General features: G+C 38.7%; 7 protein-coding genes across 10 annotated transcripts in view; 3 read left to right on the plus strand and 4 right to left on the minus strand.

Moving 5' to 3' along the window:
- The window catches only part of LOC103974229 (MDIS1-interacting receptor like kinase 2-like), a 1901-nt gene extending 477 nt beyond the window's left edge, over nucleotides 1-1424 (plus strand). The window contains exons 1-2 of the mRNA XM_009388999.3: nucleotides 1-921; nucleotides 1063-1424. The exon at nucleotides 1-921 is cut by the window's left edge and continues 477 nt beyond it. Of these exons, the coding sequence (XP_009387274.3) occupies nucleotides 1-921; nucleotides 1063-1424 (1283 nt within the window). The remainder of the gene's footprint in view (nucleotides 922-1062) is intronic.
- Nucleotides 1425-1968: 544 nt separating this feature from the next.
- Nucleotides 1969-5724, plus strand: LOC135673677 (probable leucine-rich repeat receptor-like protein kinase At1g35710). Its single transcript, XM_065182823.1, has 2 exons — nucleotides 1969-5111; nucleotides 5226-5724. The coding sequence occupies exons 1-2, from the start codon at nucleotides 2120-2122 to the stop codon at nucleotides 5510-5512; spliced, it is 3279 nt and encodes a 1092-aa protein (XP_065038895.1). The 5' UTR covers nucleotides 1969-2119; the 3' UTR covers nucleotides 5513-5724.
- A 3106-nt stretch (nucleotides 5725-8830) lies between these two features.
- LOC135673678 (histone-lysine N-methyltransferase family member SUVH2-like) lies at nucleotides 8831-12562 on the plus strand. Its single transcript, XM_065182825.1, has 2 exons — nucleotides 8831-10967; nucleotides 12213-12562. Exon 1 carries the CDS (start codon nucleotides 8971-8973, stop codon nucleotides 10870-10872), a length of 1902 nt encoding a protein of 633 aa, XP_065038897.1. The 5' UTR covers nucleotides 8831-8970; the 3' UTR covers nucleotides 10873-10967; nucleotides 12213-12562.
- A 1582-nt stretch (nucleotides 12563-14144) lies between these two features.
- LOC135673679 (uncharacterized) lies at nucleotides 14145-18690 on the minus strand. 3 transcript variants are annotated; one of them, XM_065182827.1, is made up of 3 exons: nucleotides 16448-18690; nucleotides 14780-14868; nucleotides 14531-14670 (listed from the first exon to the last, which is right to left on the minus strand). In XM_065182827.1, exons 1-2 carry the CDS (start codon nucleotides 18065-18067, stop codon nucleotides 14815-14817), a joined length of 1674 nt encoding a protein of 557 aa, XP_065038899.1. In that variant the 5' UTR covers nucleotides 18068-18690; the 3' UTR covers nucleotides 14531-14670; nucleotides 14780-14814. The 3 variants fall into 3 exon arrangements, with proteins under 3 accessions (XP_065038898.1, XP_065038899.1, XP_065038900.1); XM_065182826.1 differs by lacking the exon at nucleotides 14780-14868 and having other exon boundaries at nucleotides 14145-14670; nucleotides 16448-18666; XM_065182828.1 differs by lacking the exons at nucleotides 14531-14670; nucleotides 14780-14868 and adding an exon at nucleotides 14880-16238.
- A 3656-nt stretch (nucleotides 18691-22346) lies between these two features.
- LOC135674970 (zeatin O-xylosyltransferase-like) lies at nucleotides 22347-24125 on the minus strand. The gene has a single exon (XM_065185234.1). The coding sequence runs from the start codon at nucleotides 23950-23952 to the stop codon at nucleotides 22525-22527; it is 1428 nt and encodes a 475-aa protein (XP_065041306.1). The 5' UTR covers nucleotides 23953-24125; the 3' UTR covers nucleotides 22347-22524.
- A 4832-nt stretch (nucleotides 24126-28957) lies between these two features.
- On the minus strand, nucleotides 28958-41774 carry LOC135673680 (pyrophosphate-energized membrane proton pump 3). The gene is made up of 15 exons (XM_065182829.1): nucleotides 41634-41774; nucleotides 40817-41112; nucleotides 40115-40318; nucleotides 37485-37636; nucleotides 37236-37383; nucleotides 37024-37156; nucleotides 34662-34834; nucleotides 32429-32549; nucleotides 31678-31865; nucleotides 31077-31514; nucleotides 30702-30866; nucleotides 30450-30605; nucleotides 30255-30366; nucleotides 29910-30129; nucleotides 28958-29307 (listed from the first exon to the last, which is right to left on the minus strand). The coding sequence occupies exons 2-15, from the start codon at nucleotides 40907-40909 to the stop codon at nucleotides 29208-29210; spliced, it is 2403 nt and encodes an 800-aa protein (XP_065038901.1). The 5' UTR covers nucleotides 40910-41112; nucleotides 41634-41774; the 3' UTR covers nucleotides 28958-29207.
- Nucleotides 41775-43816: 2042 nt separating this feature from the next.
- LOC103984834 (sterol 3-beta-glucosyltransferase UGT80A2) lies at nucleotides 43817-58783 on the minus strand. Of its 2 annotated transcripts, none has more exons than XM_065182830.1 (14): nucleotides 58529-58783; nucleotides 56608-56789; nucleotides 53768-54010; nucleotides 52812-52923; nucleotides 52556-52726; nucleotides 50677-50740; nucleotides 50437-50494; nucleotides 49777-49954; nucleotides 48784-48914; nucleotides 46412-46514; nucleotides 46247-46323; nucleotides 44822-44869; nucleotides 44560-44709; nucleotides 43817-44234 (listed from the first exon to the last, which is right to left on the minus strand). In XM_065182830.1, exons 1-14 carry the CDS (start codon nucleotides 58590-58592, stop codon nucleotides 44055-44057), a joined length of 1761 nt encoding a protein of 586 aa, XP_065038902.1. In that variant the 5' UTR covers nucleotides 58593-58783; the 3' UTR covers nucleotides 43817-44054. The 2 variants fall into 2 exon arrangements, with proteins under 2 accessions (XP_065038902.1, XP_065038903.1); XM_065182831.1 differs by lacking the exon at nucleotides 58529-58783 and adding an exon at nucleotides 55447-55644 and having other exon boundaries at nucleotides 56608-56747.
- Nucleotides 58784-59875: the final 1092 nt, after the last annotated feature.

The following is a 59875-nucleotide window of genomic DNA, read 5'->3' on the forward strand; positions in this document are numbered from 1 at the left end:
ATCTTCCATCTTCGCTAACGTATATGACGAGCTTGTCTACCGTAGATGTATCCTACAATGAACTGGACGGCCCTGTTCCTGATAGCCCAGCTTTCCGAAGAGCCCCGGCAGAGTGGTTTGCCCATAACAATGATCTGTGTGGAGTTGTTCGAGGATTGCCTCCATGTGTTTCACTCGGTACTCCAACAACAGACGACCGAAGCAAGCGTCACAAAAATGTTATAGTAGCCATCATTGCTTCTGTGGTCTTCTTCCTTCTCTTGTTTATATTCATTGGAGCATTCCGCAAGAGAGAAAAAGATACAGTACCTGTTGATAATAATCACATCAAAGAAGGTGCATTCTGTATATTGAATTTTGTTGGAAGAGACGTATACAAGGACATCATCGAAGCCACCGAAGATTTCGATGCCAAGTACTGTATCGGAAGCGGTGCATACGGCAGTGTCTACATAGCAGAGTTAGCAAGTGGGGAACTGCTCTCGGTGAAGAAGATTCACCTACCAGACACTGAAGGTACATGCGACGAGCAACCCTTTCAAACTGAGATACAAACTCTTACTCAAATTCGACATCGCAATATCGTCAAGCTTTACGGGTTCTGCTCCTCTCCCCGACGCAAATATCTGGTGTACGAGTACATGGAGAGAGGAAGTCTGGGATCTGTCCTCCGAAGCGAGACTGCAGCTGAATTGGACTGGGTGAAGAGGTTGAGCATCGTGAAGGATGTTGCTCGTGCTCTGTTCTACATGCATCATGACTGCACACCGCCTATCGTTCATCGAGATATTACCAGCAACAACATCCTACTTGATTCAGAATTCAAGGCTTGTGTTTCCGACTTTGGAATTGCTCGACTACTGAAGCCAGATTCATCAAATTGGACCATGCTTGCAGGCACACGGGGTTACTTAGCACCAGGTAAGTCTCTCTGTCTCTCTCTCTCAGATCTCGGAGTTTGTGCAAATTAAGAATACCTGCAATTGAGAACATCTTCAAATTATATCTTGGAGGAGATCTCTATGGATTGGCGGTTTGATCATTGGCTCTTGCTGTCTGCAGAGCTTGCATATACAATGAGAGTGACCACCCAATGCGACGTGTACAGTTTCGGAGTGGTGACGCTGGAGTTACTGATGGGAGAGTATGGAGAAGTGCTCATTTTCATTCTGTTGTCTTCACCGATCGACGATAGCTTTGTGAAAGATGTATTAGACCGACGTCTACCCGTTCCGGAGGGTCAAGTTGCGGATGAAGTAGTTGCAGTTTTGAGCTTGGCTCTTCGTAGCGTGGACAACCACCCTGAATCACGCCCGACAATGAAACAGGTCTCCGAGAAGTTATGCGTGGTCAGAACACCCCCACCAAGCCTCCGATCTATTGATGCATTGAAGTTTTCTGACTTGATGAGCGTGGAGATATGATCTATATGCACTCCTCTGTGCCCCGATGCATTGAAGTTTTCCGTGTGGTTTTCTTTATTAGTGGTTTCATTCTGCAGCGTGTTTAATAAAAGCATCGGTTGGCAATCGATCTATTTTCTAAGATTATATTCGACTTGGTTGGTAATCTTTGCCTTGTTATGTAAATCTTGGACGCTTGAAAAGTTTGAATTTCTTGTACTATATGTTTCTTGAGAATTTGTGAAGGCAATTAAATGAAGGCTGAGGGATGATTGGTTTCTGATATGTGCCTGCCCACCATGACAGAGGGCCGACCGATGAGTAGGAATTCATTCGCAGATTTGTATGTGTTGTGTGCTTTAGTGATTTCGTTGCGTAATCAATAGCTCATGCATCCATTAAACACTATCAAATGAAATCTCCTACACCATTTCCACGAATCAGAGCACTGAGCTTCCTATTCTCACGGCTTAGCATATGGGATTGCTATGCTGCTTAGAGTAATATTTAAAGCAATAGGAAGGAAGAATAGCGTTCGTATGATGCAATGCAATTGAATGCGATGGTTGTCTGATTCAGTGGCTCGAGACTCCGCTGCTGTTGGAAACTACCAACTCCCCGTTTACCACAAATATAAACTGATCATCTCGTCAGAGAGAAAAGGATAAGTGAAAAGAATATGCATTATTAATTCGTTTCATCGTTCGACATTAGAGATGAAGAGGAGCGTGACAGAGTTAGCGTCTCGAGCAATGGAATCTTTCTTCACCCAGAAATCTCTCCCCGGCCTTCTTCTTCTCTTGATTGTCTTCTCAGTTTATCCGAAGCCGGCATCGACTTCGCTTGCATCGCAAGGTCGAGTGCTCCTCCAATGGAAAGCCAGCCTCCGAAGCCAACAATCACTCCGATCTTGGAACCTCAGCACCAGCCCATGCAGCTGGAGTGGCATAACCTGCAGCCTCCGGCGTCACAGGGAGATCACCGAAGTGAACCTGCCGAGCATGGGTTTGGATGGGCCACTCCACACTCTCAACTTCTCCGGCTTGCCATCACTGACCGGCGTCAATCTCACGTTCAACAGGCTCAGCGGGCAGATCCCTCCCACCATCGCCACTCTCTCTCAGCTCATCTCTTTTGATGTCCAAGGAAACGACATCACGGGGACGATCCCAGCCAGGATCAGTTCTCTCACAAAGCTGAGATCCTTAAATCTCAGTGGAAATAAGATTAGTGGCTCCATCCCTCTTTCGTTAGGCAACATGACAAGCCTCGTCTTCCTCATCCTGTCTGGAAATGGCTTCTCAGGAAGCATTCCTGAAGAAATAGGGGATCTCCAGAATCTCCAAGAGTTGGATCTCTCGGCCAACTTTCTCACGGGATCTATTCCTCAAAGCCTGGGAAATTTGACTCAACTCTCCTTGTTGGATCTCTCTCTGAATCATTTATATGGATCCGCTCCTCCAACGCTGGCAAATCTCCAAAACCTTCTTGTCTTGAGCATCTCCAATAATACTCTCACGGCTTCAATTCCTGCCAGTTTGGGTAACTTGACTAGGCTTATCAAGTTGAATCTTTGGGGTAATCACCTCTCTGGGTCCATTCCTCATGAAGTAGGGAATCTTGTCCAGATGACAAATCTAGTACTTGCTCATAATAGTTTACTGGGTTCCATCCCCCTCTCCCTAAGAAATCTTTCGAAGCTTAGCACACTTTATCTCTTCAACAATCACATCTCTGGCACGATTCCTGCTGAATTAGGCAATCTTGTCGAGCTGAGAGACATAGATCTATCACATAATCTATTGACTGGTTTCATCCCTTCCACCCTGGGAAATCTAGCTAGACTAAGGAACCTGATCCTGTCTTATAATGAACTCTCCGGTCCCATCCCTTCTACTTTAGCTAACATGACCTCTCTGATACTATTAGACCTCAGCAATAACCAAATCTCCGGCTGCATCCCACCATCTTTTGCAAATCGAAGTCTAGAAGAACTATCAGTGATCAATAATAGTCTCTCCGGATCGGTCCCAAACCTTACGAGCTTGGTTTCTCTGAAACTAGCATACAATGACCTCTCTGGGCATCTGCCACCAGATGTATGCAGAGGAGGAAAGCTTCAGCATTTCACCGCAGCCTATAACAAGTTCCACGGGCCGATACCAGAGAGTTTGAGAAACTGTTCAAGCCTAGTGCGTGTTCGATTGGACAGGAACAACCTCACCGGAGACCTCTTCGATCACTTTGGAGTCTATCCTAATATGAGATATATTGACTTGAGCTACAACAGGTTATCTGGAATGCTTTCACCGGAATGGGGAAGTTGTTCAAACTTGACGAGCTTAAGAATATCCAACAACAGATTAAATGGAACAATTCCTTCTGAGATTGGGCAATCAACTCGGCTGGGAGCGCTGGACCTTTCTTCAAACCATTTAGTTGGCGAGCTTCCCAAGAACTTATGCAACTTGATCTCTCTTATAGAGCTGAACATAAGCAGCAACCAGCTATCAGGAGAGCTTCCATCGGAAATCGGAAAACTACTCAAGCTGAAGAGACTGGATATTTCAGGCAACAACTTCAGTGGGGTGATTCCGGAAGAAATAGGCGGATGCAAACTGCTAATATCAGTAGATATGAGCAACAATAGCTTGAGCGGAAGCATTCCTTACGAATTCGGTCAGCTGGTAGACCTTCAGGAACTGCTAGATCTGAGTCAAAACTCCTTTGGTGGCCATATTCCATCTCAATTAGGCCAGCTGACACTGCTGCAGATCCTCAACCTTTCCCACAATAATTTGGCAGGCCGTATCCCACCTTCTTTAATCAACATGGCAAGCTTGTCAGCCTTGGACGTATCTCACAATGAACTTGAAGGTCCTATCCCCGATGGCCAACTTTTCCGAAGGGCTCCAATGGAGTGGTTCACTGGAAACAGGGGCTTGTGCGATGTCGTTGCTGGTCGGCCTTCATGCAGTTCGTCCCCAGCTAGAGAGGCTCCCAACGTGATTCTTTTGTCCGGTATGGCTGTCCTCGGAGCCTTACTTCTCTTCTTCCTCTTTGTTGGATTCGCAGCACGGCTGATGAAAAGAAGGAAGCAAATAGCAAATGCTACAAGTCAAACGGGTGGAAGTGCGTTCTCCATATGGAATTTTGATGGGGGAGATGCGTACGACGAGATCATAAAGGCAACCGAAAACTTCGATGATAAGTACTGCATTGGCAAGGGAGGATGTGGGAGTGTTTACAGAGCTACACTGTCAACCGGAGAAGTAGTAGCAGTGAAGAAACTACAGCAGCCAGATACCGAAATATCATGGCAGCATTTCCAGAACGAAGTACAAGCGCTGACTCAAGTCCGGCATCGAAATATCGTGAAGCTCTTCGGCTTCTGCTCCACTCCTCGGCACAAATTTCTTGTGTGCGAATACATGGGCAGAGGAAACTTGGCAGATATACTACAGGAAGATGCAACTGAGTTAGATTGGGTCAAGAGGGTCAGTATCATCAAGCATGTGGCGTGTGCTCTGTCTTATTTGCACCATGCTCTTGTTCCTCCCATCGTGCACCGAGACTTAACAAGCAACAACATCCTTCTCGATTCAGACTTCAAGGCTTGCCTATCGGACTTTGGAATAGCCAGAACCCTGAACCCTGCGGCTTCAAATTGGAGCACGCTTGCAGGTACACGAGGATACATGGCACCAGGTAATTCGCCATCGGGTACTTCTCGGCAGCATCACCATTTTATCCATGTTGATGGTAGAATTTGCAGGCATGATATATAGTATGATGACATATTTCCATTTCTTCTCCTCGTAGAACTTGCTTATTCGACGAGGGTGAACGAGAAATGCGATGTATATAGCTTTGGAGTCGTCACGCTTGAGGTGCTATTGGGGAGACATCCGAGCGATCTCATCTCTAGCTGTCATGATGAAGGTAGCGTGATGAGAGAGATGCTCGACCCTCGTCTTCCACTTCCTCCGGCTGAAGTTTCAGGCGCAGTCTCTACGGTGGTCAAGATTTCACTCCGGTGCTTGCATAGCAATCCGGTGTGTCGTCCAACGATGCAGCACGTATCCAATGAGTTGTGTGCCATCAAATAATTGGCTGCGAATGTTTGTCCATAGCTAATATAGCAACGTGTATATACAACCGCAAAGATCTGGAAGCAGAGCAATTCAATGCTCTGCTCATCTATCACAACGTTGGATTCACCAAACACCTTGTAATGCTCTGCTCTTCTTGTCATGTCGTATCTTCATTTTTTTCAGACAATAATAGCATAGCATTATCTGCAAAATAACTATATGAATCGATAATCGATGTAATAAGCAATAAATCACTGTCTTCTACATCAATCGGTCATATCAATTTTCTAATTGATCTACTATTTTCTTGAGCATGTTCAGATACTCTATCAATTTTTCGTCATTCTTCATCCTCGTATATCTTTCATTTCAAATATGGTTTATTAAATAAATTTTAGCTAAATAAGGTGTTTTTTAGCTTATGTCTAATACTTGGAACGGTGACATCATTAATAATATTATCAACGAATGAAAAGATAAATAAGACATTTATAGAAAGACAAATAGTCAAGATCTCTTTTTGTTCACATAACATGTTTAAATTATGCATAAGACAAAACCTAGTTGTATAGATCACACTACCACAAAAGGACTATATCACTACATATAGAATATATGCACAAGAAGGTGTTTGATGATGTTATCCAACAACATTCAATAGATCAATAATTCCATACTCTGATCAGAGAGGTAGTTGATGTCGACTCATTCATCTCTTTTGGAAGAAGAAATTGTTGAAGCCTGCCGAGGAGAGATGACGGAACGATGGTGATCGAGACCTAATTAATTAATGTATGTGTATACTAATGAGCTGTAAACGATGCTAATATAGTGGGGTACTCTTAAAAGGAGAGATTTTTTTTTATAGTGGGGTCTTCTTCTTACATTGTGAATTCCTCGATCTCTGTGTTACATGTCGAATAATCCTCTCTCTATATATCCTTTTTTTAAGTAGATCTTTTGATATGTTAATTTGGGAATTAGGTTTAACTTCAAAATCGAATTAGATCACTTCAAAATTGAAATTATTTTATTAGGAGAAGAGAAATATATTTAAGATATTAGAAGACAATATGAGAAGAAAATAGGAAAATCAAATGAAATTTTTAAAAATAAAATATTATCCGGAAAATCCAAAAAAACATTTCAGAGAGACTTTCTTGTGAGACTACTCGAATCACGAGAAAGGGTACACAGATGTAAAGAGATAGTATGGACCCACCGCTACAATTTAAAAACAAGGATGTTCATTAAGAATAAAAGGAAACGACAGAGTCATGTGATGTTTAAAGTCTCAAAAGTACCGAATGATATAAAAATAGCGCAAAGATCCATGCCATAAGTTATTTCTTGACAAAATTAATTTAATTTATTTTATCCACTTACAGTAGCCATTCATATTACTTTCACCCATATCTATCCACTTATTTTTGGACCAACTAAATATATTTGGATAATTTTTATTAAAAAAATCTTGAGAAAATTTTAATTAAAGTTTTTTTTTTAATCCCATAATTTTTTTCTCTAAAAATGATATTACCCTTAAGCCTGAACCTAGTTTTTGTTTCTTCTTTTTCTTTCTTTTATCGTCATTATCATTGTCATCTATACTAAAATCAATAATAAGAATGACACTTTCCACCCCACCCACACATTCTCCATCTACTCATCATCCTTGTTTTACTATCTCCATTGTCACCTAGTGAAGGAGGCTACATGTGAGACCAAGAGTATATAGTCCCCGTACCTCTCTGTTTGTTGTCGCCATTATTGATCTTGGCAAAGAGGATTACAAGCGAGGATAACAACAATAGAAAAAAAAAATAATGCTCTACGAAAATTAAAAAAAAAAGTTAATCAAGAATTTATCAAAATAAAGAGTTTTTTTTTCAAAATCATCGAATATATTTTATCACTTATAATACCAAAATAAATTCTAATTTTAATTTGTTGTAGGAAATGATAGATGTCATATAGAATTTGTATATGATATTTTGTGCATAGTTATATATATATATATATATATATATAATAATAATAATAATAATAATAATAATAATAATATTTAAAAGGATGGTGGGTTTTAGTTGTCATGTTGTGAACTAAAGGGTGGTATACCTACAAGTTGACTTTTGGTATCAACAGTGATATGAAAGCATTCTTTTGGGTCATATCATAAAAAGACTTTAAACCTTTAATAGTTACGAAACGTCACATCAGATGAGAGAGTTATTGGGAGGAAATTATTTTTTTGACACAAAGAATTCACATTACTTTGAATTGATGAATAAATAAATAAATTTGATTAGCAACTCAAGGAAAAAAAAAAGGTTTCTTTGGTCAAACTTATAATAAAAAAGTGAAAAAAATAAATATTATGAAAAAAAGGTTGTGAAATATACCACTCAACAATGATGATAACGATAATTATAATAATGACAAGAATCTTATGAAAGGTAACATAAATAAAGGTAGAAGATTTAATTATTGATGTGGTAGCCTACACTTTTCAACCGAAAGACTTCTCCAATAAATAAAATCCTTTTGACTAACAAAAAGAAACTCCTTTTTTCTTTGTCTTTGATTCAGAATAAAAACAGATCTCATAAATATTGTGACCAAAAAGAACGTTTGTATGGTATATAATTAAAAATTATATGAAACTATATAAATGTGACCTCTTGGTATTATTGATTATTTTTTTCTCTTTCTCCGGTTATATTCATCAATATATTGAGTTAAAATGCAAGCTCAATTTGCATCGAATCTCGTGCACTTACTCGTTCAATGCTAGTTTAGATTTGCAACTTGCACGAATCACGAGGCCACGCGCAGCCACTGATTGTGATCGATTCCGTGGGCTTCTCGGCTCGTGTTAGCCTTCTCCGCGCTCCCCATGCCTCGAATCACCAACCAGATCGAATCACCCCAGCCATTCCTACCTCGCTCAGTTGGTGCACGAATCGGTTCAGGCATTGACCCCACCAACCAACGAGCACAATCTCGGTTGGGGAGCCCATGGAAGTTAAGCCAATGGAAAATGACTACTACGGTTTTTTGTTGGACCTAGGGAGGGGCATCTCGCTCTCCACCCACAGGATCCGGTTCTCGACCAGGATACGCCGACTCGCGGTGCTTCAGCGAACCCGATGATCTCCTAGCGTGAGTATGCCACGTGGTTCGCGAGAGATCGGTTGATCCTGGACGCACATTGTTCGGCCACTCGGACAGCGACACGTTCAGAAATATGCTGTTCCCTGCGTAGTACCGGACACATGTTTGAACCTCGCACGGTTGCCGTCCCACACTCGTCGGAGGACATCGAAGAGACGCAAAATTACAAAGAAAGCGTCCTTCGCCATTTGTCCTCCGCCAGCGTTTCCTTTCGATTTTGCCCCTCTTCTGTTTCTTCGCTCTCGCTCTCCGCCTCTCCCGCTCTCTTTCTTTGTTCTTGAGGTCGCTGCATTCTTGCGATGACTCCCTCGTCGCGGCCTCCCGCCCCCTTCCCGGACCTCAACCTCATCCCCTTCCCCAAGCTCGAGCCCAAACCCGAGCCGCCAGACCACCACCAGACCCACCTCGGCTCGGCCGGCCCACTCGACCCCCTCCTCCCCCCTCCCAGTCCCGACCCTGGCCCCCATCCCACCGCCGTCGACGTCGAGAGCGCCGCCCTCTTCGCCGAGTACCTCCGCCTCGCCCGCCTCTTCTCCGCCGCATCCGCCGACCACCAACACCTCTTCCTCGTCCCAGAGCCGGCGCCCGCCGCCAGCTCCTCCGCCATCGTCGCCCGCAAGAAGCGCAAGCCCCGGTCAGCCGAGATGGTCCGCGCCTCCGTTTACGACGAGCTCCACGTCCGCGACGACGTCCGCCGGGCCCGCATCACGTTCAACTCGCTCCGCTCCCTCCTCCTCCAGGACGAGAAAAAAGGCGACGCCTTCGAGGCGATCTGGGGCAAGAGGTCCCGCGCCGACCTTAAGGCGGCCACCGTCATGGGCGACCGCGACCTCTGGCTCCACCGCGACAGGAGGATCATCGGCGCGATTCCCGGGATCAACGTCGGTGATGTCTTCTTCTTCCGCATGGAGCTCTGCGTTCTTGGCTTGCACGGCCAGAGCCAGGCTGGCATCGACTACGTCCCGGCTAGCCGGAGTGCTACAGGCGAGCCGATCGCCACCAGCATTATTGTATCCGGTGGCTACGAGGATGACGAGGATAGTGGGCTTGTGCTTGTCTACACTGGCCATGGTGGCCGCGGATCCAACATGCTCAAACATTGCACTGATCAGAAACTGGAAGGGGGAAATCTTGCGATGGAACGGAGCATGAATTATGGAATTGAAATTCGAGTCATTCGAGGGCTGAAGTCCAATCGTAGCCCCATCGGGAAGATTTATGTCTATGACGGCCTTTACAAGATCGTCAATTGCTGGATGGATGTAGGCAAATCAGGGTTCGGCATATATAAGTACAAGCTTTTGAGAATTGAAGGGCAGGATGAGATGGGCAGTGGGATCCTCAAGCTTGCTGAGGAATTGAAGGTGAATCCATTGAGTGCAAGGCCAGCCGGTTACTTGAGCCTCGATATCTCGATGGGAAAGGAAAATTTTTCAGTTTCCATGTTTAATGACATCGACGATGATCGGGAACCACTGCTTTTTGAGTATCTCGCCTGTCCAATTTTCCCCGTTGAAGCATTCCAAGGGAAGGCAAATGCTGATGCAGGAAACGGATGTGAATGCATCTCGAATTGCTCAGCTGACTGCTACTGTGCCAAGAAAAATGGTGGTGAATTTGCATATGATGAAAATGGGATTCTGTTGAGGGGAAAGCCATTGATTTATGAGTGTGGCCCCTTGTGCCGGTGCCCGCCAAGTTGTCCCAATCGGGTGAGCCAGAAAGGGGTGAAGCATCAGTTGGAGGTGTTCAGGTCAAAAGAGACGGGGTGGGGAGTGAGATCACTGGATTTGATTCTGGCTGGGACATTTATTTGTGAGTTTAGCGGCATCGTGCTAACTCAGCAGCAAACCGAATTTTTTTCTGCAAATGGCCACTGTTTAGTGCATCCTAGCCAGTTTCCAGAAAGATGGAAGGAGTGGGGTGATGTTTCTGATATCTTACCAGATTACGTGTCACCAAACTTTCCATCCTTGCCCGGCCTGAACTTCTCCTTAGATGTTTCAACATCAAGGAATGTAGCTTGTTATCTGAGCCATAGTTGTTGCCCAAATGTGTTTGTGCAGTTTGTACTATTTGATCACAATAATGTCTCCTATCCTCATGTTATGATCTTTGCGATGGAGAACATACCTCCATTAAGGGAACTGAGTATTGATTATGGGATTGGAGATGAATCTGTGGGGAAACTAACAATGTAGCCATTTATTGTCATGAAGGTGATCAAGTTTGAAGTTGCAATGCTTCCTTTGAGAGCATGCCACCAATTGCCTCAAAAGTAACCGGCTGCTTACTGGTAAATTTTCTCAATAATGTATAGCATATTGGAACTTCTTTTTCTCTGTTCTTTCACTACCCTAGGGTAATTGCTTCATTGCTTAGCAAGTTGATGAATTATTTTTCAAGTTTTACGATATGCACAAAAAATTTTACCTATCATGTTCTTCATGTGTATGCATAATTTAACTCTGTTATAGAAAATTTCAATGGCCTACATTATGTGCTATGCTAGAAAAAATTCTTTTGTCATGATACAATGATTCCATGCTTTCTTAATCTATGTTTCACGTTATTGATGTTTGTTTCTAGCAGATCAAGAGGTAGAGTTTAGGACCCACAAGAGGGAGTTCTCATACTCTATATCTTAGAGTGCTCGTTTGCATTGTGCATTTCTTGAAGTCTTTGGCATATCTGACCCTGCAGTAGTTTTATGATTTTATATAGTGAATGTATTTAAAGCTGAAGTTCAATTTGATATGATTACTATTTACTGCTAATCATCTACCGAACCATTCAAATTATCTCAAGCATGATGGTGTCCAGTTGCCATGCTCGTATCAAACACACAGAGTTGAAGATGGAAAACTTAGCAAGACCTTGATAGTGTTCATTCCAAGTACTGTCATATATATGAACAAGGAAATGCAGATCTGTCCAGAGAGATACACAAAGAACAATGTTGACTTTTTTTCTCTCTCATATTAATATGTTTGCCTATACTTTCTGCAAGAATATAATCTATGAATTCTTTAAGGCAATGGATGTCGTTATAGTTTGTTTGAAATATATATTAAAAGTTCTGTGTCACCAGATGAGCATTCAATTACTTTTCTGCAGATACTCTAGTAAAATCTATACCGGTGTAGAAAGCATTCATCATGTCTATGATTGCAAAGATGGCATACTGAAGCATGATTAATTATTAGTTCCAGCTAATCATCATATCTCATTGTTCATTGTAGTCACCAACTAGTGCACATACAAATTGATACTTGGTTTATGAGATGGAATACCTTTTTGATTTGATCATTCAAGATATTAGCATTTGCAATTGAAGTGTAATATTTGTTAGATAACATCACACGCTCATTCGGTCCTCAATGGAATGATTTCACACTCATTCCATCGAACATGGACATCACATTAATTATTTAGAAATCTCTCATGTTTAGCTTTGAAATCATTAGTTGCTGAATGTTTTCAAGTTTATGGTTATCTTTGTGTATCTCTCCTGGTAAAATGTCTGATCTGATGCTTGCAGGAGAAGAAAATACCACTATGCATAAATTATTGTGGTGACAAAATGTCCCTGAAGGATCTGTTCTCCTGAAGGAACAGGTGATGATGTTTTTATCCTTTCCACTCTGGTCTTCTTCAATAACTGCTTTGACAGCAGCAGAAATCTGCAAGCATTTTTGTAAAGCATGAGAAGATGCACATGCATAATGCAGCAAGAAGATCAAGTTTTGGATGTATCTGTGGAAACTGGAAGACTGTAGCATTTAAACCTTATAGTACTTAGCATTAGATGTTCTTTTGGGGAACATCGTGTACATGTATGTGTAGCACAATTATACTGAGTGGTAGAAAGTGCAGCATGCTCATGTTCAATTGTTCTACTTGTGCACTTGGAAAAAGCTTCCGACAGCCCAAGCGAGGCAGAATCACCAGCAGTGTTTATATTCTGTGCTGGAGCAAATTAAAGGCGCAAGTCTAGAATTTTGAAGGCTGCGGATATGTTGCAGCCGAGACACTTAAGGCTGCGGATATGTTGGCATCCAGTGGAACTATTTGGGACAGCTTATCTATGTTTCCTGTGCATAACAATATTTCATAATATTGGCACCAATCGAAAGAGCTATATGTCCGTGTCAACTGACATGTAACGCCACAACATCCGGTGTGGCCAACTCCCAAAGTATGTCTGGAGATCATATTATGTCAGTGTTGGGATTGGTAGATTAAATTAGTTTTGCAAGGTGATAGGGAATATAAAACCGATTAATCATTATTCATCACATCAACATCATATAGGGTTAATATCCTTCTGCTCACATAGATAGAAGTCTAAAAAGTAACTTGGGTTAGTTATCTGAGTTACCTCTTCTATAAAATATTTGTAGGAATACTTTTGTCCGAGTCAATTACGAATTGTCTCTTTTATTAGTGGAGTATTCTTGAAAGTCTAAGGGGTAATGATTTCTTTATAGAATATTCGTAAAAATATTCTCGAAAGTCTATAAGATAACTTGGGACAAGTTTCTCCCGTTGAATATTCGTAGGAATATTTTTTGAAGTCTAGAGATAGCTCGGGTCGAATAGAAATTATCTTTCGTACATAATATTCGTAGGAATATTTTTGGAAGTCTAGGGGTAGCTCGGGTCGAATAATTTCTTATGAACTGCCTTCCTCATAAAATCTTTATGGGATATTCTTTCTCTTTATGGGATATTCTTTCTCCTCAAGATCAGTATAAAAACATAACTTTAACTCTAGATCGAGAGACCTCTATACTAACTGAAGTGACGAAAGAACCTACACGAAAAAGTACCCTCGACCTTGTCTTTGTGCATGTAACAAGTCTAGAGAGATCGTACTCTATTTCGGAGTTAGGTCATCAACGTCAAAGATCTTGATTACTAATAACAAGATTTGGAAACCCAATTTTAGCAAACACTTAATCACCACTTATCACAATAAGCAAAGGACGCTAATCTTTTTGTTTTTTTTAATGAAATGTATTTTTATTACATTAAATAGCATACATAACCTATCACATATACAATAATATATTTAATAATAAATTGAATTTAATACACAACAATGAACTAACCTATCTATCACTTCTGCAGTAATCAGGATTCAGAAAACCTTATCCAGGAAGGAGAAAAGTGAAGGCTAAACATGTTTATAGTTCAACTATTTCGTCTAATATTGAGGTTGTTTACATGTACCACATGCACATAGACAATCACGTACGAAGCATACACTTCAATCTTACACATGTAAACACGCTCGGCAAGTTAATTGTGGCAAAATTGGAACAAGCATCAAGTAAATCCTGATAATTCATCGACGCAAAATGGCCGGTTAACATGGAGGACATTGTTGTCAAAGAGAGCAAAGTACCACATGAAATGAAAACCTTTCGATTTCAAGATACAACAAACGGAGCGGATATAAAAGAAATAATGAAATCAAGCATGTCAATTGGTTAGAAGCAGCAAGTAAAAATGTATTGACATTCAGCCTAAGAAAGAATATGCCAACAGATTTTAACAAATCGAACTGGCCACTGCCACCAAAGACTTCCAATATCGACTTTATAACAACTTTGAGCATCATGGAGTCTTCTGTCAACTCTCAAATTTCATCCAGATAGTGTTCACTGATTCTGACCCTTTCCCTTCTTGGACTTACTCCTCTTCTCCTGCATCTTCTTCCTTTTCGCTTCGGGAGTAGTCCAACTATAGTCAGGTGGAATCACAAACGGGTCTTGTATGTCCTCCACACGGCTACTTGGTCCTGATGTGATCGAGTAATTTTGACGATATGGTGCCTTTATCCATTGAATCCAGGAGCTTGATGATGTCTGTGTTTGGGGACTATTGTTCCCAGGGCTAGTGGGAGGTGTTGAGAACTCTTCCAATGGCTGTAATTCTTCGAACTTGGTAAAAGTAACCAGGACGCGGATAGTAGGAACAACTGGAATTGCAACCTGAAAGAATTTATTGATTGCCTTAAATGATGCACAAGAGAATCATATAACCAAACATGTAACAAAATGCTACGAAGAAAACAGAACTTCTTAAGGAGAAGTTGCTTGCCATTGCTACCATAACTGTTGCTGAATGGGTAAGTTTCAAACTACAGATAGGCAACTGACAGGAATTAAAATTAAGTTTGTCTTCTTTCTCTGCACAGCAATCAAAGAAGTCTCATCACATTCTCCTGAATCATTCTTTACAAAAGTTACACAAGCAATTACTTGCCAAAAATTTACTTTAACATCCCAAAAATTCTGACCTGTCAGCAATAGGTTTCATTAATTATTTAGTTATTTGTAATAAGATAGTGAAAAGCATAAAAGCATATGAAACTCGAGAAATCCTGAGACAAACTCACAACGATATCAATCTGCAAATATAGTTTGGGCATATAGTATGGTTGCAAAATAACATTCTAGTATCCGATCACTTAAATTGTTTTCTCCATTGTGACAAATAATGATGCATCACAAGATGCCAGGTTTATTGAGTGATGTGCAAGTTTCTATAAATGTAAAAGTTCCAAAGCGAGCTTGTCTATAGCTGCTACACTCCTAGAGTTGAAAAACTGATGAATATGAAGAATCCACAAAAGGAAATGATATTTGGATGTTGTCCTTAACTATGACTTGGGATGATTAGAGGCGCATCATATACTACATACCAGGTAACATATTACATCGGAAATAAGTCCTGGAATAAACATCCAATTCCACCTCAATATTCAGAAAAAGATGTACTCGCATAAAATGTGAACAAGAACCAAATTCTTTTTAGAGGAACTAAAAGAACCTCCAACTTTAGCATGTACAAAGGACTCTCCTATAGGAAAAGCTTTTCCCCTCACAACTTCCGGCGGACTGGATCAGCCCAAAAATAACAAATGAAAACTACAACAATTAAGCAAAGAATTGGTCGAAATATATTGATCAGGATACTTAATGTAATCTACACTAAGAAGGTATGCTTTATCTCTTTCAACTCCAATAATAGGATACAGCAACCACAGTAGCAATACCACTAGAAACCTAGAACCTCAAGTTACAGCTAGATAGATCCTCATGCAACACTTGGAGCTAATGTGAGACACATCCAAGATCAAGCAGTGTTTATTAAGTCCTTGCTCCTGTGTCTCTTCAAGTCTCCATTGCTTTTCCTCTTTCCTTTTTGGCACCTACAATTTGTGAACACTCGACTTTCTCTACTGGTGATATATTAGGACACTGACGTCCTAGGCAATTTGAGTCACTATTCCAAGCATGTGCTGGATATATATTAAAGTTGCAGATGGACATAGTAGACCAAGCATGTCTAAGTTGGTATGTTAGTTAATGGCTTTAGAACAAAATTTACTACGATTAGAAACAAAGGAATAAGCAGGGTTGTTTACAGAACTGATGTGACAGCATGGCAGATTATATCTTAGAAACACCATTACTGAAGATAGACTGATACTCCCGCATAAAGTAATTTACAGTAAACCAGTGATGGAGTGGAAATCTAGCTCATGTGAATGAATCTGCACATAGCAAGTAACATAGATCAAAAGAGACCCATTTATAAGGGTAACATTGAAGACACAAATGTAAACAGTGATTAAACAGATATGCAACAATTGCAAATAAATCATTGCAATGCTCAAGTAACATGAGCATGTGAAGCCTGTAAACATAACAATGTGAGAAGAAATTGTAAAGTTTCCATAACTAACTAGTCTATGTTCCATACCTTTACTGGAAATGCTCCAGGAGGGAGCTTTGTCATAAGAAGATCCCTCAGACGACGAATTGCCTTGACCTTGTTCGCTAGAATATCAAGCAGCGGCAATAGCTCTTCCGTCCGAAGTGGAAAATCAGGAGAGAGCCACAGAACAGGCCTTAAACCTTTTCTATATTCACTCTCTTTGCTGTTCTCTTTTCGTCTGTATCCATTTTCGGAGGTTGTTGCAGGTCTTTTGGAATCCCTATCTCTTCCCCTCCTATGATCTTCCATCCTGTTCACAACCTCTACCGAATGCCTTCCAGGCATACTCTGGTTCTGAGATGGAGAATCGCCCAGGAGATCACTCACCTTCTCCTCTGCACACAGTGAACTCCTTGGAGGCATAACCCTCTTCTGCCCATTATAATTGGCTCTCTTTCCCCAATTACCAAACCAACTTTTCCTATCTTGTCTACTCTCACCATTACTGCTACTACTAGCATCCTCAATCGGTATGTCCCTGGGCTCATAGCAACTATGCCGGCGAGCAACATGGACATCGGATTGGACTTGGTCGATCACCTCAGGGGATTCCATTTTGAGTGCTTTCTCCAATTGCTTCCGCTCCTCCTCCGTCAAGATGTCTTCGAACTCTTCGCTCTCAGTCTCGTTGTTGTTGCAGGCCGAGAATAACTCCTCATCGGTCATCGCTCCCGGCACTCGCCTGGACTTGACGCTCACCACCACGTTATGCATATCGTAAACCTTTGCTTTCCACGGCCCGACCATTTCCGACCTCTCCTGTCTCCTCCACGTCAACTGCGGAAGTAGCACGGCTTGCGTGACGTCTATCCCCGGCCGGAAGATGTTCGTCTGGGACATCGCCTTGACTTCTTGGTGGACCTCCGCCTCGGTGGCCGGCGTGCCCGCTCCGTCCAAAGCGTTCATCACCTCCTTGTCCTTGTGAGAGATCATGCACAGGGATCCGGGCGGCACCTTCCCGTCCTCCGATCCGTCCCCGAGGAAGAGGATGCTCTGGTCGGAGCGCTGAATCCGGAAGCCGTCGAATCCGGCCAGCGTCATGTCGGCCCGCAGGTTCGACCCCCGCTTCCAGATCTTGTAAGTGTCGGAGGGGGCGATTCTGGAGATGAAGGGGATCACGGAGCTCTCGAAGTGGAAGGTGATCTCCATGTAGAAGTCCCGCATCCGGCGCATGGTGGCGACCACTCGCGGCAGCCGGCGGCACCACTTGGCCCAGGCGAGGGGCTGGTAGTGGCGGACGATGATCTTGGCTAGGTTCTCCTCGCCGGCGCAGATGGCCTCCTGGAGCGCACTCCAGCCCTGCTCGTTCTGGAGGCTCCAGTCGGCGCCCGCGGCCATGAGCATCTCGACGGCGGCGGCGTCGCCGAGGCGGACGGCGAGGTGGAGCGGGGTCTCTCGGTTGGGGACGTCGCGGCGGTCGATGACGCCGGAGATGGCGTCGGCCTTCTCCTCCTCCGCGACGGACGCCGCCTCCGTGCGGATGGCCGATGGGTCAACGAGGCGGGGCAGCGCCGCGAGCACGCGCTTGAGGCCGGCGTAGTCGCGGGCGAGCACGGCCCTGTGGGCCGGGCTGTGCGCGTACTTCATCAGATCCGTCGCGGCCATTCTTCCTCTCTCTCTCTCTCTCTCTTCTCGTTCTTCTTCTTTGCTCAAATTATTCAGCTTTCAAGAAAGCAGAAGCATCAAGACTGAGAGGAATTGACAGCAAACAAAACGTCTAATATCTCATTCTTCTTTTGTTCAGCTCAAATTTGGAAACTGCAACAACAGCAGATGGAACAACGAGGAGGTCCGATCTGAAGAAAACAGAGCAATCCAAGTGCATGTTGTTGGGCTTTACTACAAGAAGATATTATGTAATTTGTGTGTGCATTTATACCTGTGAACGAAAGAGATAAAGAAAGAGAATGAGAGAGAGAGAGGGGTATAGAACGCGGAATCAAAGGAAGGGATGGCGGAAGGAAGAGCACAGACGCAATCCAAAGGAAATATGAAAAGAGAAGAAAAGAGAACAAGAAAGAGAAGGGAAAGCTCAGGAGACTCTCTCCTCCTTTCCTTTTATCTATTCGCCTCCGCAGCAAGTGACGAAACACAAGTAGTTATGGATACAAAGAGTCCTCCACTCTGAGAGAGAAAAGAAATGCATACCGAGAGATAGAGAGAGTAGCCTTATATATAGTATTTTTCTTTCCTTTTTCTTGGTGAGGTAGGGACGTCGGAGAGAGGGAGGGACGGAGGGAAGAGCAATTATTTTTTGCTATTTTTGGCGGTGGAGGAGGGACCCACGAGGGGTAATAGGACGCGTCGGTGAGATTTGGGCCGGGAGTGACCCGACCGTTTCATGAATCAGGGGAAGCTTTTGGAGCGAGAGAGGCGTCGATTGGAGGGTAGGGATGTGTTCATGATTGGCTTACTGCTGTTCCTGACGTCGATCTTTGGACTTGATAACGACGACGTGGCTAATTATTTGGTCTTCCCACTGAAATTAGGAGCCCCCTTGGTTACCTAATCCACCACAACATCATACAACATTATATGCTTCAAGAATCTACGTGGACACAGCTAGTAATTGTGGTAATTGATGATTTTTGCGAGGTGGTTGGCACATCCTCCATTATGTTGATTGATCTTGCGAAATAATAAATGAAGTCATTAGGACTGGTTGCAGCTCATAATTGACAGGATCACATGAGCAGCACGAGCTATAAGTTCGTTGTGTTCCTGCAACAGAAGCACTCAATTTGTTAATCAATGACCATGTGATGGGCCAACCAAAGAAGAAACATGGGGGATTCGTGGGGCTAATAATTCCAACTATAGTAGAGTCTACTCCTTTTACTAAAGATTAGCCCCCTATTATGTTCACTTACCAACACATTCAAACACGATGCATCGCCTTCTATTTTTTCCAATTTAAAGCTAAGAAGAACAGTAACTCCAAGAATCGAGAATTTTCCATGGGTAACCTGTTCGTATAACTTATCCACCGCTCGTTCTATAAAAACATATGGAAGATATTAATGTTGGGTAAGGATGTTTGGTGAAAAGTTCATGATCTCTTTTGTTGATAGAAAAGAACACGTTAGAACATGGAGTAGCCAAGGGACCACTAGCCATATGCACAGACCTAGGTTGGGGACCCCCCATCGATCATATGGTTGGAGGATTGCTCAAGTGTAGGTAGGATCTTTTTGTCCTCACACGGGAGGGGGGAGGTGGATGCCCACCCTGAGAAGAAAGGGATGATAAAAGTTGTCACTGTTCTTGGGAATGGTGGTGAGAGAGGACAGAGGACGGGGGTTGGATTGCTGATTAGTCCACCCTCATTTTGGGGAGTCAAAGATGCCTCTGTTCCTCCCCCATGTTTGAATGCTCCGTATGTGCAACAATGTCCGTAATCTAAGAGTTCCGACTCGTATAGTATATTCAAGAGTAGGTATTGAGGCATGAAGTGCCAAATTGTGGTTCGTCCACAGATTCAAAATAATGCAGTGTCTCTTACTAGGATAGCTGGCTCTCTGGGACCGTGCTTGTCACATTGGGTTTAATGATTAGCATCTCATTCACTATAGATGAGCTACCCTTGTGTATACTTGGTGAGTGTTGGCGTACCTCCATCTCCAAGCGGTTGAAGTATCCCTGGCCACACGAGACGCATTTCCTTTGCCCTTCCTGCTTGTGGTATAAGAAGACGACCATATCTGGGAATGAATGTTAAAAGACTCTCAAAATGGTTACATGGTTGAATAACTGAGCAACAAAGGACAGCCATCAATTCTCCTGTAAGTAGAAGACAAAGTAAATTGCAATATCCAAGCTAGATAAACCAGAAAATTAATTACTGTAACCAATAAATAATCTAAGGAAACTCAAAAGAAAAAAACCTCCTCAATATTTTTTTTGGTCTTTGGCACAAGATTGTGAACGAACACATTGGAAGTTCCTTATATTTGTCAAATATGGCAACATCATGTGCAGGAAAGAACAACAGCAAATGTAGGAGCTTACTATGGCTGCTGTAGTTCAAGATATAAAAATGATAAGGGAAAAAATCTAAGGATATTGAATTTATCATCACCCAAACTGAGATAATCTACAACATGTCCTAACGATGTTTTTGATGTACAGGAATCGTGCGTGTTATTATCCCCTGGTTCATGATAGGTATTAAGGTGCCATGAAAAGAAGGATTAGCTGGTTAGTAGTCCTCAGGCAATATATATGTCTACTTTATCTATTAGAAATCACATGTTCGGGGCATGAAACAATATGATGATGCATCTAGTTTTCTCTTCAAAAAAACCTTTCTAATGAAGACAGACAACATCACACAAATCTGTCCAGAAAACATCTCACTAGAACATTAACATTTCCTCGACTTTCTTGATCCCTAGTATTTGTATCAAATTATACAGCAGCATCATGAGGAATGAGTCCTGATAACTGGTAAAACGTAAACAAAATAAGCAAAAGCTAAAGCCACATGAATTATGGACACTAATCATGTAATAAGGTAGCGAAAGGTTTGCATGTCTACAACAAAGTGCAAATCCATTATGAGATTTTCATTGCATAGAACCATGGATCCATCTAGTACAGTAATGTTTATAACTTCATACTACCGGTGGCACTTTAAAGGCCCACCAGCCGAAGAAGCTGCAACAATGTAAACACCAGACACCCATGTCGTTGTTAATATCATAATCCTTAATCTGACCACAGCGATTAAGAAAAGGCAATCAGTTTATAATTGCATTCATCCTTCTCCAAATTGAACTCTAACTTCAGATGTTTGATATAGATATAGTTGGCCCATTTAATCTGGAAACTCTAAAATCACAAAAGAAATGAGTGTTTTGCAACCATCAGAAAACCTATTTGTTGGTGAGGCCTCCATAAATGATTCTGCATATTGATTTATGATGAAAGAAATGTACATATTAAACTTTCGGAAAAGTTCCAATGAAACATCATCTATAACAAATCAACAAAATTTGAAAGGAAATGCCTTTGAACAATAAAAGCAGATTCCCATTTAGAGATTTAGGACTCTTGCCGAACCCTGATCAGTTAAAACCCCAGATAATTTAGGCGGCCAACAAGAATCTCAGATTCTGCATCTGAAAACTAAATCGAGCACATCAATGGTGGAAGTCTGTCAAGTTGGGACATCACGACGCTATTACCAGATCATACAGAACAATAAGAAATCTAATTTGACATCAGAAACTCGCATCTATGCAGATTATGTTGCAGAATTCAAGAGGTGGGGAGCAAGGCAAAGAGGGGCAAACGCTCTGAGAGAACTGGGAAAGGAGAGCGCGCGTCGTCGCCCTTTACTTGCCGTCTTTCGCAAGAATCCTTCGACGTGGTCGTCGTCTCGCCTCTCGCCGCCTCCTCAACAAAGTTTCTAATCTTTCCCGCCCACAAATCTACTCTCTAAACTGCGCGGCGATTTCATCGGTTAGGTCGAGTCCGAGTTGGGTTGCGTAGCCCAACCCTCATCCAATGTAAGTGGGTTGAGACCAAAATCCAAAATAGAGAATGCTACAAGTGATTCTTCTTCTTATGATTGATTTATATCATAGAAAATGGAGGTAAATGTTTTGCAGCACCGGCACACACGCCAGACCATCACGTGTGGGACTCTTAAATACGTGTCTCTTCGATCGAAACAATGACTCCACCAATTCCATCAGTTTACGAACGTGCCATTTCTGTAGTCGTGTCAATGTTGGCCACTGACAGAAATAACACGTGCCACATCCACAATAGAAGAATTTTTGGGACCGAGATGGACAGGTATCTCCCACTCAATTATGACTGTCTCATGGCAACAGAACGAACACGTATCTCACACAATCCACTTTCACAAAAAAATAAATGAGACTCACCATTCAATATCCATAAAGAATATGTCATGCGAAATAATACAGCGTAAATTGACATGGAAAAGATATGTTTAATATATAAATGAATTCATGAGGAGCATTCCATATTAGACTTGTTCGATGCCGCCACTATGCTCCAATAAATTACTTAGTTGACATCATCACTATCTGTCATCTTATGATATGAGCGACGAAGGCATCCAGATCGGTTTTGGAGCTTCCACCTTCCTCCATGGCTCGCCTTACTTCACCTCCCAACTCTCTCGCCCTCCGTCTCACCTCCTCCCCTTCCTTGCTAGCCATCAGCCGCTCGATCACGTCACTTATGGTCGCCGAAGGCACCAGCTCCGCCCTCTTGTCCCAGTCGAGCACGTGGAACCCCACACGGAGGACGTCCATCACCAGCACTGCGTTCCGGGGTTGGTCCGAATGCATCGGCCACGCCACGATCGGCACCCCCGCGCTGAAGCTCTCCATGCACGAGTTCCAACCGCAGTGGCTCATAAATCCGCCGGTCGACGGGTGCGCCAGGATCTCCGGCTGCGGCGCCCAGCCCCGCACCACCTTCCCCCTTCTCTCCACCCTTGTGTAGTAATCCAATGGCAGCTTCTCCTTTTCAACGGCGTCACCACCAGTCTCGGCATAGATGTCGGCCCTGTCGGCGTCCCTTAACACCCAAAGAAACCGCTGACCGCTAGCCTCGAGCCCCGCTGCGAGCTCAGCCACCTGCTCGTCGGAGAAGGTTGATGTGGTGCCAAAGGACACGTAAATGACGGAGGACGGCGGCTGCTGATCCAACCACTCGATGGACGGGTGCCTAGCGCCATTGCCGCTTGCTTGGTTGAAGGTGATCGGATTCAGTGGTCCGATGGCGAAGGTTTTCTTGTCCTGCCACTCCGGCTCTCGAGCCACCAGATCGATGAACATGCCTTCGATCGCGCGGCAACTGTTGATGAGGCGCCCGGAGTCGGCTACCGTCGTTTGCTGCTGGCTGAGGACGAAATCGCAGAACTGTTGCGATATGCAGTCCTCGTTGGATACATGAGGAAGCTCCAAAATCTCTACGGCAGGCTCGCGTGGTTTGCCGCGTAACTCCCAGCGGAAAAAGAAGCCAGCGATGGCTGATACGGTGTGGAAGCAGAAAGCTTCCACATTGGGAAGGGAGGCAGCTGCACCGGCCGCAAAGGTCATCGAAGAGTCGTGGATGAGGACGACGCGGCGAGAGCGGGAAGCGAGGGAGCGTACGAGGTCGGCGAGTGGGGAGAGGAGGTGGCGGGCGGCGTCGAAGGCGGGCTGGAGGTGGCCGGGGAACTTGATGGCCGCGTCCGGTTCGGGAGCAGGGGATGAATAGTCTGGTAATGGGAAATCGTGGAAATGGATGGGGCGGCAGGCGGTACCGCCGTTGTGGAGGCGTGACGCGCGGTCTAGCACCTGGCGGTTGTGGGTGGCGGAGCCGACGTAGTGGATGGGGAGACCGCGGGCGGAGATGAGACTGGAGAGGTGGAGGAACTGGTTGAGGTGACCTTGGGCAGGGAGTGGCACCATCACCACGGCCACGTCTATTGTAATCGGTTCAGCTTTTGCTTTGCTTTGAGCCATGGCGTCGAGAAGGAGGCTTGTACGTTGGAAGCAATGGGAAATATCTCGCACGTCGCAGTGGTTGGCGCCTCTCTCTCTCTCTCTCTCTCTCTCTCTCTGTTTCTCCTTGTGTTGATGAGCATGTGTCTATATATATCTATAAGAGAAGAGAAAAGCTGGTTAGATTGGATCGAGGAGCTTATGATCTTTGGTTACCCAAAACTTTACATGATACAAAGAATGTTGCACCACCAGTATGTGGCAGGCGTCCTGATGAGGGTCACGTAAGCTTATCAAATAATTAATAGTTATAGATCATGTTCTTGTGAGTGCTGCATTTAATTTAAACATAATATTTAATCATTTATGCATTTTGCGTTCCTCTAGACTGACTAGATTGGCTCCCACGTTAATACGTAGTTGGCAGGATTGACTTTATACTTGTCTTGTTTTGCTATGACATCATGCTAAATTATTCTTTTTATTGTAAGATCGTGTGATAATTTTTTTGTTTCAATAGGATTATGTGTTCGAAGAAGATAAGGATGAAATTCTAATAAGACACCTTGATGCCGTCGAGCATGACACGGAAATTTCCGACGCATACTTGGATTTTGCGGATGAACTCGCACGAACAGAGAGGGCGATGGGACTGCTTTTGTGTGGCACGGCGTGGTTGCATGCAGAACCAGTCGGACCTGACAACCTCCACGTTGCGTGTCGGCTGTCTTCTGCCAAAGCGCCAACCCATGGACAGAAATTGGGAGGGCCCACTCTTGCCGAAGGGCCCCGCACAATTACACACTGATACGGATATGGCAGACAGAGAGAGAGGTGTGGCACGTGATAGTAACATGCAAATCGAACGAGTCGTGCTTGACACCCGACTCGATTGATGTTGTCCTGACGTCAGAGTCGATGCCCATTATTACGCCTCAATCTGTCAACCTGCTCGTGATGATCTATCTCGTCATCCGAAGAGTGAACGTATCAATTCTTAGAATAATTTGATTCTTTTATTACTCTCTCCGGTGTTATTAGCACCAAGCAAATCACCTCGATTCGTGGGAACGGCTTCTCCGTCTCCGGCCAAGAAGCTTTCCCTCGTCTGCCCCCGTATGCGTGCACACGGTGATTCGCCGTCGGCAAGTCCTATCGCGAATCTCCAGGACAGCGGTCGATCACAAGCACGGAGACAAAGCGGGATGGTCATAGACCACGCCGGAATTTGAATGCACCACGTAGGGCAGGAAGCAGGCAGGTGAGACTGGTAGATCCGTGAAATGATGACGGGAAGCTGTGTGGAAGAGAGATGCGATGCTGCTTACCGTGACGCAGTGACGGAGTCCTGGATGTGGCAATGGCAGGAGGTGGAAGGACCAGAGATTTAGTCATGAAATGCCCGCCCTTTCTCGTGCTGCTGCAGTGTCCTTCTCTGTCTCTGCAACGTTTATGTCATGTACTATGACGTGGAACGGAGCACTGCCTTTTTGAAGGATGCACAAGCGGTCGTAGTTGAGAAAACTGGCGTGAAACCCGTCTGTCTTCCTCGAGCTGGACCATGCACAACCACTGTTCCATATCCATATCAACAACTCTTTTCGACCGGGTCATAACGTCGTCCCTTCCGACCAACAACGGTTAGGTTATATGATTTAAGATATATTATAAATTTAATTCTAATTTAAGTATAATGATCGATCAGAAAAAAATTCTAATTATATTAGACTTCTTTAAAAGATAAAGATGTTGAGAAAACTCTCATAATTAATCATCTTGTATCCTCTACATCGACCTATCAAAGGAAAGATCTATAAAAAACTCTGAATATACGGATATATAAATAAGTGATATTATTGAGAAATTACATATCTTTTATTATCTCTTCTTTGTCCATGATCAATATCTCATAGCAATCCTGTAAATGATAGTAAGAGAAGATAATACGATTCTAGCTTATTTTTTTCTTATACAAATTCACGATAGCACCTTTTTGATTATCATGTCTAAAAGGAATGCATATTTTATCTCATATCTACGATATTTGATTTCAATCATAGAATTAAATTTTTACATAATAATAATATTTCTCACAATTAGTTTCATATCTATATTAATGACATCTAAGTAATAGTAGATTATTAAAGAAACTAGATCTATTTTTGATATATTTGTGCGATCTATTTCTGATCCATTTGTACATTAGATCTATTTTGCATAAGATATATTATTATTATCATTTTTTTATGAAAAGATGTTTTTATTTCTGATCATGTGATGTTTGCCTCACATGATCTATTTGTTTTCATAAACAAAAACACAACTTCAAGGCTGTTGGTCCAAACCAATTATCGCATAAGGCCGAGCGATGTGGTGATGGTTGCATCGTGCACTGCACAGGCGATGCTGCTGCATGCGGCAAGGCTTTTGCAGGTGGTAGACAACAACACGGGACACTGTTGCCAGGCGACGGAACACAGTGAAAGTGGCTGTTGCTGATAGCATAGCAAGGAGCAACAGTGTTGTGTTACTAGAATGGGCGGAAGCGAGCCGTTGATGTTGGAGTTGAAGGATGTCGTGGAAAGGAGTCGCGACGGATGAACGACAATCTTTTGGGTCTCGCGGGAAGGAGTCCGATGGAAAGGGGAAACATTGCACCCTGGCGGATGAACCACAGACAGCATGCAGGTTGCACACCGTAATGATGGTAGTGCCTTGCTTAGGCACTACAGCGATCGCTCCGCAACACAGCAGCGAACAGTTGCTCACTATGGTAGTCGCTCTGCAGTGCAGCGGTGGTGTTACTCAACGGCGACGGCACAACCACGCATAGTAAGGAGGTCACACAGGGATAGGGCTGCGCAATTTGGGCAACCGCTTAAAGTGATATTTCTTTCATTCTATCCTTATAAATATCGGTATGATTTCTAGATTAATTAATTTTAAATGACTTAAGCATATATAATTTACATTAGGTACGTAAAACCTTAATTAGATTAATTGAAATGATCACAAACTTAACTACTAAAAGTTCTAGAACAAATAATTAAGATAAATGATCAAAAAAATTTAAGAGACTTGATTTTATGATAATTATTAATAATATTTATAATTTATTATAGTGTATAACTAGTGTGCTAGAATATTTAATGATCAATTTAAATTTATGAATAAATCGACGTATTAATGAAAGATCAAAATTTAGTATGATGGTATTTAAAAGATTCAAGATTATATCTTTAATATGATTGACAAACCTATCAGCTCAAGAACAATAGACATGAATGTGGTTAAATATTTTTTCATATAATTTATTATTAATTTATTTCTTTTTAGTTTGACTTATTTAAAAGTTATTATAATAAAATTAAGAATAAGTGAAACTTAAATGAGCTAACTAATAGAAAAAATTAAGATAAAAATAGATAATACTCATAATATTTTGGGTACTACTTAAAGAATATATAATAATAAAATAAAGTTGAAGCGTAAATCACTTGAGTTCGTAAAAGGAAAATCTACATAGTAAAGTGCTATTTCTATTGAAAAAAAGGTTATGTGAAGATAACTATAATATTTGATTTGAAAGGAAAATGTATGAACCTAATATTTAAAGGTTTTTTATCAAACGTTATATAAGTTATTTTCTAATATTTAATAGATTGATATTGATGCTTCAACATATGTTTCGAATAATAAATATTTAATTTATCATGGAAACTAAAAGAGAATAAAATATTCATCGTTACAAGAAATCATTGCTTATGCCTAGAGATAATTTATTTGATTGATTTTGAGAATGTATGTTTTGTTTCTACAATTTTATAAGTTTAACTTTTTTTACGTAGAATTGTTAGGATATTATTTTTGCTTTAGTTGTTATAAACTTAATATATTTATAATTCAATAAAAGTTCACTTTTAAATTTTGTATAATGAGAATTAATATAAATCTTGAGTTTACAATGATCCTATAATCAAATATTAGAATGAAATATAGTTTCATGAACTCCTTGAGACTATATATACTTACCTGATCACTCCATATTTTATATTTTAGTGGAGAATATATATATATATATATATATAATTCATGTAAGGTCTCAAGTTGTTGACATATTCAAGTGTATATAAATTAAATCAAAAGATAATTAGAGAGAAATATTAAAATTATTAAATTCGACGTGATAATTTTTGTTATAAATATGATGAGTATAATCATAATTTTAGTTCTTTTATTGGATTGCTAGAATCCAATTGGATTCTGAAATTTTGAAAATCATTTATACGTGAATGAATTTTAAAAATGAGCTAATAAATCTAATAAATACAATAATACTATATTACTTCTCATTAACAATGTGAATCATAACGACTATATATTATCAATATCATGCTTCATTTTTATATACTACAACATTTTTTATGTACTACAATATTGTTACTCTTCTCTGATGCAATCCAAAATTACTCATATAATTTATTTTGACAAGACAATCATATTATTCAAATTTAATTATAATATAATAATAATAATAAATAATTTTAATTATATAAATAAAAATATTATATTATCATGAACCATGATATAATATTCTTTTTTTATAGAGTACTTTGTTATTTATAGAATATTTCATTTTATTCTAATCATTTTGTTAAATCTATGATATTTAATTTTAATTTTAATATTATAAATTTATATAATAATTTTATATTTTACAACAACAAAACAAAACAAAACAAAAAACCCATCGCTTTCGGCTTGTATTGCAATCTCCTTCTCCACCGGCGGAAAGCGGAGGAAGAGAGGAGGAAGAACATGCAGAGAATTCTGACCTCGATGCATTTATTCTCTGGTGGAGAACAAAGCCAAATGGAGGCATATACATCAGACTCTCGTTAACTAAACCTGCAAACGGCAACTAGCTCTGACAAGACGGTCCAAGTGCCCATCACCTTGGTTGCTGTCTCATGGTTAGTGCACTCCACTAAGAAGCCACAAAAAGAAACTGCAAGAGACGGTAATCTAGAAACAATAGTCAGCATCCATGGAACCATTGTGGGTTTGGTCTAAACATTGTTGGCTTTTATGATTAATCCATATATCATCAGTAAAGAATGTGAGCACGAAACCTTGCAATGGGTAGTCTTTACAATATCGCTCTACATCAGCAACGAAAAAACAGCTACTATATTCTCGATCCAGTTGCCACCACGTTCTGAAGACTGCAGCTACAGCAGGGTTTTGTATATTTGGTTATGGTAGAAGTCATTTGATCACAAAAACACAGGCGCCATGACCAAGGTGATGGTCGCCAGCATCTTAATGAGAACATGTAGCGAAGGACCAGCAGTATCTTTGAAGGGATCTCCAACTCTGCAGGTGTAAGAAACCGACTTCAGTACTTGGCTAAAAATGCATTGATTTTCCTAAATTCTAGAACATACTATTTATCATTGTTTGCTAAAATGAGTATTACAGACCTGAACTATTATTTTTAACAAAGTTTATTTCTATTTCTTGCACCTAATAAAAAATGCATTGTAAGATCAGTAAAACTGCTTGAAGCACATCTCCCAAGCTAGTAACTTTGTTCCAATATTCAAAATCAACTCTTCTAGAACCACCAGGCCTCTTTAAACTGGGAAAATATAACCTTAACTAATGAAATATTGATCAAATCCTAAAACAATACTTGGTCCCAACTTAAATTTCTGATTTCACATGTTCTTCAATTGTCATCTTATATTCTTGTTTGCTATTTTTGAACTGTCTTCAAGTTTAAACGAAGATATGTTTCCTAAGACGTCTCAAGTTCCAACCTACAACCATTATAATCTTGGACAGTAATATAGAGTTTTGAAGTACAAATTGATAACATCTATAATAGCCATACATGCTGCAAGCAACAAATTAAAAAAAAAGTCAAAAACAACTGAAAGAAGCAAAAAACAGAAACTTAAAGCTCAATAACTTACGTATCGCCAGTTACAGCTGCTTTATGGCAGTCACTGCCTTTGCCTCCAAGTGCACCAGTCTCTATATATTTCTTGGCATTATCCCATGCACCTCCAGCAGTGTTAAGAAAGAGAGCCATAAGAATACCAGCCACTGTCGCAAACATAAGCATTGAAGCCACAACTTTGGCTCCAAGAAGTGGTCGACCAGTATAGTGGCCCAATAACCGGAAGATGAATCCTGCCAACCAAATAAAATGTCCTCCTCAAATCATGAACCATGGAGTTTAAACTTTCTTCTGGCCTCATAAACCATAATATGTAAAAACCAACAGAGATGCCCTACTTTTACAACACAAGACTCACCAATTACAACCGGAGATATAATTGCCAAAGCACCAGGCTTTATCATTTCTCTCAGTGATGCAGATGCCACAATGGCAACACAACGGCCATAATCTGGTTTTTCTTGGTATTCCTGGATGTGCACGTTATATTAGTATCATTATCAAAGTATGAAAATTTACATGGCATGACAAATCAGGTAACTGGGTTACTCACCATGATACCAGGCCTCTCAACAAATTGTCTACGGACTTCATTTACAACCTCTTGTGCAGTTCTTCCAACAGCAGAGCAGGCCCAGGCACTAAATAGAAATATAAGCATGGAACCTAATAAGCCTCCTATAAAAACCTCTGGAATTGCAATATCAACCTAAAAATCCACCAGTGAAGATGTTCAGACAAAGATATCCGAAAAAATTATGATGCAAAATATATTTAAATGCATGAATTTGACCAGCAATTGTACCTCTTTAAAAGAAACATGAGCAAACGAAGCAACTTCATCCATATATGCACTGAAAAGAAGGAAGGAAGCAAGTGCAGCAGAACCAATAGCAAATCCTTTAGTAGTAGCTTTGGTAGTGTTACCTACAGCATCTAGAACATCTGTGATTTCCCGAACACTTTCAGGCTACAAACAAAGAAGTTGACATGTTAGAACACTCTAAATAAGGAAGCAAATGGTTTAGTGCCCTTATGTCAGCATCACCTGGCCTATCTACCAAAATTTAACATTAATGGACAGATATTGATTTTACAAAAAGCACAAAAAAAGAATAGCATTCACATATGTCCAATCAACACATGAAATAATTTAATTATACTCATCAATGGTCCGTACCTGCTGACTCATCTCCACAATCCCACCAGCATTGTCAGCTATAGGACCAAACATATCCATGGTGAGAACATATGCAGCAGTGCTAAGCATTCCCATTGTTGCTACAGCTGTGCCAAACAAACCACCAGTTGGACTTCCAGTTTCATCTACCAGACCTGATGTATGTCCCAGCCAAAATGCACTGATAATAGCTATGCTTATTACTAGAACAGGAAGGGCTGTTGATTCCAGTCCCAAGCTAACACCAGCAATTATATTAGTTCCATGACCTGTAGAACTAGAAAGTGCTAAAACACGAACAGGCTCATGCTTGTAATCAGTGTAATACTTTGTGATCCAAACAAAGGCATATGCTGTCATTATTCCTACCAATCCGCATAAGGCAAAATTTAGCCAAGCAGAAGGTGCCTGTTCGGTGTAAAGGAGCCATCGAGTAGACTGTGAAAGATAAAAAAGAAACATGTAAATAAAATGCTAATACTTCAGGATATTTCAATAGTCGAACAACCACTACACTAAATGCTAAAAGTAGCAAACTGGAAGTTCAAGTGAGTGTTAATAATGCATGTTAGGTAGGCATCTGTACAGTTAAGTTGCTTACCACACCAAATGTCAAAACAGCCAAAACAATCGTGACAGAATAGCCTTTCTGAAGTATAGCCATTGGGTCTTCAATAGGAACAATTAGCCCAGGATCACGTGTACCCCTGATTGACAGTATTCCAATGGATGATACCACCAAATCAAAAGAATGCACAACAAGAGGAAATAATATAAACCCAGATGGATCTGCATAGAAAAAAGAAACTTCATTTAGCATGAGGTTCATGTTAAGATTTGTGAGAAATGGAGTTTATAACATCATAAATCAACAGAAATCTTATTCTATGGAAACAACTTTTGATTTGCAACTGAAATAAGTGGGCTAATCCAGAAATAATGGCATATAGCAAGCATCAGGCAAAACCATAATCCTATAATTAAGGCAAAACCTTAATCCCATCATCCAATATTGACGAAAAAAATAGAAAAAACCATGCAGCACTTACCTTGGTCTTGATAACTAATTTAATTCATTTTAAATTTTACAAAGATTACAATATAGAGCATCATGTAATCTAGAACCCTCAGTATGCATTATAACATCTAATCAGAAATGCAAGAAGATTCTAAATATCATAGAGAATATGAAACATATGATATGCAAAGCATGGATCAGAGAGAAAAACATTGCTGCATAATGACATGCTGTATGTTAACAAATTAAATGTGGATTGTGGAGGCAGTTCTGTAGGGTTGCAACAAAAAATGAATGAAACAAAAATTGACTTCTACTAAATATCATCTCTTGCCTTCAATTTTGCAGCGCTGAGCCATTGTTCCTCCAAGTATCATAGCACTGATTATCTCTGCTGCAATACTCTCAAATAGATCAGCACCTCGGGCAGCACAGTCCCCCACATTATCACCAACCTTTAAGTAAGCCCACCTTAGTTAAAATTTTATAGGAAATAATTGCAAAGGAAAAGGATATAATACAAGAAACAGAATCACATTGTCAACCAGTCTATGAATGTCTTAGATGTAGAAAACATGTTTCTTAACAAAATAACACATGTTTTAGGTTAAATGTATGTAGAACAGAGAAGCATCAAAATAAAATCATTATTGACAAACTGTCTCTCCAGTAGGTGTTATTTTTGGACTTAATAGTCTCCTTCATCAGGAATTGTCGAATAATAAAAAAGGGAAGGCAAGCTTAGGTTGATCCCTTCTAAAAAGCCACACCTCTGAAAAACTTGCTTTGGTTTTTCAACTACCTCCCAAAACCAGTGAATCCCTACATCCTGTAAATTTTACAAACAAGTCCGTGGAATATATTACAAACATCCATAACATACAATGGCCAAAGTAGTTAAAGCTCTCTGAGTAAAGTATTTCGATGTGCTAAAGTTTCTATTGACTATTGGGATTTTCAATCAATGTTTCTAACTGATTTTATGTTTCTAAAACCATATAATTCTAAAGGCAGAACAATTATAAGAAAGTTCTCAAGTAGTGCACAAGAAAACAAGACTCAGAATTTTTTATTCCAATATTATTATTGCACCTTACCAGAGCTATGGTATTTTTCTTTAGATGTTTATCATGTTTCTGTACACTACAGTACTTGAATCAGAAGATGGACTAACAGTTATAATAATCATTTGGAAGAACATACTTTGAATTGAAGTTTATTCAAAACAAGGAATTCAATTTCATGTACCAGACCATACCGGTCCAGGCTTGGACAACTACGGGCCTGGTACGAGTTGATGTACTAACACATGCTATGCAAAAACATATCACAATATAAAAAGGGCCAAAAAACAAAAACAAAAAAAACTAATTTGGCATTCTTTCTCTTTTTTTTTCTTGGAAAATAAAATCAATATTGATAACAATAACCATAATGATTTCAATCTACAAAACAATAAATACTATATCCAAATATATATCCGATAAAGATCACAAGCAGTATCTAACCTAGATATAGGCTAGATCATCAAAGGACAAAGTTAGATACGAATCTACAAGAAATGAGGCTTGATTAGTGTAAATCAAACCCTAAATTAGGTCTATATGGAATAGATCTACATCAAGATTGGAAAATAAAGCATAAACCCTAACCTAATTACATGAAATTAGTCAATTACCTTAGAGATTAAGTTCAAATCTAACTTGATTCAAAGAGAAATCATACCAGATCTTGGGCTTGAATCTTCTTAAAGAGCAAATAGCCCTCTCTTGGATGTTCTCGAATGATTTTGTAAGAGAGTTAAAGAGATTTAAGAGAGATTTAGAAGCAAATGAAAGTCAATGAGAGAGGGTGTATGAGAGGAAGACTAAAGAAGAGGATACAGGTCTCTTTGGCTGGGGTCACCACCGAATGGGCTTACCGCCCAGGCCTGATAACAGGTTACAGGGTTGTAACCTGCGTACCAGACCTGAACCACCCCGTTGAGCTTGGCTCACCTCCAGATAGTTGTCCGGACTGCTAATCCATGATTCAAAGTAATAAATGTTTTGAAACTCCAATTGCAAGACTTTTATTACTTTCATATTAGTGATGAAACTTGAAAACGCCTTTTAAATTCTTTTTACATGCCAATTTTGATGAATATTAAGTATTCACTTGTGGTGTCACTTAATTTCATGAATTCAAATAGATAATTCACTGTAGACCTGCTCCATTAGACAAATGAATTAGACATTATGCATTGATATTTAAATTTTTCTTTTATGAAAGAAAAGTAATTCTCATGATTCCAAAGTCTGGGAAAAAAGCTGCAAATAACATTTAACAACATGGAAATCTAAAGAATGAAAAAAGAGAACTACCAACTGATGTTCATGCTAGAGATAAATAAAACAAAGGTATGATATACAAATTTATATCATAATGCAAGCAGCAAAACAACAATTCAAGTGGAAACTGATGTTGAATCACTGAATAATTAACATAATAAAAGAAGCACTCAGATAACGTTCAGAAAATAAGTAGCCAAGCATGACAAGTATTAAGTTATTGAAACTTGAAAGTACCAAGTCTGCAATAACAGCAGGATTTCGTGGATCATCTTCGGGTATTCCTTGCTCCACTTTCCCAACAAGATCGGCTCCAACATCAGCTGCTTTAGTATATATTCCACCACCCAGCTGAGCAAAAAGTGCAACAAACGAAGCACCAAAACCATATCCAACAAGAAGAAGAGGTACTGCATAAAATCATTGAACAGAAAGTCAGACTGTCATGAGCTAAATGAAATTGAATTTTTTATTGGAGCATATATTTTATTTTCCTGAATTCACCCTTGATCACTGCCTTTTTAGGCTTGTCTGGGTTCAAAAAATATGGAAGGTGTTTATTTTAGAAGTGGTAGTAGAGAAATTAGGATGTAGCCTCCTTATTTTGTGCCACATCAGAACTAATGCAACATTTGGAAGGAAAGAAAACCCTTTTCTCTGGGCCACATCAGAACTAGTGCAACATTTGGAAGGAAAGAACAGGAGGCCTTCTTTTTTAAAATCTAGAAGATACTAGATTGGTAGAAAGAAAAAGAATGCTAATTTACATTTCAAAAACTGTTGTTAACTCTCTTATATTCTAACCTCTGCATCTTAGCAAGTTGATCCTTTATGTAGAGCAAATGAGCGATGAGCTGATAGATCCATGGCAGGAAAGAATATTACTATTTTAAAGACAGGAGAAACACATATTAGTCTGACCAACAGTTACAGGGACAGTGATCAATCTACCTTTAAACTTATCCTAAATGACTAGTGACTTAAATTAAAGGCTAAAACTTCTAGATATCTCTCCTTAATTACTATCTTCAAAAGATAGTAAACAAGAATAAGCAGCATTTTCCTGTACTAACAGCATCTTCTCCCTCTCTTTGCATCTTTCCGATATCCTTCATCTACCTAAATTAATTGGCTTCTTAACCATAGAAAATATAGGACCATTTTTTTTTAACAATACTGTTTCATTAGTTTCTACATTGCTCCCAAATCTTATATATTTCCACATAATAAAAGGATTTTAACTTGCAATGTCAAGGTTTCAAAAACTGGTTGTATGGTCGTTGTGGGATGGCATTTACTGGTCTTCTCATAAATCAATGCGCAGATCACCAGTTTTTGCCTGGTTTCAGTTCATACCAGGCCTACCATCCAATATGGTTATCTTACTGAGCTTATTGTCCAATTTTAATAATAAAAACAGGGGTACTAGTCAGGAAGCTTATTGCTCAATACTCCTTTTTTTTCTTTAATTTTTTACAGCTTTTGACAATTATATGTTTTTTCTTTTTCTTTCTTTCTCACCTCTCACACTTTCTTTCTCTCTCCCTTTCTTTCTCTCTTCCACGCATCTCTCTCTCTCCTCTTCTTCTCCTCCCCCGTGTCTTTGTCCCTGTCAACAAGCTGCCACCATCTCCTCTTCGTCAGGTCACCGTCACAGGCTCCTCCTCATAAGGGTCACCGCTTCATACGCCACATTAGTGCACATCCACCGGTCCTCTTCTCCTTCTCCCCTCTTTTCTCCCTCTCTCACTATCCTGGACAGTTCCAACTCATAAAGATTATGAGCATGTTGGTCCGCATTGAAACCCTAATGTTCCAACTTCCAACTGCCGACCAGTATTAACAATAAACCGATATTTTGTGCACATAATTCATCTAGTTAATACAATCCCTGTCAACAACATAATTGTTAAGATCAGATAGAACGAAATATATAATAGCTATTCCTATATTTTGGTGATTCTAGATCAAACGGAAATTTACAGAAAACTAATACAGGAAACCTTAACATTAGAGTAAAAAGCATAAATGATTTTCCATTTGACGAACTCGAATGATTACAAACCATTAAATTGCGCTTATAAATACAAAATCAAGACAGAAAGTGGTGACATCTTAATTCTTTGAACAAGGTACCTAAAAGCACATAATTAAAATAAAAGGTAATAAAAACATGTCAAATCAAAATCTTCCACCTGCAAATGATATTTTCAACAGAATAAACTCTGAGCTACAACAAAGAAGGATGATACATGTCAACATGGCTACAAAATTATGAAGATAAAAGAGGACAATCCAGTGGATGAGGTTCTGCCAATGCAGGAGCAAAATAGATGCAAATATAAACAGCCACAGCCTTACATGACATGCAAAGAATGCAAAGAAATAGTTTCTGACTCAAAACTCTTAACATCTAGATTGCAATAGCAACTTTCTCATGGTGCTCAAATATCAAAAATCAAACAAAACATGGTGTAAGACACTATACTTACACAATCATAGTAGAGTACAACATATTACAAGTATCTAACAATCCATAATGAAAATAGCATCACAATATAATCTATAGCTTTTAGAGCAAGTTTCTGCAAGTACTTACGATCTGTAACCTTCATTGAACCAGGAGAATCAACCTCTAGGAACACATAAAATGTTGCATATAGAACTGCAACACCTATTACAGCCATGCCTACAACAACAATTGCCGAGAAACCACCAGCACGAACAGCAATCTGCTATAAAACTAATTGTTCAATGTATAACTACAGTAAGAAAGTAACATACTAAGAGATGAAAAAGCATTTACGGAACCTGCAAGGCCTCTCGTGCAGAACGCCGTGCAGCACTGGAGACTCTAACATTTGCACGAACAGACACCCACATCCCAATATATCCTGCAATTCCTGAACATAAAGCTCCAAGAAGAAAGGCAGCAACCGTAATGTATGCAGATGTTGACCTAAATGTCAAATAACAAATAGAGTTGAGATAAAGAAAAGAATTAGAAAGTATGGCATGTCTTAGATGCAAATAAAGACATGAGATGGAGTGAAAAAGCACCTGGAGAGCCCAGATGATTCCTGTTGTGGAGTGGTACTACGAAATAGATATATACCAAGAATCACAAGTGCCAGCACCATTGCCATTTTAGAAATGGTTCCATATTGAGTCCTGAAGAAACCTTCAGCCCCATCTCGAATGGCTTCAGATATCTAAAGAATGAAGGAAAAGGTGAAAGAGATATAATAAGTTAGCAGGTAGAACATTAAACTGGAAATCTATAATAAGTCAAGAAAATACTATACATATAAAAAGACCTCAGGTACACTAAATTATATATATTAGTTACTCCTATTTTCTGGAGGACATAATAAATAATCAGTTAAAGAAAGCATTGTAATAAACACAATCTAAAATAGACACACAGTAAAAAATGAATAGCTTTTTTATTCTCTTTCTGTGGAGTGAAAAAAAAAAGACATCCATAATGTTCTAGGTTGTGATATGGTTATATGGGTAGAGGTACACCAATTAGCTTGGTTCATATTAGAAGGTGGGAAGGCTTGGTTAGTTCATCATATTTAGAATCATGCTACATACAAAAAGATACTTATTTAGGCCGCTATCAATATTAAATAAAACATTTTGATCTAACTAAATAATTAACCATGTACCTACTTGGAACAGTAACAATGGTAGTATTAAACATGAGAGGTATGAACGCATTGCCCTTTCTACTCTGGAGTGCTTTTGTCATTTTGTACTTTTTCTTGAAGGATTTTAGAGTTTGTTAGTTCATGGCTGTAAAAACAAGTAGCTCTGAAGTCATTAGATGTCCAATTTTGACATTCTGAGTCATGTGCCATAATAATAGAAGATGCAAATATATCATGAAGCAGCACAAGGAACCTGGATCAAGGTTCCAAGTGGGTAGAGGTATCATAAGATGAATACTACAAATCCATTAATCTCTATTTCATTATGTAAACAAAATAAAGGTAAAAGCATTAAACGACTGGAAATCAAATATAACAAAAAAAATAGCACGAGGAGTGGAAAGGTCATGCTCAAGGACTCTTGTTTAGGGCACCAAAAGTGAGAATTCACAAGATCAGTAGAAAGATATCGGGATTATCAAAGGCTTCAGAACTCAGGGGATTATTGCTATTGAAGCAACTGGCATTTCTCCCACTCCAAATGCACCAGCTAGTGCCACAAAAAAGGACAATCGGACCTCTGTTTTATGGGTGATAGTGGCAGTGGTAGTGCATTCTATCTCCATATTATTAATAATTCCCCAATATTGGCCAGATGATATCAAACAATAAGTTTGGGAAGGAAAAAGATTATATAAAAGAAAAAATCAATGGGCTGAGAAGAAACCACGATCAATTGTCTCAAGGTTATTGGAAAAGGAAACGAGAAAGAAAAATTGTCAGGGTTCTAAATATCACAGAGACCATGTATTATCGGTCTGGTCTGGTTCAGCCTCTTTCTCTTTTATTTTGGTTGGGGTTAAACCACACACGCACATTTTGGTTGGGGTTAAACCACACGTGCACACACACACTCTCTCTATCTAATATCTATCTCTTTCACACTCGTATCTCTTGCAATGTCCACCTCCCTAACAATGCCCACCCACCCGCATACTGCCTGCTTGGATACCTCTCCTCTCTTCCTCTCCTCCTTCTCAGCATCATGGCATGCACCAGCATATCATGTGACAATATGTTGATACAAACCAAATCTACACCAATCTGGCTAACAACCAACATAGGTCCCATACACTAGATTTTAATCCTAGATCAGTAACACAAGTTTTGACCAAAATCTGAATCCTGATATTATATATGCATTGGGAAAAGAACAAAAAATTTACAGATAACACAGATCTTAAGTTTTCCTAAAATAAAGGGCCTAGCAGAACTCCAAAATAAAGAATAAGCATCCCTGACCACTAAAAAACCTTGCTCGACAACTAAATCAAGATTTATAAGAGCAAAGGCTACTACATAGAAAGTTAAAGAGTTAAATTTGGAAAATATAAACATTAGATATTCTAGAACACTTAAAAATCATTTTCAATGTCCTTTTTCCTGTTAAAATTCTATAAGTAGCTAGGCTTTCACGTCTTAGAATCAAGACCAAGCTCATAAAGTATTTCATTGCCAACTCATGTTGTATGCTAAATTAAAGATAACAGTCCATATGCAGGTAAAAGTTCTCAAGAAGAACGGGATTTAGAATATGAATTAATGAATGCTAAATGGAAGTGATCAAGCATTCAGCAAAGAGTATGATCATGGAGCAACTACAACATATAGCAAAACTTGGAAGACAGGGAACTTAGTTGCTAATTAGAAAAAAAAAAGAAAACTGGCTGTTATGCAGCAAAAGTAATGCAAAATGTTGGTGGCACTTGATCTACATTCCAGTAGAACAGAACAGAAGAAAGAAACAAAAAAGATTGCAATTAGATATTTGCATGGTTTGAACTTTTCATTAGCACAAATGAAATACAGAAGAGAAATCAATAAATAAATAAACAACTAGCTAGCTAACTGAACAAACTGTTCATCTAAACCATGATAAATGAAGTCAATAGGTCATGATAAAGTAGCATTACAGCCACAAGTCTATCATAGCAAAATTAAAAAGGACAAATATGAAGCATCTAAATAAAATACCTGAACCATTTCAGGAGGTCCCTCGTCCTTTGCCAGAACCCACTTTGTGAGATAAACAGAAAAGAAGAAGCTGATGATACAAATAGAAAACACAAAGATGATAATCGGTGAAGTACTAGCTCCAACATAGAACACGGCTCCAAATATCAAAAGCAAAAGGACAACCAAAACACGGGCATTTATTCCCAGTAACATCCGAAAGATCTGGGGAAAAGATAAAGTAAGCAAAACTAAATTAGAAATTTGGAAGATAAAAGTTGGTTGCCTACAACATAAAGCTTCCAGACATCTTTACAACAGAAGCATAGACAATTCTATCATTATGCTTTATGTATATGTGCATACATCATGTGAATGACAATGAACTATCTACAAGACGGTAAATTGCAAGCAACCACAAGTAGTTCCTTTTGGAAACAGAACATTATATATATTTTGTCACAAAACTACCACGAAAGTGAGGCTACAACACAATTTTAAAAGAGTTCAATGGTAATGGAATCTGTCTAAAACCTCTGATGTAACTTGGCTAGTAAAGTTAAAAAATCCATATTTCTTTTAGCTAAATTAAAAAGGACAGAGAAACATAATACCAACACTACTCCAGTAAAAGAGTCAATAAATTAGCAAAAGTTAAATAGGAAAATAAAATAAAAGATAAAAATATAATGCAATTCACTTAAACCAAATAAGGGACCTTACCAGTGGATAATGTGATTTGCTCCGCATGCTGGGGAACGTCCTTGGCCTCTCCTGGTATGACCCCATCCCATTTTCCATCGCATCATCCATCATAACAGAATGTGAAGAATTCACCCTCCGGGCCACAGGGAAAGGAGCAAACTCCCCAACTTGGGGTAAGTCGCTCCCAGATGCTTGTCGCTGTATTTTGAAAAGCCTTAACTCACACGCCCTAAGGAGGGGCTCGGATCACAAAGTCAGGAACCAAAAGCCGTTGCGAAGTGGCTTAATTCAAACTCAGAAGTCTAGCTTGTCTCCTACCCAAAAAAAAAAAAAATCCCACCAAACTCAACACTTTGAACCAAAGAGGGAAAAAAATTTCAATCACTAACCTATTCTAAAGATGTACAGGCTACAAGATAAACAAAATATTAAATGCAACGTTCAGCAAAACGAAAGAAAGTATAAAAAAAAAAAAATCCTTTTCTGTCTTCTTGATGGAAATCTTTCGATTCGGATCTCACATGCCAAAGAAATATTCGGACGGATTAGAATCGTCCCCTTACCATTTTGATTGGTATCAGTGTCTTCCCTGACCAATTTCAAAGTTTCACCATAAAAAATAGGCAAATATCGTCGTTCCTTCAGTCTTTCCCGATTCAAAGATCCAAGATCCACAACTCTACCATTCCCAATTATCCATGAGCGGAAAACATACATCAAAGGGATGTTACACGTTTCCCCTAATTTCTACTCGAGAGATCCAAGAAAAGCTGGAAAAAAGAAAAAGGGGAAGAGAGAGAGAGAGAGCGAGAGGATTTAGAGGAAGAAGACAAACCCAAACGACACCGATCGAGCACGCCTCCTTGGATTTCGGCCGGATCTCAGCGGCTAACCAGCATCCCCCGGCGACGAGTCCTCGGATCTTAGATTTCACGGAGAGAGAGAGAGAGAGATTAACCCACACCAAAGAAACGGCCCGCACTAATAGTATTGTCCTCAGTGGAAAAAGACACTTATACGAGGGCTTTTGTGGAAAATACAATTTACCGTGGAGGCAGACAACAAGGACCGGTTCGGCAGTGTTTTTGTTGCCGACTTTCTACTTTTCCCAACGAAAACTCCACGGCCGAGGCTTGCGTATTGTTTGTTTTCTGTTTTTGTTTTCTGCTTAACCATTTGTTTATCCCAATACTTTAATTTCGAAAATGGTAAGTAAACGATGTCGGATTCCATGCATTCATCAGTCTGCAGTTACTTCCATTGTAATATAACCACCGATTTAATTATTGCCAAATTTGGTAGCCACTCTGATTTTATAAAAATTATCGGACCTAATTTATTTTTCGGGTTGAATCAATTTTCTTAGAGTATTGTCTAACAAAAAAAAATCACTAAATATTTAATAATTATTTTTTTTCTTAAGAATAAAAGATGTTTATATGTCTCTTATCTCACTTTAGTTCGATTCAATTGTAATATAATATGTTTATATTTCGTGTCCTGCATTCTGTAAAAATTTATAGTGAGGATTTATCTGATAACATCTTTTTCGACGATCAAATTATTTTTTTAAGTCATAAGTATTTGCTTGATTTTCTTTTTTTTATCATATAGACGAGGTTATTGTATAATCGATGGTTTGATGAAGTTTATTATAAATAGTATGAAGAAAATATTAGATATGATATGATCATGGACAATTGGATAAGATCAATAAGAAGTGTTTTAGTGTTTCTTGAAATCTTGTATAGATAGATCATAGAAAGTATGCAATAATAAATAAGCAGAAAATGTCATAGAACGTAAAATCATTCATTTGATTTGATAGTCGATCAATTGAGAGATTTGAAGCGTAGAGATATGTATTTTTGTATGTGCTCGTGCATTGCATGTATAGAAAACTAGTATCGTGTGATTAATTATTACCTCCCAATTGGTCCAAACAATTTAGGTTTGTTGTGATGTCTCACGAGTTTATCCACCCTTTGAACAATTCTAATAAAATCCTTTGACTAATTGTTTATGTCAAGATTTTCCCTAGAGATATCAATAAGGAGGATTAATAAAATCCTTGCTTGATATTAAGGGGGACGACTCCCGGTGTCAATTTGGTTGATGACTAAAATGACCTGTCTATATTTTTCCTTCTTTACAAAATTCTTTTCTGATTTATTTATTTAAAGAATAGAGAATATATATATATATATATATATATATATATTAGTGAATAATTAAATAGGTATAATTTAGATAGAGGTTCAAACGAGAAAGAATATTTTATGATGATAAGAGCAGGTTGAAAGAAAACCTGTAAAAAAGATGTTAGATAATTACCATTAGTGATATGAAAAGAAATATGAGGAAACTTAATTTCATTAAGAGTATGATTTTTGATGTAATTGTTGGAGTTGGTTGTTTAAACAAACAGGAAGCCTGATCAAAATTTATACTCATCCGTGATGTGCACAATCCACACCGCACTTTAGTACAAAGCAATGCGTGAAAACAAAGATTGGGGTGTCTCTTAATTGTGACTTGACCTGTGTTGGGTCACTTAAGGCGAAATAGTTTCCATGTTTTGATGAACTTCTTTGATCGAGCAATGAATTAAATTTAAAAGTGAAGGAATCTTCTATTTCTCTGTCTTCTTCCGTTGACAATTAAACCAACCCACCACCAACTCTCTCGTGTACTGCTGTCCCGTTCCGCCCGAGACAAAATGAACCGGTTCTCATTGCTTTAGCCCTTTATGTTTAGTCTGTGACGCGAAGGCGTGGCAGCAAACCAACGGTAGTGACTCGTTATATTTGATCTACTGTCGCTTGCTCTATGGGAAAGCGGAAGGCGGGGTCGAGGAATTCCACGAACCGGAATGGCCAGGACGTGTACATTATGGCGTAAAATTAAAGCCAGCACGTGGGATGGAATGGGATGATTAATAACTGGTAGGGTAAGATATATGTACTCTTCTAGCATATAGATATATGTTCCACCATAAATGCCTTTAACAACCTAAAATGCACAGAATGTAATGTTATTAATGAGTTCGCAATCGTACTTATTATTTCATATATTGATTAATAATCAAATAGAGAGCTAATGATTAAAAACAACATATGGAATCACAGTTTTCTTTCGCTACGGAATGACATTGCTAAGGTAAAAAAAAATACACAAACGTTTACATTCAAAGCACATAAACTGATGGATCGTCGGTGCGCACAGGACTCAGGGGAGAAAGAAATCATGATGGGATTCAGGAACAGCCAAAACACCTTCTAATAGGAGCAACCAAGAAATCCACGAAGCTCGACGGTTCAGGTGTAACTTGAGGTGAGATTTTTGGAGGAAGATGCTTTAGAAATGCTTTAACAGCTCCAGAAACACCATCCTCCGTTTCCATGGCCTTGGCTAGTTGGACAGCATTTTCTTTCACCTGTAAATTTGCAAAATCCACATGCATTAGACTACAAAAGGAGACTAAATGATCGATTCACCAAAACTAAGGTTTCCAATAATAAAAATTGCTGTTTCAAAGTTCACAGAATTGTAAAAGAACATCTCTGACACCTCCTGCATATGCAGAAGCCTCACCACTGTATTGCAATTGGTAGTTGGTAGTTATCTCTCGCATCTGGTTCTCCTACTAGCCACCATTGTCTTTTACCACAAATCATGGTCATATGTTTTGTCTTATCATGTTCTCACCAAGCACAAATATCAAAATAATCATATGACATTTGGAAAGGCCAATTACCAACCTTCGGTGTCATCATGAACATTATTGCATCAACCAATTTTTCCAGTGAAAATTGATCAACAGGGATAGGTGGGGGTCCCAGTCCCCTGGCATTGACTCGTTCTCCCCAAAAAGGTTGGTCACCAAAGAAAGGTACAATAGTAGTTGGACACTACAAAACCAACGTTATGTAGACAAGTATGTCCATAAGCAAATTTTACGGTCTCTAATATGAGAAAAAAGAAAAAGAAAGCAAGACAGAGAAAGCAAGTTAGAAGTGATACAGCAGCCCTAAGCCCAGCAGCTGTTGTTCCAGCACCACCATGATGCACCTGAAAATATACAAAAGATAAAAATCAGTTCAAATATGAAGTGTTGCTGGCATTCATCAACATGCCGTTAGGACATCTAGCTCTGTTGTTGGCAGTGAGACCAATCATGTCTAGTTGTAAGGCATACAATGAAACAGCAGCAAATGAGCAAATTTGATATATCGGGTCTCACTCATTTGTCTCATTCCAAAAAACATTATTTTTTCAGACAGGAATAGCAAAGCCAATCACATAAGTAAATCACTAAAGCTTCACATATTTAAGCAGCTTTGGAGATTTTGGATTAAGTAGTCATAAAACAATATTCCCTCGATTAATGTTTTTCAATTATATAAGGTGTTTAGTTGACGGAAAGTAAAAAACATACTGGTGGAAGATTATGAGAAGCTAAAAGCGATAGTTCAAAAACTTGAATAATACTACAATATCAATATTACTAAAATTGTTCAACTGAATATTTGATCAATTTATTTTCACCACTATCAATCAACAAACAATGTTGTTGGTCCACATTGGATCTAGTATTTTTAAAAGCTCTTGGTGCATGCCATAGCACTTGTCTGAACGAAGTGAGGCGCTCAAGAATATTAAATTTTAAAAATTATATATTATGATCGATAAATATGATCCAAAAAATAAAATGACACAATCTAGTTTCTACCAATGGAGAATTATGCTAAACAAGTTTCTAACCAGTGCTAAACAGTTCTAAAGAGTGAGTTAATATAGTGCTAAAAGAGTTATAATTAGTGTTAAAGAGTTCTAAAGAGTGGATCAATATGATGCTAAACAGTTTTAACCAATGCTAAACAGTTCTAAAGGGGGAATTGAGAAGAGGAGTAACCGACGACTATTGAGGAAGGTGGGGGAAGGAGAGGGAGGCGGACAAAGGTACGGATGAAGGCAGCGGCGACAGATGTAGGGTTTCACTTCGGGTTTGTTTCCTAGGGGGGGAGCGGGTTTTGTGTTATGGTTTCACTTTGGGTTTGTCTCTCGAGAGAGCGGGTTTGACTTGCTCGTTCCATCGAACCATGCTCAAACTCCAACCCAACTTCACTTGGGCACTCGCCAGAGGCGCTCGGCGCTAGGGCTCAGGCGAGCGCCTGAGCAGCACTTCATCGAAACATCTCACCCAAAGGTTTTGCAAGGCGCTCGAGCCACGCCTCGCCGAAGCACCTTTTGAAAACACTGATTGGATCCTCCTTATTTCAAGACACTTGATCCAATGCTCAACTAACATGTACCCTATGATTCCTGCTTTAGCAGGTACCTGAACTCTATATTGAAATTTTCTTCATATGTCATAGAAGATCTTAGAGTAACACTGCAACAAAAAGTAGCATCAGCAAATCAAAAGTGTCAAGTTGCATGGCTTACCACTGCCTTACATTGCAGGAATAACCAGTCATGGGGAACATTATCCAGCAGGTACACGTAATCCTTGGGTTCTACCACTGAAAAAATAACATCCTTCTATAAAATATCTCAGAAGGATAAGCAACAAAGAGAAAAAAAGAACTGTCATATAAACAATATGCTCACAATTTCCAAGGCCACCCCAGCCCTTATTGATGATGCCTCTTTGACCAGTAATTTTTAATGCCTCCACAATGATCTCTGTCATTTTTCCAGGTTCTTGAACAGGCTACATATTTACACAAAAGTTTAAAACAAGAGTGAGTACCGATACTAGGAGAGCATAGACATTGATGATATCAAATCCTATAGAGCTATGACCACAACAAAATTCAAATAGTCAAGTTGAACAACTAAATTTGCTAAAACATCTTATATGCATGAGGTTTAGGAGGCACACAGGATCTGAGGTATGTGTAATATGCACTGCAATGTGAAGCTCCTGTTGCTAGAGAAGGATTACTCTATTTAAAATTTGTCAAAGTTAAATTGTATTGTACTCTTAATGTTACAGGGATTATAATCAAGCAGCTAATTCGGTTTCAACGCAAGGTAGAATGGCTGGGGTCGAAGTGTTTTAGAAGGATAAAAGCACTTCCCTTCTGTTCTCCCAATGCTAATTTTATATCTATCCAAAAATAAACAAATCCTTACATGATGCTCAATAAACTAGCTACAAAAAGGAAACTAAATAAAACCACTTTTTTTTCCTTTCCTTCTGTTCTCTCAATGCTAATTCCAGGTCTCATTTCAGAATAAACAAATCCTTAAAAGCTGAGTGTCATTATCGAACAGAAGATTATTAATGATCATGGCCGAAGTCTATCTAGATTACAAGATAAATAGGTTAGGTTGCAACTCATTCTCCTGACAAACAGTAAAACTCAGAACCATATGATTACAAACTAAACTACAAGAGTCCAACATAATTATTTAACATATACTTCAATATTTATGTCCTTGTGGCATATAACATATTGACCGAGAAAATGTAATACATTAGCATAAAAAAAATAGTAACACTGACTTAGGTTGCATTTGAGAGCATATTTATATTTTTAATGTGCATTTAGAGAATACTGTTTAGAATATGCAACTCTAGAATACTGTTTAGCAAACAACAGAAAAAAATTATATTTTAAATATGCATTGACATAACTATTTTTGGTAAAATTATATTTCAAAAGTTCATTGAATACTATAGACAAATTTATCCTTTTAATATTTTGAATAGTTATTCAAAAGGAAATACATATTTTTATTTAAATTAATAAGAAAATAAATAAATAAATGTCTGTAATCTTACAAAAGATTTCATATGGCCCAGATATATAATAAATAAAAAATATAATCATATATATGAATGTAAAATAACCTTCGAAAATAAATAAATAAAATTTCATCTTATAAAAGATATAAATCATGTTGGTTTCTCACTAAATTATAATGGCCATTATGTAATTTTATATAATGTCATAGTGTATTTTAGGAATTTGAAAAGTTACATTAGCATCCCACAAATGTTGCATACTGATGCTGCCTTTGTGGATGCTACCCTGAGGTAGCATCAACATTTGAATATTTGCAATACAGCATTCAGACCAAATATGATTTCAAAAAATTTACCAAACATCAATTCATATTTGAAATGTGAATTATACCATCAATGCACATTTCAAATATGTTCCCAAATGCACTCTTAGTAAATAAGATAAAAGCGTTCCTATAGTAGTAATTATCATGCATGACGGTCTGTAGATAATTCAACTGATATCTGCCAAAAGGATGAGCTCTAGTGAATGAGGATCATGCGAATGTAGGATCTTGGAGGGTTCTTGTAATCCTCAGTGAATAAAAAGATTACTTCCAATTTTCCATATTAATTCCTATATGTTCCATACAAATACTGAAGAGACATTTTATATAACTGATAATTTTGCAAAATAAATTTCTTCAGCACGTTTTGGCACAGGATCATCAAGGTCTAACCTGGGCACCCCATCAGACAACTCAGCTTTTGATATAAGAATTTGCAGCAGATATGCACATTGAGACTTATTTATGTCAGTAATAACTAGTAATTAACCTAGAAGACAGAAGTAAAGAACCACTCTAGATTTCTCAAACATGTGGTAGACAATTCCTGAAACCAACTATAACAGTGATGTGATCTGAAACCAGGATGCCTAGTAAAAGGTAAGGAACCAATCTTTATATAAAAAAACTCATACAACATATTTGAGAAAAAGACGTGCTATTGCAATCTATAGTGGTAGAATAATTATGTCGTACAAACTACTGCCTATTAACAAATAACCAGTTAGAGTACTAATAAGCTTTAAGAGAAGAAATAAAAAACTATAAAGGCGACAGTCAACAAATGTGAAAGAAAATAAATTCAATATGGCTGCAATGATACTTTGCAGAAGCTATGGAGAGCCAATGAAAGATCATTTGCAGAAAGGGTGACCGACATCATAATAGCAAAATGAACTTACAAGACTACCAAACCCAATATAAACAGGCTTGTCACCAGCATTCAGCCAATCTACAAGTGACTCTGGCGGTTCATAATTTGATGCAAGGTCAAGGAAACAAAATCCAACCACATCAATTTTGGGTCCCCAATCTGCAAATAGTAACCACACAAAACAATTGAAGCTTACACTTTTCCATACACCAAATATCAAAATGTAAAAATTCTTTCAGAAAGGCCAGTTTATGAATATATAAAAAAAAGAGTTATGACTAACGCTCTTGTTGTCTATAACGTGAAAAGCTAATGCAACTTAATTTATTATACCAATTCAAGAACCAAAAACAACAACAACAGAAATTGGTGCCATCATTTTTTTCTGACAAAAATTATGAAAATACATTTACATGCAACTACAAGCTGACCTCTTATAGTTGGATAAATTTTATGTTGTCATCATACATCCAAGAATTAAAGTCTCAGTTGGTATCCATAACAACTGGTGGTCAGATTGGCACGATATTGGTACCAATAAATGTATCAACGGTTGATACCGTTTGGTACCATATAGACGAGCAGAGCATAATAAAGAGGAAGAGAAGGAGGATGAACCTAGAACAAGAGTGAGAGCAAGAGGAGGCAAAAGAAGGAAGAGGAGTGTGCATGCAGTAGAGAAGAGATCACAATGCATGCAAGCAGTTTAGGAGAGGCCCTTACACAAACGAACAAATGGAGGAGCAACAGCATGGTGGGAAGGCAGCAGCGATGGAGCATGGAGAAACAAGAAAAAATAAGAGCAAGAAAAGAAGGGGTATGGAGAGTGCAAGTATCAGATGATAGACTTACTGTTTGGTACAACAGGCTACCAGTCAGCTTATTGCCCGGTATGCCAGTGTGGTAAGCTCGATTTCAGACTAGACCAGGAGAAATTGCCCAGTTCATGAGCCAGTCACAGAGGTAACATCTATACTCAAAGTATATGTTTAAACAATTATCACTAAGTTCAAAAAATGACCTTTTGGTTTTGGAACAAGATGGGGACTCCAGATATACCCATAAGGTATGTCAGAGGCAGAAGTCTGTACGCCACTTAAATAAGTCACAGGTCGCAGCTTTAATCTTTTTTTCCTAAAATCATTTATCATGTCCCGTATTCCAAGCCAAATCATAGAATCAACAATCTGATATGAGAGCTGCAAAAGAAGACAAAAATCATAATTAAGTAAAATTAAAGTCAGGTGAAATCTACACAGATCAAGGAATAAAACACAGGAAATAAACTATTTAGAACTATATCAATGAGAAGAGAGTACCAATAGTAAATATATGAAGAAGAAGGTCATTAACTACATACAACTCAAGATTATACTAAAAAGCAAGACCGGATAAAAGCACGAAAATTGATTCAATGGCTTCAGAATATAAGCTATAGGTAGAAAAAAAAAAAACATAGGCCATTATTATGACATCATGCAGTATACTGCCGAGATAGGTAATGATAGAAACTAAGCTGGCATCAAAGCACAAAGAAAGAACTTTCACATTAGCTTATAGAATTTTACACAATAACATCAAGATCTTAACTAGGTTAAACAGACAATGTTAACCACTCTATAATTTAATACAGAAAATATAACAAATCAAACAATAGGAGAGCGAAATATATTTTTCTTACTCTATATCCAGCAGATTGCTTGACACGGGAAAGAGGATGCGGAAATTCACTAGTTGGTCTGAAAATGTGAAAGAAAATGTCACATCAGGCACACTTCAGCTCTTAGGTTAAGGTAATAACAGGCAGTGCATATAGATTTGCAAGTTACCTACTTTTACTAAAACCAACTTCAAACATAGCCATAATGTAAACCACCATATGCTAATACAGAAAGAATGAAAAAGGGAAATAAGATCTCACGTCCATGGCATTGTAAAAAAAATGTGAATTGGTACTTTTAGCGCCTCAGCCACATGTGTATGCCCTGAACATGCATTCATCCAGGTCGATAGTCAGAATCATCATTCCTCAGGGATATAAAACAAAAAAAAAATAAGTCCTTATGGAAATGACGAAACATGAGCGTAAACTCAGTAACTAAATGCAGTCTGTTTATAGTATCTATTAATTAAACCACTGTAACCATATACAAGTAGAGACAAGCAATAAACATCTTGTGCTATCAAGGCAGACTGAGAAAGCAAGTAATTTAACTAACCACACAAATGTAGCACATGAAATACAAGGAGGTGACTAGTGAAGTAATACGGTGTTCAGCAGTAGGAGGAACTGTGTTTCTAAGACTTTGATGGATCTGAATAAAATGATCAAGGTTCATTCTTAAATACTCAGCTTGTTTCTAAGACCAAAATAGGTAAAAAAAAAGCAAAGTGATCATATCCTGTTAAAAACTCCACTGTTGTCCAGCAGAAGATCACATCACAACTTTTACCTTGATGTCAAAGAGACCTAAAGCTTATGTGATTTTAATTTTGAATTAGTCCTGGCAACAGAATACCCTTAATGCTTAACACGTGTACCTTTTTCCAACCATGTTGCGATGATATCATTAGATTTTATTACATTGCATAGGCCTGTTCCTGTGCCTAGGCATATGCCTTGGCAGCAAACCCCATAATGCCACCCTCAAAGACCAGCATGATTCAGTTGGTATATACATTGTTTGCAACAGAGAGCCTAAGCAGCAGCTCTTACCCAATGATCCTGTTCAAGATATACCAAATAAGCCAATGATATCTCAGGCAACAAACCAAAAAAGTTGAGAATTTGGTATCCTGGGGGCCATTATTAAGATCAGTGAGTACTTTGTCTTAGTCTGCCTTTTTCAGTTTATCGGAGAGGTGAAAGCCTGTTTGTCTGTGCGAGTATGATATTGGTGCGGAATTTCATTATTTTAAATAAATCCTTCCCTCAGTTATCCTATAATTATTTCCACTTCATATGGCCCATGTACTCCATTCATTTGTTAAATTATTTTTCCGTCATTTTGGTCTGGGATATGCCAAAACATATCACTCTCTTAGGATGTTGAATTGTTGCCAATAATTATTGATTCACTAGAATGACCACCTGCATATAATTCATGGATCTACCCTGCCCATAAGACAACATACTATTTGTCGCTTGATGTAGCACCATAAATAATGACTGTAATATCATATATTGCAATATCACCGATTTGGTATAGTTCGACTGGTTTTTATCGGTCCGACCACCAACCAGTATGTGGACCAGCCAAAATAGGGTGGCCTGATCTGGTTCAGTATAATTATATTATTATTATTATTTTCTCTGCTAACTTTAACCCCACACTAGGGCTTGGCTTGTGCATTGTGACTCTCACGTCTTCACCCATCGCTACTCCCATGTCTGCTTGTCGCCCTCTGCTCGCCACCACCCATGTGCCTGTCGCCAACTCCTAGTACACCTCTTCATCCTCGGCTTCCTCTTCCTCTTCTTCTTTCTTCCTTTGTTTCTCTCCCTCCTCCATCAATACCAAAGTATGTTTTAGAACACCGTGTGTTGGTATGCCGGAATGGACCAGACTCGTATCGGTCTAACCATGGCCCAAAATTGCAAACCTTGTGTAATATAATGATATAATGCGCAAACAAAAAAAAACATAAGATTATGTCGTGTTATTATATATTACTTTCTTACTGTTCTTGGAGGATAAACAATAGATGCTGACATATCTTAATCTGCTAAAATCAAGACCAAGAGAGGAAAAGATAAAAAAGCTACTTTCAGCTAATAGTATAGAAGTTCAGATTCTAACCATATGCGGGTGGATTTGCAATTATAGCATCCACTTTGAACGGAACACCGGTGTCAATATCAGGATCCTTACAGGCTGCGAGCAAGGAAAATATAATTTCTTTAATCTGTTTCCGTTGGATAGGTATCTCCGATGGTGCAGAAGGTAAGAAACCTTTATTCTTAACCATATCTGAAAAAGTAGCAATCCATGAGCTGAACTATCAGGAAATACATTTGTCAACCACATTTAATAACTAACTAAATCATTCACATACATTCAGCAAGAATTTTTGGATCTCCACCTAGAGGATAAAACTCCAAGCCAGCAGTTAAAACAAATTCCCTGAAATTTGCATGAGTTGCCAGCCTAACACGATGACCATAGTCCTGAAAGAAACTTATTTCATAGTCATGGGGCAGTCATGTGGAACACAATGTCCAAAGAGGCTAAATGCTGAAAAAATGAAGTACATATAAATCAATAATACTGCCTTCTGAAAGTAATAAAAATAAAATGTCTGTGCATAAGGAAATGATGTCCAATATCAAAAGACAATGCTGACTAGACAAACATGAAGTTCTCATATGATAAAAAAACAAAGGGCATAGTACTTTTCAGTTTGTTCAAAAATACTCTAAGAGAAAATGCTGACAAGTATTCTTAGCCTTTGTTCTAAGAGGACAAAAATATTTTTTATTTCTCCCATGTCTCAAATGCCCAAATGGGATACTCAAAATACTGGATCAAGATGTATAAAACTAGGAACTTTTGATGAGACCAACGATGCATAAGAAGAAAAATGAAAACCATGCACAAACAATTAACAAAGTTCCAGAGTGTTAAATAAAAATGACTATAAATCTCAGGAGGCACCATTTCGGGTACCGGATCCGTCTCAGAGATTTGTTAGATCTGTATGTACCAGGCCTATACGAGTGTACCGACACATGATACATTCAGGCGTGTCAACAAGGACTCCAGCAATCCATGTCTCGGTTGTCAGTCAGACCAATCCATACCATCCGCACCATACCGACTTGGGTGATACAACAAACGTTGATAAATCTTACTAGGCACTTCCGAAATTTAAATTGGAAAATTTCTTAATAAAAAATATGAAGTAAATCTACTTACTAAACACTGCCTGAACTAAGTTACAAATCCAAAATTAGACCAATGGTAATTGTTAGGATTTAGTAATACAGAAGAATACATCACAAATTAACTAACCTGCAAACGTTTTCCAATAGCAACAAATGGTTGCACATCACCTCGTGTCCCAACAATAAGAATGACTATTTGCATAGGAGGTCGATACTGTAGATCAGTCAAATCTACTGGCTCTTCATCAACTGCTTCACCATATGTATTCTCAGATCTCAAATTTATTGATGTGGTTTCAAAATTGCTTGGAACATCTACCACAACAGTCCCATCATCCTTCACTGTAGCTATTCGATTTAACATCTTCATCTGCATCATATAAAATTAAAAGAAAAACCATAAAAATAGATAACAAAAAAGCCCAATATAATTGAAAAGATTCCCTTACAAAGACAAAACATGATGCAAGCTTTCCTTGATGACAAAAACATAACATTGCAATGTCATACACTGTAAGGACAAAACTAGTAAAGGAACTGAATTTATTCAGCTTAAGCCAAGTAGCTGGGACCACACAGCTTTTAGTTAGAAGGAACAATTCAGAGCAAAAATAAAATTCTCATTGCCCACTACCCATTTGAGCAAAATGTACCATTTGGCATGCAAAAATGAAGTTCTTAGAATTCAACGAGCAACAAGCATAAATTGATTTATATTTTTCTTCTATATCTTCTTTTTTCTTTTCTTTCACTCTCTCATTTCAGATGGATGAGTACCAAGCCAGTCCAGTTCAGTGTCTAAAATCAATTAGTTATAAGCTTTGGTTATGGGTTTTTAGGCTTCTTCAGTTTAGAACCTGGGTTTATCTTGCCACAATACTCCATGAAAACTCAAGTGTTCCTACTGTAGCATAGTCATCAAAGAAGTGGAGAAGTGGATATGAAAGGGGAGGAATAAATGAAACTTGCCACATCAGAGTTTCGTCGAATACATGATAGAAGAAACAAATTAAGCGTTAACTATTTATTCTACCCTTTGGTTTTAATGCCTAGTAAATTACATTTTTCCCTTGTTCGGGCAGCACAACACATGGTTCAGTGAGGCATAGTATGACATGCCAATATGAACTGATCCAGGGGTCAGCCAGCACTCCCATGACAGAGGAAATTAATCCTTGATTTGGGGTGCATCTAAAGTCCAGTTCATGATCTATCTTCATGGATGATCTTACTGTCTGTTCTCTTATCATTAAATATGCTTAACCACACAATGAATAATAGGTTAGTCCTCCATCATGTCTATAAATTTTAAAACCAATCCATTTCCAATCTATTTTTCTCAGTTGGTCATCAATCTTTATTTGTTTAAAGCATTGAACCAATAATGTTCTCTGTAATACCAACATCTAGCTATGATGGCATTGATTTCCCATTGTTGGCTGCTATAACCTACATAGCTGCAAAAAATGCCATACTTTCATGCTACAATGGCTTTTGTTTTCCCATTGTTGGTTTCATCCTTTCTGTCATTGTGCATATTTGGCTTCATTTAGAGACATGCCCTAAGCCTATGTTGGCCACCATCCGCCAATCCTTCAAAAGTACTTGGCTTCCATCATCGCATAAGGAGAAACAATTCAATCTCTAGATTGTTCTATACCAAAAGGGTCCATCATCTCGGGAAATTTGTAAGTTACAACTTATAACAACATCATACGTTATGGAAATTTTTGTTCCAATTTTGAATATGCAAGTTTTCATAAATCAAGTGGCAATTATAAGTCAATTTGTACTGGAAACTTTCACCTTTTCCTTAAAGAAGCTCATGTCCAGATTGTCAATGGTTATATTGTGGCCTAAAGCAGTGATCAGCATTCCATCATGCTGGAACATATTTCTCGACCCTTCTCAAGCTCCCATTAGCACACTCTGAAGTCTTCTTATTGCAAACTTATTATCAGCATCACAGAACAGAACAAGAATCCAGTGTTTCGCAAGCAAAAGCTGCATAACAAGGACAGAGAACTTACTAACATAAGCCCCTGCAATATGTTCAATGTGACTAGACATAACACACCAGAAAGGAGGTGTTCAAATAATTAAGTCAAGGTGTCGTAAATTTTGAGTAAGACCAGAGAAATTATTAAAAATTTAAGGAAATGACATCTTACTATTCAAAGAGAAATTACTCTTGACAAAGCTAAATGGCAGGAAAAGACCCACATAACCAAAATTCAAATAGAAAATTTTGAATTAAAGCCTTGTTGTGGTGGATAATCATGCATAGGGGCTTTCGACTGTTAACTATGTTACATGTGGCTTCTAAGTTTTGAAGTCACTATCCAAAATTAATAACCATGATGAACAGTCTCTTAAGAGAACAAATACAATGAATATCTGGGAACATGATATGGCTCACTGACCAGCTAAAAATGGACAGCAGTCATCCAATCCTTCCTCCTGTCATCTTTTCTGCTGTCCTTTAAAATCTTTACTCTACTTCGAATCATAAATCAAAGCAAATATTCTGTGGCTTATAATTACAGGACAGAATTCAGCAATATAAATTAAAATTCATCAGTCTTGTTGACACATTTAAGAACTAAAATTATAATAACCAACCATCGATCTAATTCGTCTACAGGCAGCAGATCTAAAATCCACATTTAAGCATAACACCAACATAGTCTCTCACCAATTACTAAAGCGCTGCATCTTCTTCTATTCTAACTGAGAAGATGGACCTAGGGTACCCCTCAAAATTTCTGCTTCATTTATTTTTTTAAAGCAGCAAACATGCCAAACAAGGTCGTGGTTAACTAGAGTAATAAAACTTAAAACTGTTCATGTAAAGAGCGATGCACAATAAGAATAATCTCTCAGAAATCAAAAGCTATACTAAAAAAATATCCTATAATAAAAATATTAATACATCCCAGGAAATAAGGAAGGCCAAGAGGGTCAAACCTTTTGTTTGTCAGGAATCTTGTCGTCAAATAATTGGGCTGTTGGGTCATCATGTGGACTATTTTGCCCATGTTTCTCAGTTTTGGACCTTTCTAGATTTGGTTCTTCTGAGGATGTCTCTGATTTTTCAGCATATTTTGTCCCTTTAGGCATTGTGCTTGCCCTAGGAAGATTTCTGTCGACTGAAACAACAGAAAGAGAATTTAGATGCTACATCACAGTATTAAAAAATATATTTTCCACTTCTCAAGTTGTACAAAAGGAGCTACTATGCATTAGCAAATGTGGTGGTCTACATACTGCAGTATCATTTATTGGTAGCTCAGCAATTTTTTAACAAATCAAAAGACGAATAATCAAGATGTTGCAATTTGGCACCAAGAAGTAAGAAATTTACAAAGTGGCATTTCCATTTCTTCATCAGAAAATGAGTCCCCCTTGAATGCAGAACCACTTTTTCTTGATATCGAACATAGTGCATGAAAGGAAACTTGCTATTGGACATTTATTTTCACCTTGGCATGGCAGTATTCAAAAAAACTTTCGACATACTTCACTTTAATTATAATTATGAAAATCAATCCTACCTCTTCTAGTCCTGTGGTTTCCACACTTGAAGACTGAATACATCAAAAAATTTGTAAATGAAATGAATTAAAATAGAAAAAAAAAGATTTTTTTTTTCTATTTTCCGTATGGGTTGCCCTGGAACCACTAATGTAAAAAAACACAAGCTTAGTCTCTGAACAGAGAGCACATCCCAATAAGTAACTTTATCTATAGAAGTCAGAAAATATAGAACAATCATAAAATAATTTTGTTCAAACAGGTACACTACCGATGCTCCACATTAAAAGGACATAATTGAAGTTAGCCAAGATGGAAAGCACCACTACCACTACCTTTGACACATTCGACCAAGGTTAACCATAATCCTCATGAGGACTCTCTTGTTAAAACATACATATTTTCTCTCTATGAAATTTTAGCAAATCACACAATCTTTATATTCACAAATATATCAGTAGCAGATCTCAGTTCTATACTACCTGGTTGGTAACTAATGAGAATAATCTTCGTACAAGGAAAATGATAAATTGTCACATTTGTCCAAAAGAAAACTTACAAAGGAAGAACCTAAATTCAATGAAAAGCTGATGATGGTTCAATCAAGTCAAAACAACCTGTCTTGCGCGTGATGGTACCAGCTGGAAGATGTTATTCTAAGTGTACTAATATAAAAAAAAAAAATCATCTCTGATCCGGACAAAGACCATGATTAAAAAAGGGAAATAACCAAAGAACTGATCAACGATCACCGCTTGATAAGTTCTGCTCTCTAGAATGTTTTTTAGGTCAACAACATTTTCTTGGGAATTAAAAATCGCACTCCATCTAAAGAAAAATTTTCAGCGACTCTTGTCAATCTAGCACCAGCAGAAATCCAGCGCTACGACTAAAGCCAGTGTTCGGTGCCTAGATATTTCTACATGTTTAGAAAAGACTGTTTCCCAAATCTTGTTATTCGCTACAATAGGGTCGTTGTTGGACAATTCCCAGTTAGTTACGAGCCCTCTAATCGATACGGGAGACACCACCGCCGTAAAGTACCTATCAATCCGGAACCGCTAGATTTCATTCCTCTTCCTAAATCACTCATGACGCCTCAAAACCCATCAGAGTAACTGATACCAAACTCCGAAATCAGACCCTCGAACTAATTAGAACCTCCCGTTGTCACATCGGTTACATCAGAAACACCCGAGTATCAAAGAACGCAGCGACATAAACATGCCGGTGGAACTCCATGAAATCAATCATTCAAACACCCCATCGGCATAGACAACAGTACGAAATCACGGGGCACCACAACCCGCGAATACGAACCCAACCAAGAAGAAGAAAGGGTCGCGAAAATTACCCGCGGGAGAGGAGGCGGATCCATCTTTGTCGCTCTCCCCCATGCTGTTGCTGTTCTCCGCCATTATTAAACGGCTCAAAATTGAGAAGCACCGGTGAGAGGAACGAAGAGGGAGTGGGGAATCGGGAATACGGTGCTCGCCAAGAAATAGTGAGAGCGAGTGGGAATCGGCACCATGTAATGATGCCTTCAGCCTCCCGAGTATAGCAATCACCTACCTCCACTTACGAATATGAAATTTGGATTATCTAAATGGGATGCATCTCTTCAAGATTGGTGCACCCATTTCAAAAACGGACTTGGTTTCTTAAACCGACGTGTCTATTTACTGGGCCGTTCTATATCCTTCCATCGTTTCTTTTGATCTCAATCATCCGTCTGATGAAACAATGGACGGTTTTGATGGGCCTCTGAGAATTCGTGCTATCTGAGGCACTCTTACTTGGAATTTGAGTTCGTCATTTAAAATAAAATTAAAATTAAAATTAAAAGACGGTATTCCTGAATCGAAAATTCCCTTAAACATATGATCCTTCTATAAGTTCTTCCCTAAGCCTATGTGAATTCCTATTAGAGGCCTGGATTAATACTATTCTCTTGAGTTATTGGCCTACCTTCTTGGTGATAAACATAACAAGGTATCTATCAACATGCACATGATATATATATATATATATATATGAAAGTTAAATACATTATCAATAAAAAGGCAGACAAATGTAACATCAATAAAAAGAAAGACAAATGAATTATCAATAAAAAGGAAGACATGCACTATTGTGCTTTATAGCAGAAGGTCAAATAATAATAATAATAATAATAAATTTATTCGATTCCGGATTTTTACTTTTTCTTAGAGGGAAGTGAGGATTTTATCATAAGTAAATGATTTGACAAAAACATCTGGAGTCATCATTTGGTTAGGTTGGGGACATTGACTCCGATAAATGATTATTCTAAACACAGATTTGATTTTAAATATTATCGTATTATTTGACAAAACAAGTTGATATGTCATTATGATTGGAGACTTGTTGACGATCAGTATCAATAATGTAACAATGTAATGGATAAAAGTTTTGTATCTCCTATTCCTAATCAGTCAGTAAAAGTGTTTGGTATTTCTATATCCTCTTTCAATCCAAGATATTTTGGCTTTATTCTACCAAAGGAAAAGAGGTATTGTTGGTGGTTGAAAGGTTCCACCCTATTGTCTTGGATTTGAGTTTGTGGTTAGGTGCATGTTTCTTACTTACCTTGTGCTTGATAAAGTGGTTGTAATAGGTCCGAGTCAGTAAAGTCAACCAACTATAAACTACCTTAAGCCGGGAATTGAGCTTTTTGCTT

This window comes from Musa acuminata, chromosome BXJ1-5 (genome assembly GCF_036884655.1).
Source record: "Musa acuminata AAA Group cultivar baxijiao chromosome BXJ1-5, Cavendish_Baxijiao_AAA, whole genome shotgun sequence".
NCBI classification, from domain to species: Eukaryota; Viridiplantae; Streptophyta; class Magnoliopsida; order Zingiberales; family Musaceae; genus Musa; species Musa acuminata.

Bases quoted from the DNA above. Each gene is read 5' to 3' on its own strand.
- LOC135673679 (XM_065182826.1), bottom strand. From the start codon at position 18,067: ATGGCCGCGACGGATCTGATGAAGTACGCGCACAGCCCGGCCCACAGG. The intron at 14,671-16,447 runs GTATGGAACATA...AAATTCTTTCAG, and splicing joins CTGGAGCATTTCCAGTAAAG to GTTGCAATTCCAGTTGTTCC.
- LOC135674970 (XM_065185234.1), bottom strand. From the start codon at position 23,952: ATGGCTCAAAGCAAAGCAAAAGCTGAACCGATTACAATAGACGTGGCC.
- LOC135673678 (XM_065182825.1), top strand. From the start codon at position 8,971: ATGACTCCCTCGTCGCGGCCTCCCGCCCCCTTCCCGGACCTCAACCTC.
- LOC103984834 (XM_065182830.1), bottom strand. From the start codon at position 58,592: ATGGCGGAGAACAGCAACAGCATGGGGGAGAGCGACAAAGATGGATCC. The intron at 48,915-49,776 runs GTCATTTTTTGA...TACTATTTGCAG, and splicing joins TCTTGTTCCAAAACCAAAAG to ATTGGGGACCCAAAATTGAT. The intron at 46,515-48,783 runs GTAAGTTCATTT...GTAAATATGTAG, and splicing joins ATATTGGGTTTGGTAGTCTT to CCTGTTCAAGAACCTGGAAA.
- LOC135673680 (XM_065182829.1), bottom strand. From the start codon at position 40,909: ATGATGGATGATGCGATGGAAAATGGGATGGGGTCATACCAGGAGAGG. The intron at 37,637-40,114 runs GTATTTTATTTA...TTCATTCTTTAG, and splicing joins GACCTCCTGAAATGGTTCAG to ATATCTGAAGCCATTCGAGA. The intron at 37,157-37,235 runs GTTCCGTAAATG...GTTTTATAGCAG, and splicing joins CTGCACGAGAGGCCTTGCAG to ATTGCTGTTCGTGCTGGTGG.
- LOC135673677 (XM_065182823.1), top strand. From the start codon at position 2,120: ATGAAGAGGAGCGTGACAGAGTTAGCGTCTCGAGCAATGGAATCTTTC. The intron at 5,112-5,225 runs GTAATTCGCCAT...TTCTCCTCGTAG, and splicing joins ACGAGGATACATGGCACCAG to AACTTGCTTATTCGACGAGG.